Below are 72,089 nucleotides of genomic sequence, written 5' to 3'. Positions count from 1 at the left end.
GCCTGGACAGCCACAGCACATAAACTTTGGGGCTTATGAATATAAGTTTGGCTCATGAGCTCAGATATATCTTTTAAGACGAACAGAATAATGTTAATAATCATTGATGGAACACTATGGAATGAGTGGGTTATAGTTTACTAGACAGAATAAGTTTTGGGAAACAAATTCAAATATTATGCAGGTAGAATTACAATGAAATTCTTACAAATCACCAATAACCTCTTCCTTAGCCATTGAGAACACAATTGACTAACAGTTCTAGAAGGATCCACATGTTCTTCATCTTCTGCTTATTTCATGAAATTTTATTTTCTCCATAAGACTTTGTTGAAACATAGCAGACTAATCATTTCCTTTTATCATAATTGTGGAGGAAATGTCAAACCTTCTCAGCAATAGAAAAACATGGACCATTAGCCAGACCCACCTGGGTTTGAATCTTAGCTCTGTGACTTTGGACTCCTCCGAGCAAAATGGGACAGTCTGACATTCATTGTCACGTGAGGATTTTAAGCACTTTGCTCAGGCCCTGGTACAGAGTACGTACTTGACAAATGGCAGGTTTTTGTTTGTTTTTTCTCCCTCCAATTATTCTAGGTTTAACCTCAAAATTGCAATGATTTTCTTTCTCAAACAGATTTTACAATCTAATTTTATTGCTCTACTTCTTTAATAAATTTTTGATGCAAATATCTATGCAAAAAATGGAATTCTGTTAGTAAGGGTCTCTGAGGAGTGTACACACAATTGGTATGTCCTGTGTATATATGTCTTCTACAAAATGTCCTGTACTATATCTCAGCAGGAGTTTCACCAGTACTCCTAGCTTATGTGAGAAAGAATATCTTCTAGGATGAGTGGGGCTTGAACATACTCATTAATAAAAATACCCTTTACTAACTTCTCTATCAGAGGGAGATGCTATAAAAAAAAACCTGCTCCTCTACTACATCCTGAATTATCAATCTATTATTGTTTAACTCTTTAAAAACTAGAATATTTATTTTCACAAGTACATACCGTGTATTACCATTCCTTGAAATCCATTAAGGTAAATTTGAACCCCATTTCATAATCTGCTAGGATTTATTTAACAATATTTGCTAAGATTTAAGAAAATATAAATGGTCAATTCTGGTTCTGGGCCTCTATTTATAGGTAGGCTGTGTTAACCCACTCATGAACTTCAAGCTTTTATTTTAATCACTAAAATCACATCTCTCATGCAGGTCACATGCCTGAAGTGTACTTAAAGACTTTGGTGAGAGTGATGGAGTGGAGGGAATTTTACAAAGAAGCAATACCAACAACTTTTTTTTTAATTTTAAATATATATTTTATTGCATTTTTACAGAGAGGAAGGGAAAGGGAATGAGAGCTAGAAACATTGATGAAAAAGATCAATTAGCTGTCTCCTGCACAACTCCTACTGGGGATGTGCACACAACCAAGGTACATGCCCTTGGCTGGAATCGAACCCTGGACCCTTCAGTCTGCAGGCCGATGCTCTATCCACTGAGCAAAACCGGTCAGGGCCCAACAACTTCTTACCAAACATTAACAACCATGTTCCTTTTTTAAAAAAATAAATATTTATTGCTCAGATTATTACAATTGTTTCTTCTTCCCCCCCACCCTCATAGCTCCCTTCCACCAGGTTCCTGCCACACCCTGTGCCCTTACCTCCCCCCCACTCGCCATTGTCCTCATCCATAGGTTATATGACTTTAATCCAGTCTCTTTCTGCACCCTCACACCCCTTTCCCCCTGATAATTATCAATCCACTCCCTTTCTTTGCCCCTGATTCTATCATATTCACCAGTTTATTCTGGTCTTCAGATTTTGTTTGTTTGTTTGTTTTTTGTTGTTGTTGCCAATGCAAAAATTAAACCACATACATGTGATTTTCAAAACTTGAATGTCAAGAGCAAAACTCTGGCTATTAAATAATAACAACCATGCCAATGCAAAACAACAAAATGAAAATCAGAATTATGAACATATTAATATTTTTAGCTACTAAATGAGTCTCTTTTGTTGCTGGTGTAGATTTACTCAGAGTCCTTGAACTTGCTGCACAAGACTTTGCAGAAGACTGGAAGCTAACAGATGCTAGCATGAGCAGGAACATGATTAAAGAAGTAGCTTCAACTTCAGTCTTTAATTTCTTCAGATGACTCCATGTTGGCACCTTAGTCCCTTGCATAGCCTTCAGTTTTCTTCTCCCACTTTGCTGTCATCTGGGCAACTCTCAGTCCTTTTGGGTGAAGGGACACAGGAGCTTCTCTGAGTCCATTGTGATGACTGACATAACACTCTGGCACCCGAATTGCTGCATTGCTCCTTCTTTCCTTTCATTTTGAACCCAGGGTTCGACCCCACAACACTCCAGGCCTGGATGTTCTGGGCCTGGCTGCTGCTGCTTCAGGCCTGGCTGCTCCAGGACTGGCTGCTGCTGGTCTGGGCTTGGCTGCTGCTGCTCTGGGCCTGGCTGCTCCGGGCCTGGATGCTCCTCTGGGCCTGGATGCTCCATATCCTTCAGGCTACCATGCAACTTGGAGGTTTCTCATTGGCTCTTTATTCCATAGAGTGAGTATACTTAAACTACCTCACTCATTCCCTTTTCCCATGACATTTGCTCTGTGTTTTTTTGTTTTTGTTTTGTTTTTATTTGTTTGTTTTGTTTTGTTTTGTTTTCTTAATTCAGGCCTTCCAATTGTTTTTTAAAGAAGACCTTTCATGCTTTATCTAAAGCCCTCATTAGCAAAAGTAATTAAATTCCCTTAGAAAATGTTGGTTTAGCCATCTTTGGTACAAGGCACAATCCAACCGGTTTGGTCTTTAGAGGGCACTCTGATGTGCCACCAGGACCGCCCTTCAGGACAAAAGGACTTCTCCCCCAGCTGCTGGTAATGCTGTCTCTCTGGTCCTCAGAGTTGGCTTAGGGGAGGAAAGTCTCCAGGGTAATGCTCCCATTATAGGGCTGCTCAGAGGTAAAGACTGGTGTAGGCAGGTATAAAGGCATTGGTCCCGCACTTACACTCAGGAAAATGGCAGGCCTGTGCTCTTTGTAGGACTGATGGGCTGAAGGAGCTGAATTCTTTGCAGTGACTATGTTCTGGCTCAACCTCTCCATCTGCTCAGTCTGGCTTTCTGCCTTTCCTTTCCATAGTTTTAACCCAGAAATCACTCTCTAATAAACTTTCTGAATGAAATCTTCATTCCAAAGTTTCCTCAGCTAACCCAACCTGCAACAGTCTTTATCTTACTAGTAAGATAAAGACATTTGAAAGAAATGGAGAAAATGGGAGTGTGAAGAAACCTACAAACGAATTAAAGGTAAAAGAAGTGTAAAGAGAAATAACTGATTTTAAACACTTAGAATGAAAATTTTAGTTGCATCATCTTGGCAGTATCAGTATGGTAACAAGACAGGAAGCAGAAACTGATGGAGATAAAATAGTAAGAAAGGAAATGATCCAAACAGAAAAGTTTCATTACACTATAGGAATATTTCTTCATAGTATAATAGTCAAATGGCATAGCAGGATTTAAATTACCTTTGTGCTTCCAGCAGTTTTGAAGTACACAATGTTGTATTTCCATGATTTTTGGCTCATTGATTACACACCCAAATATTCTTATTTCTCACTTCTAAAAATAGAAGCAGAGGATAAATGATTTAACAATCTATTTAAAAAATGATCCCCAAAGGACATTAGCTGTGAAAACCATTAAAACATATTTCTTTGGTTTTGGTCATGGCAGGTTCACATCTGGCATTTGGTCAATCACTCATTAAATATTAATTAGCACTATTTATGCAATTTCAATGCTCTTTTACCCTTTTACTGGAGGAAAACCTGAAGAAAGGGATCTTCAAAGGATAGTTATGTTCTTTTGCACTGATTTACAGATTGCATATCCAGTTTACATAAATTCATTTTTCTCCTTTTGCTTTTCCATAAGCCTGAAATAGAAACAGTGAATTAAGAGCAAAGAAAATATCTTTACTTCTATGCATGGAATTTCCTCCCAAATAAAGAAACATTATCCAGCTAATTGCTATTAATATAAAGAATAAATCACTACCCTATTTAGCATTTCCTGAATCTATATTTTAAGTTTTTAAAATATGTAGAATAAAAAAAAGAGATGATTTTCAAATAAGATATTCTAATTTCGAGGAATTTTCCATACAAATTTGACTCTTCAATGTGCCAAGAATGTAAGAATCATTCAATGACAACTGGTCTATGCAGGTGTAAAGGAATATATTATTACATTTTAATATATAAATAAAGCCATATACATGTTTGCAGTATTATTTGAGCCTCTTTTATATGCCAAGCATTGTGTACAAAGGATTTCTGAAGTAAGCACTACCTCCTACCTACTCAGCAGTTCACCTTCTAGTGAGGACACCAATGAGAAGTTAGCAATTATGTTTTTGGGGAAAAGTACTCTAATAGACCTACACACAGAGTATAGAGAGTAGGAAAGACCTAATTTATCCTGAGGACTATAAATCAAGGAACACTTGCCTATAGAGCCTAGAAGAATGAGTTCTTTGTGCACAGGTGTGAGGTTTAATGAGGGAACAAGACCTGAACAGGAAGAAAAATGAAAGTTGTGAGTATCCTGGAATAAGAATGACAAGTGTGTCTACATCACTAGATAAAAAAAGAGGTGTGTGTATGTGTGTGTGAGTGTGTGTGTGTATGTGTGTGTGTGCGTGTGCATGCGCACGTGTGCAGATGAGGCTGAATATGCATCTAGTAAGAAATTAATGAAGTTTCCTGCATGGTTGTTTTAAAATTTTTTAACTTTATCCCGAAGTCCATGGAGACTCAACGAAGATATTCCAAGAATTTTCCTCAGGAAAATAGAAGTGGCTAGAGCTCTAAGTGATTGATGGAGGTTAATCTGTTCCACTCATGGCCCTGGGGCAGTCTAGGGGATTGAACTACTAACTATTTCAGTGACCCTGGTTACAAACAGCACAGGAGAGCAGACCTCCCTCAACAGTCTACAGCAGAGATTCTCACATGCAAATCACCTGAGTATCTGCTTTACTTCCTGAGAGGAGGGCTCTGGGGATGATTATTTTTTTAAAGCTCCTGAGGTGATTTAAATGGGCAGTAAGGTTGAAGCTGCTACTTTCTTTAAGTCATGGAAGGCAATGAATCAAAGAGAATACACAAGGTTTATAAAGAATAGAAGAAAATTGAATTATAATGAATGTCTCGGTATTTGAGATGTACTTAGCACCTGGAGTCTAATGCTTAGCACGTGTAAGATAGGGGTTGTGATAAATGAGTGCATTGGAAGAGGAGGTTTGTGAGTTAAAATAGACAATTGGACAAATTCAGCATTTGGGCTATCATTCTCCCAGGACACTATATGCACATTGTTCTTCAAACACACATTTCTGTGCCTTTGCTATCTAAAATAATGTCTCCCAAACTATCAAATGGAAACATTCTAGCCCTAACTGGTTTGGCTCAATGGACAGAGCGTCGGCCTGCGGACTGAAGGGTCCCAGGTTCAATTCTGGTCAAGGGCATGTACCAATAGGTGGTGTGCAGGAGGCAGCTGGTCAATATTTCTCTCTCATCGATGTTTCTAACTCTCTATCCTTCTCCCTTCCTCTCTGTAAAAAAAAAAAAAAAAAAAAAATCAATGAAAAATATATTTAAAAAAAAAATGGAAACGTTCTGCCTGTGCTTCAAGGCTGCTTTCCCAACATCACCTCTGGGTCCAGGACAGAAGAATTGCTCCTGTCACTAAGTCCCTCCCCAGCACAATTTATTACTTCCAGAAAGCACTAACTGCACTGCTCTGAGGTCTTTGCTGGACTGTGCACTCCAGGAAGAATAACTCACCTCAGATCGCCCTGCGGTGCATAATAGCAAATGTTTGTTGCATAACTTTAAGTATAGGAATAGGAAAAAAAACTGTGGTGGGTTATATGTTTTAAGATGCATAACTGGAAAGGTGGATGAGCAGAGAGCAGAGGGGATGAAAGTCATTCGGAGAAGTATTTTGCCTGAGAGAATAGACAGAACGAGAGTCAGAAGAAAGAGGACACTGTTCTGCAGTATTGACAGGGAGGGAAATCCCCGCGTATCTCTATGTGCTGCTGGATTAAGTGGAAAAGGACAGACAAGGTCTCACAACCTTGGTTTTCATTTGCATGGAGACTGTGGAAAGTGTGTGAGTGAACAGGTCCTCAGGGAAGTTCGCAAAGCTATGTGTGATCTGAAGAATTACTTGTTGGAACTGGACTAGTTTAACTTCTACTACCCATGATTTTGTGGCTTCTAAAGAGTAAGAAAAAGAAGTGATTAAAATTCATTTATTTATGTATGTATTTATTTATTTATCTGGGACTTTTGGAAGCACAGGTAGGCAAAGGAACTCTGAAACAAACTCCTGTACTACTTTGGGAGGGAAAAGCAAAACACAAACAAAAGCAAAACCCAAGCCATTGTGTGTATAACTTTACCTTTATGTGCATAAAAGTATATGTTCAGAACTAATCCCTAACTACATACATGTAATTGGACACATTATATCACATCCAGACATTTTGCTGAGGATAGTTTGACAGGCATGTATTAGGCATTCTGTCTTTGATTTTCTTGAAGGACAATTGTCAAACCAAATCTATTATTTTCTCTTCCTTAACAAAAGTAGTGGTTATGTGGGGGAAAGGTTAGATTATTCTATCCTCATTAGAACATCAGCACCACTAAACTTTGAATATTATTTATATTGGAAATAATACAGAATTGTACCCTAGTCCTGGACAGTGTGTCTCAGTTGGTTGCATCAAAAGGTTGCCGATTTGCTGTTAGGGCATCTGTCCAGTTTTCAGCTTGATCTCCAGGAGGGGGTATGCAGGAGGCAGCTGATTGATGTTATTTTCTCACATTGATGTTTCTTTCTCACCCTTTCCCTTTCCCTCTCTCTAAAATAAATAAATAAATAAATAAATAAATAAATAAATAAATACGCTTCGTGAACTATTACAATATTTGCTAAAAAATGGAAGACATACATGTAGATCAGATATATGAGATCTAAAATATAAAAAGACAATATGTAGCCTATAATCACACATAGGCCTTCAGATTTCATTTTTCTTTGTTTTTAATTAATTTCAGAGATGAAGGGAGAGGGAGAGTTAGAAATATTAATGATGAGAGAGAATCATTATTGGCTGCCTCCTACATGTCCCCCACTGGGGATCAAGCAGAAACCAGAGTATGTGCCCTGATAAGGAATTGAACCCTGACCTCCTGGCTCATAGGTTGACACTCAACTACTGCTCCACAACTAGCTGGGCCAGATTTCATTTTCTACAAAGCTACTGTAAAAGATCTTCTATTAGGGATATTGTAAAACTGAATAAAGGGCAGATTTCGTTTCTCTTTCCTATTGATCAGATTTTAAAAGGAAGTTCAGATGTCAAAGCCACTGTTGAGATAGAATAAATAGTTTGATTTGATTCTGACATCCATACACTATTCAATCATGAAATAAACCTTTAACCTTTTTGAAATTTTCATTCACTACATAAAAAAGATTAAAAGGATAATTATTACAAGGTTAATAAGATCATATCTGCAGACTATTTTAAACTTGATTCTGGTCAAAGGGTTCGATTCTGGTCTAGGTTGCGGGCTTGATCCCCAGTGTGGGGCTTGCAGGAGGTAGCTGATCAATGGTTCTCTTCCATCATTGATGTCTCTCTCTCTCTCTCTCTCTCTCTCTCTCTCTCTCTCTCTCTCTCTTTCTCTCTCTCTCTCTCTCTTTCTCTCTCTCCTTTTCTCTGAAAGCAATACAAATAAAACTATTTTTAAAAAAGAATGGAAGAACATTGAATTATAATGTTCAGGTATTTGAGATGCACATAGCACCTGGAATCTAACGCTTAGCATGTGTAAAACAGGGGTTGTGATAAATGAGTGCATTGGAAAAGGAAGTTTGTGAGTTAAAGTAGACAATTGGACAAAGTCAGAGTTCTTCAAGATTATAAGCAAATGTGAGGTTTTATTATCATTATAATTGCCTCCAAAGGGAATTTGGCTTTCATAGCTCAGTAGGGTAAAAAAGATAAGAACCAGGATGTTGGTGTTCAAATAGGAGAAGAAGAAAGAAAAAAAAAAGCAGAGGGAGAAAAACATAATTTCATTGATATATTAGTAATGAGAAGCAGTTCAAGCAAGAATAAATAGATAAATAATTCTAAATAAACTACCAGGTCAAAACATACATTCTCTCTCTCTCCCACTCTCCTTCTCACACACATACACTGGCTCAATCTTTTAAATTTACTCCTGTTATTTATTCAAACTCTGTGTTAAATCAAAAGATAAGTAAAATCACTCTAAATGTATTCCTGACTGTTTTTTCTTTTCTTCTTCTTCTTCTTCTTCTTCTTCTTCTTCTTCTTCTTCTTCTTCTTCTTTTTTAAATCCTCATTAGAGAAAGGAGAGAGAAAGAAACATCAATGGGTTGCCTTCTGTATGAGATCAAACTCACAACCCAGGTATATGCCCCAACCAGGAATCAGGCCAGCAACCTTTAGGTACACAAGATGAAGCTCAACCAACTGAGCCACTCCAGCCAGGCCTGACTGCTTTGCTTAATGGCTGTATTAATGGAATTTCTCTACATGTTTAATGTTGCATATTAATGAAAACATATTGCAGACCACTTTCATTCGTTTAGCTCAAAACACAGCTATTGGACCCTAAGAAGTCATATCTATAATCTCCGATTTGAAATGGATGGTAGCATTGAGCAGAAAATCTTAACATTCTATGGTGATTGTCCTCTCATAGTGAAATAAAAGCGTCACATTTTTTAAACATAGTTTAACATTTGCATTTTTTAGCTCAACTGAAAGCTCAAAGAAAAAAATCTGCCTTACATTTCCAACACTGTTCATTGAGATGTAATTCATAGTACAATAAATGAAACGTGTGAATAAATGGACAAACAGCAGAAAAAATAAAAATGTATAACCTCTACACAGTCATTTGTCTTCTGATGGCACAAGTGAAGCTTAAGTCAGATACAATTAAATGTACTAAAGCTTTAACACTGACTTTTGAACTGCTTGAATTAACAAAATCAATCCCCATAAATTAAGCTATCAGCGATCTATGATACAATTAAGTTCCCTAATAATAATAACCAAAAAATGCTACAGTGCATGCAGTGTCACTTGGGCTATTTCCAACACTGTATTTTCACAACTGCTGGCTCACTCCTCCTGCAGGTCGTGTAAAACTCCATCTGGCCTACGAGACACTGACATGATGATACACAGTTTCTTTTCCATTCTTCAATTTAGGCTGACATCTGGTGGTCTAGGAAAACGACAAGAAATGCTTCTGGGTGTAAACCAATTCACAAATGTGCCCTTTTTCAGTCTTCCTTTTGTCTCTCTGACAAGCTTGAAATTGCCACCAAACCAGTTAATTACATGGAAATTCACCTAGGATAACAATTTAAAGGGCAGAACAATAGGGGTGAAGCAAGTGGCCTTCGTGTGATGAATTACATACATGCAAGTTTATCGAACTCTGTGGTGACTAAAAAGCATCAGCAGAAAGCACCCTATATTGGCCCATTAGGCCCGCTCAGAAAGGGTACTATTTAGTGGCTCCACACTGGGGATCAGAATGGGAGAGTGGTACATGGGAGATCGCCTTTCTTTCTCCTTGTCAGGCTGGTTGGAGGGAGGGGAATGAAAAGGAGGGGGAGGGGACAGACGACTGTATCTAGTCAGAAATGGATGTGAAACGGGCATACGGTAGCGTTCCAAAGCATTTATCTTGTGTGTGTTTTTTCTGTGGAGGAAGGGGGCACTTCCAGCACGCCGTGACAGTCCAGATGGCAAAACACATTGGGCCAGAAGCAGGAGCCATTCAACTCTTCCCAGGCCTATGTTAAAAAACACACACACACACACACAAAACCTCCAGTTAATTTATTCTGGTATATCCCACTAATTACCAAATCGTGGAGGAACAGCGTGCTACACTGTCAGCCGTATGACTTTCCTACCATGTGTTCAATTTATCAGCATAGAAAAAGGAAAAAAAAAAAAAAGTGCCTCTGATTTTTCTCATAGTCAGCACTTACCACATTATTCATAGTATTTGGGCCATGAAGAATCTTAATAAATAGGCATTTTTTGTGTGTGCAGGTTTTGATTATTGTTTTTTTCTGTGTGTGTGTCTCTTGCAGTGACTAAACAGCACAGGAAATAAACATAATGCTTCATGGAGTTTCTTCCATCTTCATATTCATAAAAGGTTCTAGATTGAGAGGATGACGGGCAAAGCTCCCTGATATGAAAAACAACCACAAAATAAAACATGAAAAACATGAACAATAAAAGCCTTGAACCTTGTCCAAGAAAAGAAAGACCCTCATGAAGATTTGCTTCGGTCTCTGTTTCCACTTAACCTTGTGGCTCTGAAAAGGTTGTTGGAAGGAATGCCAATTACATCGGTGCTTTTGAAACGTGGCCAGGCCCTCTAGGAAGTAGCCGCAAACTGCCAAACTCACAGAAAGGTCACTGAGAAGTTCAAATAAAATTGCTTTTAGTTACTATACAACTCACCTGAGTCGAAATGAGTAAGCAAAAGAGAAAATGTTTCCATCTGCTCTTGACAGCCCTTTCTCCCCCTTTAAGAGTGAAATTTAGTTCTAATCAGAAGTCATTAGATCTCTCAAGAAAGGATGCTGTTTTCTTCCAATAAACTCGTAACTATGAAATAAACTTTTAAAGAAGCAGAATGCATACAAGTTCTATTAGAAAAATGTTTACAACAAACTATCAACAGGAAAGGCCATGTCAATCCTAATAGATTTCATGTGACTCATATTTATCGATTATAAGGGTTAGTGCAGAGAAAATCAGACTGGTTTTTGGAGTACTTAAAGAGCTTTTGTATCTTTCACAAATATCTTACATTGATTGCTCATGAATGAGATCTCAAAATTAGACATTGGTTGTTTCAGTATTGGACTTTGTAGCCTCTTTGCATGTAAACATTTTCTAAGGAATCACTTTTAGGATTATGTCTTATTTTTATTAGCCTAATTTTCATTCAGAAAAAAATTATACATGTTACTTTCATTTCTTCCAGCTACTGAGTCCAGGTATAAAAATGGTGCCGGGTTCAGAATAAGTTAGACTATTTCTTTGAAAACTGTTTCTTTGAAAATATAATATAGTATTTCCAGCTTCGTCCAATATATATATATTTTAATATTAGGCAGAGGGCCAAAGAAATCTCTCATGCATGCTCTTGGGTAAGACTTCCATTCGGAGACCTCCATTGCTCAGGAACCCACATGGAGTGTCTCCTCAGTTCTACCAGCACCACTCCCCACCACCACTTCTACTGCTTCCTACTGCTGCTGACCTGGCTGATGCAACAAACACTACAAATGCCAGCACAGACCTCCCAGAAAGAACACTTATGCTGTTACCTACTGAAGATGGTGTGGTCTGGGCATTGGAGCACAGTGACAAAAATCCTCGTCTAGTTTCAGATTTAGATTTTCTTTCTCCTTTCCTCGGTGCTCCTCCTCACCCCTGCTCCTTTATTTTTAAACAATAAGAATGTTGCTTTTCCAGTCAGGGTGGTTCAGTGGTTGAGTGTCAAGGTTCTCTTCCCCATCAGGGCGTGTGCCTGGGTTGTGGACTTGACCCCGGCAAGGGGCATGCAGGAGGTAACCATTCAGTGATTCTCATCACTGATGTTTCTACCCATCTCTGCCTCTCCTTTCTTCTCTCTGAAATCAATAAAAATATATTTTAAAAAAGTGTTGCTCAACTAATATGTGTAGATTCTAAGGTATTTACATAGAACAGAAATATAGTTACCACGGAGTTGTGTAACATGGTCCCAAGCTTTTAAAAACACAGAGCACTCAGAAGAAAGCAGGGCCTATAAAATGTTATGGATAAGAGCCAAGAATGGATCTTTTCCTTCCGAGTGGAGCAGCTAGTTTGCTTTTGGATAAACAGATTCCTTAATTGGTGCTATTTTAGTTGGGTGATGCTCTGGTTTTACTATTCTAGAACCTATTTCTTAGAACTACACAGACCCATTTTTGAGTCTTGTAAGCATGTGATAGCATAATAAAATACATCTTAGGCAAAACTTAAAGATCAAACGATACGCTGTTATGCCTATGTATATGAATTATATTAGTGTTCTTATTTTTCTCAAACTGTATGAAGCATGATTTAGATGTTATTGGTTTGGACTACTGGAAGAGAAAGGAGAGAGAACATCACTGAATCTAGTACATGCTTTGTTTTTTCACATTGTTCCTTTGAATATTTATGGGATTGTAAGCACAAATATTAACAGGGTTTTCAATAGAGCTGTTATTGAAATGGCTTCCTTGCTTCTCTACTATAAAATATGAAAATATTGGTGATATTATCACTAGTATATAACTAGATAAAAATAGTAATGAAAGAAGAACTAGTAAAGGGGAATACATTTTTTTAAAAAGTAAATTTGTCATGGATAATACATGTTAAGTTTGGTTTTATGCAAAAAATGGAATGTGCTTAAACATTTGTAGCATCTATAATTTATACACTCGTTAATATTTGAACCTTGTAAAAATATTTGAATGTTGTTATTTTTAAATAACAATCACTGTTTCATTTTTAAATAAGAGTTGGCCCTTTAACAAATGAAACTCAGTCTGATACTAATTTGTAAGTAGTAGGGGTCCATCCCAGAAGCTTGAGCACTTTCTGAAACCCTAGCATTGGGACCTTTTACTCTTCAGCTCCCAGGTTTAAGTCAGGGCTGCCGCGCCAATCCGAATGTCACCAACACAAGGTGTCTCATCGTAGCATGCAGGCTCCATGTGCAGATGGTTAGCCTGAGCAGACAGTGAGATTACATGCCTTTCTTGTCATGCAGCCAAGCATTCCTGGGATAGTCCAATATTTTTGTTAAAAAAAAAAAAAAGCAATAGCTGAATATAGGTAGCCGTCAGGGCTGCAGAAATTTCCTTGCACAACGGGCGACCGCCCTTCTTTGTTGAGAGGCTGGTCTGTGCTGTTCCTGTGGCATCAGTGTGTTCACCTGTAAGGACTGAAGATGGTTGGCATCCGTTCTCTCCTTCTGGAGCCAGGGCTGTCCCTGCCCAGCTGCCTGTAGTTCCAGGAGCATTATGCACGAGGCTAGAGAAGCCAAGTCACAGTTTCCTCGATTCATTCCTGAAAGCTTCCCCTTCTGTCCTCCTTTCCTCGATGTCCACATGGCCTCAGAATTTGAGCCAGCACCCAGAAAATGAGTCAGCCGAAGGGAGATGGAGTTTCCCAAATGCGTTTATTGAATAGCAGTGACGAAGCCCGACTTAAACACGCAAGTGGCACCGTTTGAAAAACACATATTCCCCCTTCTCACATATGGAACCTGGAAGTTTTACCATTAGAATCATTCTTGGCTTAAAGGTATTATCTCTGCTAACACAAAGTATGCAGCCATCACTATGCTGGCTTCTGGATATAAAGGATGACTAAGGAATTGCCCAAGTATTACTGTACGATGAGATAATGCTTCAGCAGAAATACACAAAGAAATGAGAAGTGGAAGAGAATGAATATGCCAAAGTAAGAGAAGGGAGTGGGTGAAACTAACACATGAAGACTGGGTGTATTTGGCCGGTGGAGAAAGCAGCACGGTGTTCCACGGAAAAAGAGAATGTCAAGTACAATACGGGAAACCAGACACTGATGGGAGGCAAAACCAGAACCTGAGGGGTGTGCATGATTACATAAATCATTTCCTTTATGCACCATGATTTTGAGAAACTGCCGATTGATACGGGATGATGCTCCAATCCAACTGGCAAGGGTGCATTTGAATTCTTTCAGCTCATGATTCACCTTACTATAGTCCTTTTGCAACAATATGAGAAAATAAAAATAATTTTTATAAGTGAATATACAGCATGGTTCGGGGCTCGGGGGCGGGTTGGGGAAGGTTTCTAAACACATCAGCAATGTTCTTAAGACAATTTTCCATGAGAATTTAATAAATGAATAATTTTAATTATTATTTTCTCTCAAAATCACACAGGTAAGTCATCGATGAGAATGCAAAATGCACGTAAAGCATAGGGCTTGAAATCAATGTAATGTGAGAGTTCACTTCTGAAACCTACATGTTTATTCCTCTCTCCCTCTGAGAACCCTTCAGGAACACCTTTCAAATAATTTCCACGAATGTATTTGCCAAGTAATGTTACTGTGGGTTTCAAGATGAAAGTATTTAAATATATTCATGGCTAATCAAATCAAGAGTGACTGATAAATAATGGTATCCTTTTTTCTTATTCCAGTATCTCTAATGGGTCTGAACAAACAATTCCCCACCACCTTTCTCATAACCAAATGTGCTTATGGTAGCATTTGTGGGGAGAGAGAAAAAATAACTTTCAGATAAAAGTCAAGATGGTTGGTGCATGATAGTAAAAGCATGTTTCCCCTCAGTGCAGTGAGGTTGTTATCAAAGAGGAGTGGGGCTCATCTCCTCCAGCTGCTGCCGGGGGTGGAGCTTTTGGGGTGCCACTGGAATAAGCACTTCTGGAGGCCACCATGGGAGGATGCAATATGGTAGAAAGAAGCTTTATTTCCATGAAATTCCACCACCGGCTTTCCAAAAGTCCAGTCCTAGAAGAAGTGCAGCTGGGGCTTCAATAGAGCTCAAATCAGAGCCAGTGTCCAGGGTCCAGGCCAGCATCAGGCTGGCTGAGCTGTGTCCCCGGCTCCAGTCCATCAGTCCAGTGCACGTGAGGTGAGAGGACCACGTGCCTATGGGGGAAACACGGGTGAATGCAGGGAAACCAAGAGCACAGGAGCAACCACAGCAGCAAGAGAGCGAATGCCTAGCAGGGGTCCTCAAACTTTTTAAAGTGGGGGCCAGATCACGGTCCCTCAGAGAGCTGGAGGGCCGGACTATATGAACTACTAATTCCTACTGTAACACCTCGGCTGCGCTCACTGCCCAAAAAACCTGGCGGGCCGGATCAGACTCCTCTGCGGGCCACATGTGGCCCGCGGGCCGTAGTTTGAAGACGCCTGTAGGGGGTTACACATTCCCAAAATTTGGCACACCTGCAGTGGCCGTGCCCTCTTGGGCTAACCTTCTCTGTCTCCACGTGTGATAGACTGGCATTTTTCCTGGCCTCCCCAACTTTACTGGGCATGCGTCTATGTTCCCCATGTGGTTCCTGGGGAGTGTGAAATGGCAGCTTCCTGGCTAAGCTGCCCGAGTAATAGCCTATACAGTAATGCTAACTTCCCCCTTTGCTCCTTTCCTGTTATTAGTAACTAATTACAATGGTATCAAGGTTACCTCGGCCAACAACACCCCACTGTTTAAAGCTTTATTTAGTTTAAACTAAAAATATGTTTTTCTTATCGTGTTACTTGATTTCCCTTTCAGCAATGCTAGCACACTGGAACACAGTAGCACTCCTGACAGTATTTGCACATAACGAGATGTAACGCTTCTTTTCATTCCCCGAACCATGCGTCCAGTTCAGGACCTCATTAATTCCTGTCTCACTTCACACAATACCCTCCTGACTGGTCCCTCTGCCTTTAATCTCTTGTGACTTAAATCCATCATTCTGCCTGATTAATCTTCCTTTGGTACCATTCTGCTCTCGCCACTACCTTCAACTCTTACCTATTTCAAAAGATATTTTAAAAATTTTAGGCCAATTATTTGTAGCATTTTTGGTTCTTGCACCAAGAAAAAAAAATCTGTTAATCTGCTGAAAGTTATGAACCCTCTCCTAATAAAACTGCAATCAGATTTACTTTTACACCAAAGTTCTATTAAACATCCAGCTAATTCGCCTGAAATGCCTAGGAATAAACACCCTCTCTCTAACTCATTCGTCAAGTATTAGTCAGCTTTTACTATATAAGTCAGTTACTGTTTTAGGTGCTGAAGATAACATAATAAAGAATACAGATAAAAATTACTACCCTTATTTGGCTTATATTTGAGTGTGGGGAGCTAGACAATAAAGAAGAGAATGAATAAAATACTTTGCATGTGAGTCAGTAGTGGGTGCCAAGGAGAAAACAGAAATCGGGGAAGTTGGATATGAAATTAAATTGACCAGCCAGGGAAGCCTACGTTGAGAAACAGTTTTTGAAGGAATACCTGCGAGGAGTGACTGAACTGGCCTATTTGGGAATCGTATCCAGGCATTGGCATTGGTAAGGGCAAAGACCCTGAGGTGAGCATGTTTGGCAGGTTTGAAGAATAAAAGGCGGCCATTGGAACAGCAGTGGAGAGAAGGAGGAGGTGCTATGTAGAAGTCAGAGAGTAACATACCAACCGATTTGCAGGTCCTTGGGAGTCATAGTAAGCACTGCTGTGTGTACTCTGCGTGCCATGTCAGCCCACCAGGTGTATTCAAATCTCTCCACTGTCCGGTTTTAAACAATGATTTGTCTTCATTCTGACTATTCTTCAAGCCATATAACAGATTTTGTTTAATCCTTATAATGTAAAATTTAATTGTTTGCACATATATATACATTTATACATATAGATTTAAGTGAATATGTATATATACAAAAATATTTTCCTGATATTCATAATTTGTAAATCAATCATGAAAACTGAAATTTCAAAATTAGCAAATATTGAAGTAACATTTGATATTTGTGCATGATACATTTCACACAAGTTTAAGAAAACATTTGTCACACTGTTTCCAAGACAGAAAGATATCACATCATATAACTTATGTTATAGAAATTACTGAAGAAAAATTGTTTTTTATTCAAAACATTACTTTTTAACAATTTACCTAACTACATAGTATGCTAAAGCCATTAAATAAAGATTGCAGATTTTTTTTCAATTATTTATTAATTATCTTCTTTGTTCTAGGAATCTTGCTAGGGACTGGAAATACAATGATGTGTCAATTAGATGTATCATTTGGTGTTTAATAATCAACTCAAAAACTTTAGTGGCCTAAGATAAAACTTAATTCTTTCTCATGATTTTGAGGACCTGTTGTGCAATTCTTTTGGTCTGAATCAGCTTAGGTGATTTCTGGGGCCAGGGAGGGTCTCAGCGGGAGCTGTTTGGACTGGGATGACCTTATAAACATGCCTGGTCCTGGAAGTGTGCTTGGCCTTCAGGGCCACCTCTGAGATGGCTCATCTCAGCTCTATGTGGTCCCTCTTCGTCCAGGAGGCTAGCACGGTCTTCTTTACAGGGGGCAGTCCCAGTGATCCCAGGAGCAGCAGAGGGAAAATCCCACGATGCCAGTGCTTTTCAAGGCTCTGCTAAAGGCACTCCTGCTATTGGATTGATCAAAGTAAGTCATGTGGCCAAGCCCAGTGTCAGTATAAGTATATATAAGGGAGAGCATATGAGAAGGCAGGAACAAGTCCAGGAACATGACTGCAATGGTCTACCCTAAACAATATGCACTGCTGAAGTTGGCAATTATAGTAGATTCTCTTGCTTACAGTAATAGCAACAAGAAAGACATTTAATATTGCAACACATACTAGTGGCATTTTGAAGAAAAGCCAAAATGCAAATCAAACCTAATAAAAATCTTTTTTTATTGTTGTTTTAAAGGAAGTTATTCTTTAAAGAAACATGTTAATCAGTATTAGCCTTTAGAATAACCCCTGGTTAGCTTGTAAATGAAAAATGTCCAGATAACTCTTCAGATTTATTAACAATGAAAAGTTAATTTTTTGCAATTAAACTCTTACTTATTGAAAATGCAGTTCCCACTGTTTAAAATATACATAAATGTATTTTATTCTCACTTATAAATTAAAGTAGTTCTAATCTGTCTTATGTTTAATTAGAGGCATGGTGCATGAAATTCATGTACTGGGAGTGGGGAGGGTCTCTCAGCCGGGCCTGTGCCCTCTCACGATAGATCTGGGAGCCCTCAGGAGATGTGCCCCGGGGAGCAGGCCTAAGCCAGCTGTCAGACGTTCTTAGCGCTGCTGCGAATGCGGAGAGGCTCCCACCACCGCCACTGAGCTCACCAGTCATGAGCCTGCGCTCCCCCTGTGGGAGCACACTGACCACCAGGGGGCAGCTCCTACGTTGAGCATCTGCCTTCTGGTGGTCAGTGTGCACCATAGTGATGTTCATTCCACCATTTAGTCTATTTGCGTATTAGCCTTTATTATATAGGATAGTGACATTACTTAAAATAACACATATGGAAGATTAAATTTATTAGCCAATTATATGTGTTACTGCTATATTTGTTGCAGATTAGGTACTGTCTCTTTAGGGGGGGAAAAAGTATTCATTTAACTCAAATATGATGACTTCCCAGGTTGCATACTGATATTGAGGGAAGAATATTTTATACTGGTATATTTTGCGATACATTTACCCTTTTTAAAAATGTTATCTTTATGTTGAAATTATTATAAACGTCCCCCTTTTTCCCCTTCATTGACCCCTCTATCTCCCCACCCAGGCCTTCACCACACTATGTGTCCATGGGTTATGCATATGTGCATCTAAGTTCTTTGGTTAATCTCTTCTGGCCCTCCTGCCCTCTTCTCCTGGAGACACTTTGTGGCCAAGTCCCTTCAATGCAGAGATAGAATGATAAATTTATAGTTTACCTACTAGAAAAGAATGAAGTGTGTGTGCTGCAGAAGGGGAGCATTTTCAACCATCTAAGTGATAAGGAAGAAAATGAATGGGTAGATTCAAATTTAGCAGCCAGAGGTTGAAGGTGAACACATTTATGTTTTGTAGGCCTCCTCAACATCTTTTCTCTCTTCTTTTACTATATGCAACCAAAATTCAGTTTAGGGAATTGGCATAACTGTACTGTTTTGTGAGCCTTACTAAGCCCATCTGTCTTGCTCTCTGTCCATGTGAGAGAAGAAATGCTCAACTTTTAGGGGTCAGAGTGGTGGGCATATGGAGAAAGATAGAGCTAGACTAGAGGGAGAGTGTGATCAAGTGGCTGTTTAAAAACTGTCAGTGAAACACAGTAGGAAACAATGTAGGAATAAATCGGAAGCTTTCAGAAACCATTGGTGCTGTTAATAAAAATCTATAGAACTTTGGTTCTAAAGTTCACCAATACCTTGGGTATTTTTATACCAAGAAGAAGTATGCAACAAAGTCATGATTTTTTTCACCACTACCTATGACTTTTGGGTCAAATTAATTTAATTGAAAATTAAAAATCACCTATGATTATAGAAGCTAACCTTACTTGAATATCTTATAGTAATTTATTTTCAGTCACATTGTTTTGCAGAGCAAAGTGGACAAGACCTTGTAATGTTGGAGAATTAGCAAGTGTTTCACTGGCTGTAAGGATTGTTTAGTCTTTTCTGAAAATAGAATCCTATAGGGCAAGCCTCTTAGAGAAATGACTGTCCCAAGAGGAAGCCCAACTCTATTCTATTAATAGAAACTTCAACTCTGTATAGATTACTAAGTAGAAGACTTACAACTGTGTTTGCGTTTTTCAATCCTACATAGTAGCCATTACTTTCTGCTACTCAGTGTTTTTTTAGATTTTACCACAGTTTATGGTTGGTTGCAAATGGTACTGATAGTCTTTAAGTGTGACCCAATCATTCTTGGATATGCATCCTTTGTTGCTAAAGGTTTTACACATTATTTCAATATCAATAGTTATACCTACAGTTTTCTTTTTGATGTCTTTACATCTAATACTAAGTTGTCACCCCTTGAGTTCCTAGTCCCTCTCTATCTTATAAATATCTCTATCTTACAAATATCTACTATTCATCAGATCTTCTGAATGGTCATTTGTGTGATCCCACTGTGACATGCCCTGTGCTGTATTTCCTCATCTCAAGACACTTATACCTCTTGCAGCACTACCTTTCCATTCTGCAAATGGTTCTTTATGATTTTTCATTTATCAAAATAGTATGCTCCATTGGGCTGAATATTTTATTTAATATATATGTACTTTCCACATATATTAAAATAATTCCACTATCTCTTCAAAATTAATATTTGGCTTATGTCTTTTTTTTTTTTTTTTTTTTTTTTTTTAGGAAATAGAAACATGAAAGCTGAATAGGTTGGTGCTAGGCCAAGTAAGAAATAAACCTGCTGATAAACATCAATGTTACCGTCTGCTACACTCTGATTCATTGACTACCAATGTGGCTATAAAACAAACTCAACATGTTTTTGTAAGATAGATTCCATTACTCTCTTTTAAAAAATCATCTAATGTTCAAAAATTAACTACATCTGTAACTAACAAGGATAAATATCCAACCATCATTAAGAAAATGTGCAAGTGAAGTGAAAATGAAAAAAAAAAAAAAAGGAATTGAAAATGAATTGTCAAATAACTCCCATTGATTATCCACACCGCTAGATGCTAGACATTAAGTTGTTGCAGGCTTCCCACTTAAAAGAGAGCAGAGAGAATGCTTTGGAATTAAGTTGTTGGTCCGATTCTATTGTTCTAGCCACAGCAATGCAGAAGCTCATTAAGGCCAATGTGAATAACTGAGACTGGAGTTCCACTTTGCCCTTTGATAACCTTTAACTTTAATCCTATCATTTACCTTTTTAATTCCCTGTTTCTTCATATTTAAAAGGAAAGAATTAGAGCATTTGCTATTCTAGTTCTAAAATTCTGTGATGGCATTATCACATTTCTATTTCTTCGTCCTTACCTCAATTCTTTTAATGTCTCCATTTTCTTTCTAACCTATGAATTAGCTTTGTGACTATTCTTCAAATTTATAAGCTTTTATGATTTTAAAATAAAAATAACATATCACTTTGTGTACCTTCATGTGTAGAGGCAGCCCATTTTCAGTAGGTGTGCCAAGTGATTGCAGCATATAATAAAAGGGTATTATGCAAATTGGTCAGGATGCCCTCACAATAATGACTGAACAGAAGGCTGCATGGGGCAACAAGGCTGGCAGAGGGGTTAGTGATAGATGACCGAACAACTAAATAGCAGGCTGTGTGGGGGGACCAAGCTGGCAGGGGGGTTAGTGAAGGATGACCAAACAACTGAACAGCAGGCTGCATGTGAAAACAAGGCCAGCAGGATTGGCAGTTGGGGCCAACCAGGCCAGTGGGGAGAGATAGTTAGGGGTGACCAGGCTGACGGGGGGAGGGGGCAGTTAGGGGCAATCAAGCAGGCAGACAGGTGAGTAGTTAGGAGCCAGTGGTCCTGGATTAGAGAGGGTGCAGGCTGAGCTGAGGGGACCCCTTTCCCCATGCACAAATTTTGTGCATTGGGCTTCTAGTAAGTTAATAATAGGAGATGGTCACCTAATTGACCTGCCTATTTTACATACTTAGATATTTTGGGTCAGATTGATTAACTGATCAAAAGTTTTCACTAATTGATAGAAGCATAGGAACAGGTTCCCTGGTCCATTATATACATTACTACAGGCCCAATGCACAAATTTGTGCATGGGTGGTGTCCAGCAGGCCTGGCTCCAATTGGAAGATCAGGCCTTGCCTGTTGGGAGGAAGAGACAGCAGAAGGTTGGCTGTCTGGCCCACCCTGATTGGGGCCTGATCAAGGCTGGGCTGGCTGGGGAAGGGGCTGTGGGAGATTGGTTGGCGGGCTCCACCTCTGATTGGTATGGGGTCCAATTGAGGGCCGGGGCAACTGTGGGTAGGGGCTGTGGGTGGTGGGCTGGCTGGCCCTGCCCCTGAATGGGGTTGAGGAGTGATTGAGGGCCAGCAGCCTGGGGGAGGTACCATGGATGGTTGGCTGGCCTGCCCTGCCCCTGATTAGAATGGGGGTTCAGATCAAGGGCAGAGCTGGCTAAGGGGAGGGGCCGGAATAGGGTTGGCCAGCTCCCCTGCCCTTGATTGGGGTGGGAGAGGCTGATTAAGGAAAGGGCCAACTGGGGGGAGGGGCCATGGGAAGTTGGCCGGCAGGCCCAACCCCGATTGGGTTGTTTGCTGGCTGCAGTGGGTGTCATAGTGACCTATCATTATGGTCGTTATGACTTTCTGGTAGCTGGCTTTATATATATACATTTTTTAATATACATTTTTCCTCCTTTAAAAAATTTCTTTCAATCTTTTAATGTTGTTAGGTGTGGGGCTTTTATTTGTTTTAAATGTGTACTCTATTCTCAGCCTAATTGTCATCTCATTATGAACTACTAGAGGCCCAGTGCATGAAATTCATGTACAGGTATAGTCCCAAGGCCTGGCCTGCGACCAGGGCCATCTTCCCCGGCCCTGCCCCCGCCCTTGCCACCACCCACCCCCACTTCCCCACGTGGGGGTGATCAGTGCCTGATGGCCAGGGAAAGGGACTGAGAGGTTAGCTGTTCCCACCTGCTCACCCGCCCTGGCCCTGCCCTCACTGCAGTGGCCATCACGTGACTGGAGCCTGCTGGTCGGGGAAAGGAACCAAAAGGTGTTCAGTGTGCCTCATAGTGACTGTTCCAGCAGTCATTCTGGTTGTTCTGCTGTTAGAGTCAATTTTCATATTAACCTTTTATTATATGGGATGAAGGCCTAGTACATGGGTGGGGGCCAGCTGGCCTGACCTGAGGGGGGCCCCCGGATAGGGCTAGGGAGACCCTGCTGGGGGCCTGGGCCAGCCGGGGTAGGGGGCTGTGGGATGTTTGCAGGCTGGCCATGCCCCCAATCAGGGTGGGAGGTCCCCACTGCGGGTGAGGCCAGCCTGAGCGAGGGGCCACCGGGGGTTTGCAAGCTGACCATGCCCCCAGCTTTGTCAGGAAGGACATCTGGAATGACATCCAGAAGAAGTTCAGTCTATCCTGGCTAATTAACATATTACCCTTTTACTAGTATAGATGACCATAAGCCATTTTCTACCAGATTTATGGGATATTTTTGTTTTTCCTCCCCAATGTTCAGTTCCAGAATTGTTTTTATTGAACTACAATATATTTGTATCTGATTATTTCATTATTCAATATGATTTCTTCCAATCTTTTTTACCTTATTTTGTCATTCGGGAACTCAGTTTCCTCTTTTGCAAAATAAGTGATTTTGGGTAGACTAACTCCTGAGGCACTTTTTACCTCCAAAAGGAAAAAAAAAAAAAATCACTTTCTAAGTTGTCACTAAATCAGTCTCTGGCTCTTTAATGCCTCTTTCAGATTTAAAGAATATATGTGTATATTATCACCTGGACACTTGAGGAGAAGTTACAGCAACCCCAGGCCCCAAACCCACTCTTCCGGGGCACCATTAGTCACAGTCTCCTGAGTTGACACTAATGCATTGATCACATCCTTGTCACCCATTTATTTTCTCTGCAAGGGTTTTCAGTTTGGGGAATATTTGTTGATGTTTTGCTAAATTCCCAGGGTTAATTTATTTTATTTTTGGATTTCTATTTTTAAAAATCTTGCTTCTTCTAATTGAATCTTTTAAAATTCATTTTATATATTATTTTCCAAGGCTTTAAGAAGATGGAAATGTGAGATCAGTTTAATTCACATTAATATTCTATTAATTTTGGGAATACCAAATTTATGGAGTACTTAAGGGTGAAAGACAATGGACTGTAATTATTGTCAGAGATTTACAAAGCCTCATTTAACTTTATTTTGTCTCCTAGAACCTTAATGGAATTAGCCAAATGAGATGTTTAAGCTTCATTATTTTTTTGAACAAATTACTATAAAATTTTGAAGAGTAAAATATATCAACACTATTTTCCAAAAATTTTGCTAAGCCTTGCTAGGAACTGCAGCACCAAACTTGTCGGCAATCCTTTCAAAAACATTTCCTTTATTAAATCAAATCTGTTTTGCTTCTTCCTTAAAATGCCTTTGAGTATCAGGTGCTATTCTGCTTTCAGGATTTGGTTTCTATTGTCTCTAGAAGAGACTATGCTCTTAACTTTGCCAGCAGAGGGCACAGCCACATATTCTTCTTTGTGTCTTCTAATCGACAAAAAGGAAATAAAAAGAAAAGCCACATTTGAGGTTTTATATAATAATATGCCATCTTATTTGCACTATATCTAATTAAAAAAAGAAAACAACTTTTTAATATTTTCTCTTAAAACTTTTAATGCTTGAATGAAATACGAAAGATACTTTGATACTATTGCCACTGAACCAGAACATTGGAGTAATCTATCTGTCTTTTTATGCTCTGTAAAATTTGTTTGGGAATTTTACCAATCATTTTGTCTTCGTTATATTTTGGTCTGGCCTTTCTGTTTTTGATATTCAATTCTGGACATCAAATTAACAACAAAAAAAAATTTAAGTGGTCAAACAGTTACTTGTTTACATGTTTATGTACTTGTAGAATTAGCAAAAATTCAAACAATTAATGGTCTATATTTTAGCCTAAAGTGAATATAAGTACATATGCAGAATACTGAATTTAATTAGAGAGTTTTTTAAATGTTTCTGAGAGAAGAACATTTTTAAAGAAAATAATTTGGAGTGAAGCCATAATAATTAGTCTGTTGAGCATTTTGGTTAATGGCTTAATAACAGACAGAAACATTTTAATTTTCTTCATACTTCAAATGAACTGATTGAATGGTAGCATTTTTTTATACTCTCAGCTAAATGAACAGAGAGAAGCATATCCATAATTTCAACATTATGGATATGCATCCTGTAATTATATAGCTGAGATATGTTGTGCCTGTGCACATACAAAGTTTATGCTTTTAAAATGGAATGTTGAAAAGCAGAGTTCATAGGCTCTCGTGCTGATACCTATCTTTATTTTGTATAAGGCATTGTACAGTCTTATACAGAAATCAACCCAAAGAACTCACACATGTAAGCACAAATGCTATGTCAGCTTTTAAAACATCCTAAAGCATTAGGTCAAGATGATTAATAATCTTTATAGGTTATTTCACATTTTAGCACATGTGGCACAAAAGTCTCCATGAATTGGGACACTTTGGACTTAAAAATTGTTATTCCAGTATTAAATACAGAAAAATAGTTATAATAATGGAAGTAAAGAGTTTGGTTTGAAGCTTAAAAAAAATACACTAGCAAAAGATAATTAAAAGTGATTATATTGTAGTAGGAGGACACACAAGGTTCCAGACAAAAGAAGCAAAAGCACTCTGAGAATATGAGACTATTTCCATTATAAGTAGTTATTTTCCCAAAAAATAAAGTCTTCTGATAAAGGGCAATCCCAATGGAAACCCCAATTGCAAGGCTACTGGGATTACTATTAATGGCAACAAACATTTATCAGCTCTAAAAATGCTAAGCAATTAAAAATTTTGACAGTTCTAAAATTGACATATTTAAATGTAATGTTAGTTAAAATCTTGTATATCTTTATAAGTAATAATTATTAATTAATGATGTTTTTAAGAACCAAGTTTTCTGAAGCCCATATTTTAATGATTCTCTCTCTCTCTCTCTCTCTCTCTCTCTCTCTCTCTCTCTCTCTCTCTCTCCCTCTCTCTCTCTCTCTCTCTCTTTCTCTCTCTTTCCCTCTCTCTCTTTATGTCTTTGTTATATTTTGGTGTATATATATATCTTTTTAAAATAAAATAGAGAACCTGTAAAGTCTTAAAATAATGAATCTGTATGACCTCTAGGAACTGGAATGTTGAGCTGAGAACAAAGAGGAGAGAGAAAGTGTAAGATCACAGAACAACTAGGAAGGTTGAGTACCTCACAAAGGAGCAGGTTGTACACACTGCAAGTACACATGTTGTGCATTTTTTCTACTTCGCTGACAAACATCAGACTCAAGCTCAATGCTTCTCTGGTACCACAGCTAGCTTTTTCTCTCTTTGTCCTCCTCTTTTTATTCTTTATCTTCCTTCATTTGCTAAATAGGATTATAGTATCATATTTGCTGAACTTACAGTTAATCCTTAGATATATTTTACTTACTAGTAATGCTAACACCTTACCAATATAATTGGAAATTAGTAAGATAATTCTATGGCACGTATTGAACAACAAGTCCTAAAGGAGGAGGCGTAGGATTAGGACTCAGGGCTTCTAACTTTTTAAAATTTATATTACAAAACTGTCTAAAACAATCACCCTTTGTAATATCTCTATTTACTTCATTTTCTAAAACAAAGGAACAAAACAATAGCATAACCAGGTTCATATTTCCATGGCCTAGTTTAAAAATTGGTAGTGTAATATAAATTTTTAAAAATTTATACTACTCTGGCTTATATAGATATTTTTATATGTGCAACAGTTGACTTCCCCTTTGGTAATAAGGAAGTAGAAAGAAACTTGTGGTTCCTTAAGGTATGTACTTACTGGGGTTTCCCACTGTCTGATTCATCCTGAAAAAAAAAAAAAAAAGAAAGAAACATTGATTATTGCACCAACTAAATGAATGCTTTTATAATTTTTACTATTACATGTATTTTTTAAATTATTATTATCCATGTATTTATTTGACTTCTCAGGTTATATGAACCAGAAACCTGAAATGGATAAATCAAACCATTTATTTAGCTAAAAGAGCTGAAATAAAGAACACTTTCTTTAGTCACCTAGGTTGCTTTTATATTATTCACCTTATTTTGAGGTTTTGCTAATCTTTGATAATGAGGACATATATTTATTTCTGACCTATTATTAATCTGCCTTGGTGCAGACTAAATCTGTTATATTGAAGTGATTCTTTGGTTGCATCTATGGTAATAATTTTGTGTTAAGGATTAAACAGCCCAATATATATGTTATGATTACAATGTGATAAAAATCTTTACAAGAGATAAAATGAGTAGATGAAATCAGCTTTCTATTTTCCTTCTAAACAATGACCAAATGAGAAAAAATGTTGGTGGAAATGGGTGTATGGTAAATAAATAAACAAACAAATAAACAAACAAACAAATACTGATTTTCTTCCCCTGCCAGTGTTGCTCAGTGGTTGAGTATTGACCTATGAACCAGGAGGTCAGTGTTTGATTCCCTGTCAGGGCCCAGGGTTGTGGGCTCGATTCCCAGTGTGGTGCATGCAGGAGGCAGCTGATCAGTGATTCTCTCTCATCATTGATGTTTCTATCTCCCTCTCCCTCTCCCTCTCCCTTCCTCTCTGAAATAAACAATAATACATTAATTAAATAAATAAATACTGAATTTCCAGGGTACAGAGCATGCACATTAAAGAGCAAAGAAGTGCTGCATTAGTTGGAAAGAAATTTAAAAAAACAAAACAAAAAACTCACTTATGAGAGTTAACGTAATGAAGCTGACTGAAGGCAGAGAGAGCCAAAGTGGAGGTCCACAGGTACTGGCAACTTTCTAGAGGCCACCAGAAGGTTACAGGAATGTCTTGGGCAGACAGAGGCTGTTGTTAGTAGTGGTGATGGGAGAATCTAATTAGGTGGTTGCTAGCAGGTTGAAAACAAAAGGAAGATCATATCTATTCGGCAGCTAAAATGTGCTAATACCACATTAGATGCTTAGTCAAAATAACCACCTCTGCATGTGGTAAGTGCTAATACCTCAGAGAAGTAGCTAATTATCTCTTTCCAATTTACCAGCCTCCACTCGAAACCCAACTTTAGCCATAAATTTAATGCCATGTCTGAGGTAGATGTGGGTTTCTCTCCCTTTTATGAAACAGAATCAATCTATTTCTCCCCCAGAGAATGACATGTAATCACCCTTGCGTTATTAGGTTTATGATTGGGACTATGATTATCATTCTCATTTGCCTTGCAGGCTTTGTGCTTCCAAAACCTTTGTAACAAATCTCAAACCCCCGTAGGAAGGTCCATTTCCACCGATCACCATCGGTTCTCTAGCAGCCTTATCAAGTGAATCCTGAGGAAACTCTTTAATACTCTTTATCAAATCGTGGTCTTAATTGCTTATATTATTTACAGAGTAGATGTAGGCTACATACATACACATTTCAATTTTTGATTATATATCTGAGTCAGTCTTACAAATGTGATATCTAAAAATAACACTGGTCAAGATTATTGGTTATTTTTCTATCCTCCTGATTTGCTTAAAATTTATAAATGATGGAAATTACTTAAAGAGAAGAAATAATGTTATTTAATTTCAATAACTGGTGAGAGGCTATCACTGCTTTTTTTTTCCTTTTTTCTTTCTAGTCTTAGTGGGAAAAGCTGGAGTTTCTCACAATTAAGTATAATGTAAGCTGCAGCTTTTTTGTAGATATTCTTTACCTAGTTGAGGATGTTCCCCTCTAGCCTTAGTTTATCATCAATGGGTATTGAATTTTATTAAGTGCTTTCTGCATCTGTTGACATGATCATGTGATTATTCTTCTTTAGCCTGTTGATGTGATGCGTTACATTTATTGATTTTCAAATGTTGAAAATGTTGAATCAGCCTGGCATATGTACGATAAATCTCACTTGGTTTAGGACTATAAATGTTTTAATACATTGTTGAAATCCAGTAGCTAATATTTTGTTGAGGGTTTTTGCATTTATATTGGTCTGTGTTTTGTTTCTTTTTTATAGCAATGTCTTTGTCTGTTTTGAATTGGGAAATATTCCCTTATCTCTGTCTTGAGTAAAGATGATAGAGAACTAGTATAATTTCTTCCTTAAATACTTAATATAATTCACTAGTGAACCCATCTGGGACTGGTACTTTCTGCCTTAGAAGGTTATTCCTTATTGGTTCAATTTCTTTAACAAATATAGAATTATTCAGACTATTTGTTTCTTCTTGTCAGAGTTTTAACAGATTGTGTCTTTCAAGAAATTGATCCATTTCAGAATGGCTATCATCAACAAGTCAACGAATGACAAGTGCTGGAGAGGTTGTGGAAGAAAAGGAACCTTCTTGTATTGCTGGTGGGAATACAGACTAGTACAGCCACTGTGGAAAACAGTATGGTGTTTCCTCAAAAAATTAAAAATGGAATTGCATTTGACCCAGTAATCCCACTTCAAGGAATATATCCCAAGAAAACTGAAACACTAATCGGAAAGGATATATGCACCCCTATATTCATAACAGCACAATTTATAAAAGCTAAGATTTGGAATCAGCCTAAGTGGCCATCAGCAGATGAGTGGATTAAAAAACTGTGACACCTCTACACAATGGAATACTAAGCTACTGTAAAAAAGAAGTAATTCTTGCCCTGACTGGTATTGTTCAGTGGATAGAACTTTGGCCATGGACTGAAAGGTTCCAGGTTTGATTCCAGTCGAGGGCATATACCTTGGTTGCAGGCTCAGTCCCCAGCAGGGGACATGCAGGAGGCAGCTAATTGATTTTTCTCTCTCATGGATGTTTCTAAATATCCTTCTCCCTTCCTCTCTATAAAAAAAATCAATAATACATATAAATTTATGAGGAATTCTTACTATTTGCAACAGCATGAATGGAACTGGAGAGCATTATGCTAAGGAAAATAAGCCAGTCAGAGAAAGATAAATATCACATGACCTCACTCATTTATGGACTATTAGGAACAGCATACACTGATCAGCAAAAATAGAACCAGAGTCACAGAAGCATCAAACAGACTGTCCAACCTATGAGGGAAGGTGTGGGGGAGGGAGGAGGAGGTTAAGAGATCAGCCAAAGGACTTGTATGCATGCATATGAGCATAGCCAGTGGACATTGGGAGAGGTCAAATGGGGGCAAAAGGAGATTTATGTAATGCTTTAAACAATAAAGAATTTAAATAATAAAAAACCGAAATTGGTTCATTTCATCTAGGTTATCAAATTTTGGGGTATAGAGTTATTTACACTATTCCTTTATCCTTTCCTTGCTCAAGGGAGTGCAAGTAATGTCCTCTCTTTCAGTTCTGATATTAGTAATGTGTGTCCTCTTTCTTTTTTTGCTTAGCACAGCTAGAGGCTTATTGATATTTTTATAGAACCAGCTTTTAGTTTTGTTGATTTTCTCTATTGATTTTTTGTTTTCAATTTCATTAATTTCTGCTCTAATTTTTATCATTTATATTCTCCTGTTTATCTTGGATTTAATTTGCTCCTCCTCTAGTTCTATTTTAGACATTTCTTTTTTCTAATATATGCATTTAATGCTATGAATTTCCTCCTAAACACTGCTTTGCTGCACCCCACACATTTTGATAACTTGTATTTTCATTTTCATTTAGCTCAAACTAATTTTAACTTCTCTTAGAAGTTTTTCTTTGACCTATGTGTTATTTAGAAATGTAATTTTTAGACTCTAAGAATTTTAGGATTTTCCAGCTATCTTTATGCAGTTGATTTCTATTTTAATTCCATTGTGGTCTAAAAGCAGACATTAAATAATTGCTATACTTTCAAATTAGTGAAGTTATGTTTTATATCAGAATGTAGTGCATTGTGGTGACTGTTCCATGCGAGTTTAAGAAGACTGTGTCTTCTGTTGTTGAATGAAGCAGTCTACAGATATCAATTATATCCAGTTAATGATGGCATTGTTTGATTTGACTATGTCTTTATTGATTTTCTGCCCTCTGGATCTGTCCATTTCTACCAGTAATAGAGGAGTATTGAAGTCTCCAACTACAATAATAGATTTAACTACATCTCCTTGCAATTCTATGTGTTTTACTCTCACATATTTTAATGCTGTGTTGTTAGGCACATACACATTGAGGCTATTGTGTCTTCTTAGAGAATTGACTCTTCTATTCTTATGTGTTGCCTCTGTAGCCCTGATAATTTTTCTTGAGCTGAGGTCTGCTTTTTCTGAAATTAATATAGCTACTCAGCTTTTTTTTTTTTATTAGTGCTGTCAAGGGTAGTCCTCCATACCTTCACTTTTAATCTATATGTGTCTTTATATTTAAAGTTGGTTTGTTATAAAAACATGTAGTTGGGTCTTGTTATTTTTTTATCATCTCTGACCATCTTCCTTTTAATTGGTATATTTAGAACATTTAATGTAATTATTAATATAGTTTGATTACTATCCACCATATTTGCTACTGTTTTCTATTCAATACCCTTGCTCTTTGTTCCAATTTTTGTCTTCCACACTTTTTCTGCCTGTTATAGTTTTAACTGAGCATCTTATATGATTCCATTTCCTCTATGTTTCATTTATACATATAGATAGATAGATAGATAGATATAAATATAGATATATATCTCAGAGATGAAGGGAGAGGGAGAGAGAGAAGCATCAATGATGAGAGAGAATCATTGATCAGCTGCCTCCTGCATGCCCACAGGGATTGAGCTCACAACCTGGGCATGTGCCTTGACCAGGAATCGAACCATGACCTTCTGGTTCATAGGTCAATGCTCAACCACTGAAACATACATGCTAGGCTACACTTATTTTCTTACCTTTTGTTAGCGATTGCTCTAGATTTGCAATATGCATTTACAACTAATCCACATTCACTTTCTTTTTTTAAGAAAACATTTTATTTTTTTAATTCTCACCTAAAGATATTTTTTCATTAATGTTTTTAGAATGGAAGAGAAAGGGAAAGACAGAGAGAAGTATCAATGTGATAGAAACACATCCATTGGTGGCCTCCTGCACACGCCCTGACCAGGGCGCAGGCAGGGGCTATGCCTACAACCAAGGTACGTGCCCTTGACCAGAATCAAACCACAGACCCTTATGTCTGCAGGCTGATGCTCTATCCACTGAGCAAAACTGGCAAGGGCCACATTCACTTTCAAGTAACAATATACCACTTCATGGGAAGTATGCATACCTTACAAAAACAAAATAATTCCTCATTCCCATTCTTTGTCAGCGTTACCACTCATTTCACTTAAAATAAGTAAGTATACATAAGTATACATAAGCACTTATGTATATATCTTATGTATATATATATGTATATATGTATATATGTATACATGTTGTATATCTTATGTATACATAAGATATATATATCTTATACATAAGATATATACATATGCAAAAACAATAAAATACATTCTTGCTATTATTTTGAAGTTAACTGTAGACCAATTATGGATAGGAAAAATATTTTACCTTTATTTATTCCTTTTTCCATGTTCTTCATTTACTTAGGTAGATCTGAGTTTTCAACCTATATTATTTCATTCTCTCTGATTAACTTTTTTCAATATTTCTTGCAATATAATTCTACTGGCAACAAATTCTACCAATTTTTATTTGACCAAGAAAGTCTTTATTTCTCTTTCACTTTTGAAGGATAATTTTGCAGGATTCAGAATTTTTAAAAATTACATTTTATTTTTATTGTTGACATTACAGATGTCCCCAATTTTCACCTGCTTTGTACTCATGCAGCCAGAACCTGCCCTCCCCTCCCTCTGGCCTTCATTGTTGTCTGTGTCCATGGATTAACCACATGTGTCAAACACAAGGCCTGCGGGCCAAATCCGTCCCACCAGGCCTTGCAATGTGGCCCGCACCGCGCTGTCATCACTGCACTCCGCTGCGTTTCCATCACAATGACAGTTTATGACTGTTCAGTAAACCATTCGGCCCGCGATTTAGGCTGGATTTTAGATTTTGGCCCCTTCTCTGATTGAGTTCGACACCCCTATTAGGCATACAAGTCCTTTGACTATTCTCTTCACTTTCTTTCATCCTGTCTGCCCCATCCAACTTCCCTCTGACATCTGCCAGTCTGTACCATATATCCATGTCTCTGGTTCTATTTTGTTCAACTTTGCTCTTTAGATCCCTCATATGTGAGATCATATAGTATTTGTTTTTCTCTGACAGGCTTATTTTGCTTAGCATAACAATCTCCAAAGTCATCTATGCTGTCGCAAAAGGTAAGTGTTCCTTCTCTTTTACATCTGTGTAGTATTCCTTTGTGTAAATGTCCCACAGCTTTTTATACATTTATCTACTGATGGGCACTTGGGCTGTTTCCAAATCTTAGCTATTGTAAATAATGCTGCTATGAACATAGGAATGCATGTGTTTTTTCAGATTGATGTTACAGAATTTTTAAATCCCAGAAATGGATCACTGGGTCAAAAAGCAGTTCTTTTTTTAAATTTTTGAGGAAATTCTACACTGTTTTTCACAGTGGCTGCACCAGTCTGCATTCTGACCAGTGTACTAGGGTTTGCTTTTCTCCACATCCTTGCCAGGACTTGTCATAAGTTAATTTATTGATGGTAGCCATTCTGGCAGGTGTGAGGTAATATCTCATTGTGGTTTTAATTTGCATCTCTCTGATGATTAGTGACACTGAGAAATTTTTCAGACTTTTTAACATGTTAAATATTTCACTCCATTCTCTTCTTGCTTGCATTGTTTCTGCAGAGAAGTCAGATGTTCTCTTATCTTTGCTCTTCTATAGGTACAGTTTGTTTTATGTGTTTGGCTTTTTTTTTTTTCTCTTCAAGATTTTTTACTTATTCTAGGTTTCTTACAGTTGAATATAATATACCTAGGTGTGGCTTATTTGGCATTTATCCTACTTGGCATTGTCTGTGCATCCAGCATCTGTGATTTGGTGCCTGAGAATAATTTGGAGAAACTCGCATTTATTATTGCTTCAAGTATTTCTTTTCTTCCTATTGTTCATTCTCCCCTTACTGTAGTCTCATTAAACACGTTTTATACTTTTGTAGTGATTCCTAGTCCTTGAATATCCTGTCCCTTTTTTCAGTCTTTGCTTTTAAGTTTTGCAAGTTTCTGTTGATATGTTCTCAATCTCAGAGAGTCTTTCCATGTTCAATGTAGTAATGAGCCCGTTAAGACATTCTTCATTTTTGTTACCATGTTTTTAACCTTAAGCATCCTGACTCTTATAATTTTTATCTTTCTTGTATTACCCATCTGTTCTTGAATGCTGTCTACTCTGTTTATGAGAACCTTTAGCCTATTAATTATAGATTTTTAAAATTGCTGGTCTGAGAATTCCATTTCTTCCAGAGCTAACTTTGGTTCTGATGCTTGCTTAGATGATTCAAACTGTCTTTTTTGCCTTGTAATTTTTCCCCTAGTGGCTACAAATTATAGACTGTGCAAAGGGAATTGCAGTAAGGAGGCTGTTAGTGATGTGGTGGTCACGTGTGGGGGAGGGAAAGCATTCTCTGCTCCTATGTTAGTGTGTGGTCTTTTCGTCAGCCTGCATCTCTGGTCTGTACACCTCACAAAAGCTTCTCAGTATTTTTTCATCCACTTAGGTTGGACAGAATAGCTAGAAGTGTCTGCAGTTGGGTATTTTTCCCCTCCTTACGGAAAGCTAGAGAGGGCTAGAGTTGTCTGAAAAAGCCCCGATAGGTTAGACTCTGGTAAAACAGTTTGTTGTGGGCAAGCTCTGGTGTATTTTAACATTGTTTCTTTTCCCTTCCCCCTGCCATAAGCATGAGAGTGTTTTCCTCTGATCTTCACCGTGAGAGCCCAGGAAAGCTCCTGGAGCTGAAACCCACAAGAGCACGAGGACCTTCCTCTGACTGGGTCTCCCTGTAGTTTTTCACTCACACACTTGCTCACTCTGAGCCTCCGACAATTCATCCATTACAATTTAGATTTCCCTACTCCTGCATTGGTTCCTACAAAAGTGATTACTTGCTGCCCTGTGATATTAATTCCCTGAGACATATAAGAAAAGGTGTTGATTTTTCAGTTTGTTTAGCTTTTTAATTGTTGTTAGGACAGAGTGACAATCTCTACGGCCTTTACATGAGAGAATGGAACCAGAAGCCTAAAAGTAGTTTTAACTCAAAAAGCAGATTTATTATGACAAAAATGTATGTTAAAAAAAAGTCTGAAAACAAATTCCTAAAATCAAATGGCTAAATGTCAAACTCAAAGACTTGACTATTTTCAGCGAATGTCACATGAATTTTCTAATTTGCTCTGTATCATGTTTATTGTATTTATATATATATATATATATATATATATATATATATATATATATACACACACACACACACACACTATATGCTAAGGGGGAAGTCTAAAATGTTTGGTCCTAGTGATTTATTTAGACTGATTTTTTAAAATATATTTTATTGATTTTTTTATAGAGAGAAAGAGAGAGGGATAGAGAGTTAGAAACATCAATGAGAGAGAATTACCGATCAGCTGCCTCTTGCACATCCCCTACTGGGGATGTGCCCGCAACCAAGGTACGTGCCCTTGACTGGAATCAAACTTGGAACCTTTCAGTCTGCAGGCTGAGCCAAACTGATTTTGCCAAGACTGATTTTTTTTAAAACGAAATAATCAAATATATGTGTCTGATTGATTCTAGAGAATACTGGTTAAATGACTTTTAATACTATTAAAAGACTATATGACTATAATTTCTAAGGTTTCTTTTCATAACGATTTAACAAACATTTTTACTTCATGCTTAGATTCCAATTAAATGTGCTAAACAACATGGGACAGTATATACTACGTAGATATTAATGAAAAAAATTAAAACAACATGAATAAACATTTCTTAATTATACACTAAAATAGACTGTAATTTATGTGATAAAATATATATTCAACTTAAAGAATAGAACCTATGACACATAAAATAAAACTTGAAAAATGAAATTAACTGGTGCACAGAGAGGGTGGCTGCACTGTTTCCCTCTTTCTTAACCCCATTTATTGAGCCAGGAACTAGTGCTTGTAGGAGACAGAAAGGAAAGGACCTTTTCTCATTTATTGTGCACATATGGGCAGTAAGGCAGCAGTGTTTTCTGTCTTCTATATTTATTTATTATTAAACAATTGTTCTTCATTGAAACAGTCTTTTAAGTTAAGAGGAATGGGTCAAGTAGTTTTGAGTAATAGTTTTCAACACCAGACAATTTTTTTGAAGGGGAGGAATGCATATGACTGCTAGTACAAGCACAAAATACATAAAGGACAGAATATATGTCATCACCATTATGATAAAGCTGTTTGATTGGCAGTGATGAGTCTATGAAATATGAGCAATGTAGTTTCTATTCTCCAGTAACATTGCTGTAAATAACAGAGGCTGTGCTTTAGACAAATTCTTGATAGGTGACCTGGAATTCTTAATATAAATTCAAGTATATCTGATAGTTCTTAAAAGTGAGGGGAAAAAATGCCCTCGCTGGTTTGGCTCAGTGGATAGAGCATCTACCTACGGACTGAAGGGTCCCAAGTATGATTCCAGTCCAGGAAACATGCCTAGGTTGCAGGCTTGATCCCTAGTAGGGGGCATACAGGAGGCAACCAATCAATGATTCTCTCTCATCATTGATGTTTCTCTCTCTCCCTCTTGCTTCTTCTCTGAAATCAATAAAAATATATTTTAAAAAAAAGAAAAAAAATCTTTTCAAATTAAATGGAACATTGTGCCTTGCTTTATGCTTTATTCAATCATTTTTAGCTTATGTAAAGTAGGATGGCAAAAGAAGGATAAAAATATATTGGTCTCTTTGTCTACACCTTACTAATCCTTCAGGATGATCATGATAATGCACTTATATATTTGTCCTGGGATTCATATCTATCCACTGAAGCTCTGAGTCTTCCTGGTAATCTTAATTAGGCTCTCTTCAAAAACAATCCCTCCCTTAACAACAAGCCAAATGAAGCCTCTGCTGATAAGATTGGCAATGAAAATTTTACCTAATAAAATATTTCTGTGTATGAAAAGAGAAATTTGGCTTATAAAGGAAAAGTTGAAAACTCTATCTCTTGACAGAAGGAAGTTTTATACAAGTATACTAAGGCAGAAAAATTGAAACAGTTTATTCAATCTTTATGATTGAATAAAGCATTGAATAAAGCAATTTAGGAAATTACTGTATGGGATGGTTTCAGGATGAGTTGAACAATGAAAGCAGGCAAAGAAAATGGACCAAACAGTTTGTTTTTGGAAAAAGCAAAGAAATAACATAAATTTTGGTGAACAAATGTAAATTAAAAAAATCAAGTTTTCAATATATTCCGATTTATAATTTTAAGTAAGGAAAAAATGAGTATATTGCTAGTAGAAGGTTAGAAAGGTAGATGAGATAAATGAATAGATCTATCTAGCCTATATAATAAAGAGGTAGTATGCAAATTGACCATCACTTCAGCACATAAGATGGCCATCACCATGTGGTCAAAGATGGCTGCCACAGACGGCCAGCAGGGGAGCGCATTTGTGGGCAATTGGGTCTGCAAGGGAGGGCAGTTAGGGATGACCAGGCCTGCAAGGGAGGGCAGTTGGGGGGTGTACCAGGCCTGTAGGGAAGGGCAGTTGTGGGGAGGGGCAGGCTGGCAGGGGCAGGCAGTTAGGAACAATCAGGCCAGCAGGGGAGCAGTTAGGTGTTGATCAAGCTGGCAGGGGAGTGGTTAGGGGATGATCAGGCTGGCAGACAGAAGTGGTTAAGGGTAATCAGGCAGGCAAGCAGGCGAGTGGTTGGGGGCCAGCAGTCCTGGATTGTGAGAGAAATGTCTGACTGCCTGTTTAGCCAGTAGTCCTGGATTGGAAAGGGTACAGTATGGGCTGTGGGAGACACACACAGACATACACACACACACACACACACACACACACACACACACACACACACACCTGTGCACGAATTTCATGCACCTGGCCTCTAATAGATAGATAAATAGACAGACAGATGGTTGGCATGGTCAATCATAGCCAAATATCTTGCAATGAAAAAAGGAGAAAAAGGAATTGTTATCTAAACAACATAACATTTCTTATTGATGACCCACATGTACATCCATATTAGGTTTCCAAGAAGAAAAGTAGCACTTTGTAATACTAATTTTCTGGGGCCTGATGTGGCAGGGATCTCCCTTTTCCACATCCCTCACAGAAAGAGAGATGAATGAACCGGTTCTAAGTGGAGGTGGCCAGGGATTGAGAAATAATAGAAATAAAGAGAGAAGACACAGAGATAGATTTTAAGCTGGGGGCTGGGAGGGCCGCTGACCTCCTCTGCTGGAGAGACTGACTGACGATCTCCTAAGCCACACAGCACATCTATTTATTCTCCAATCCAACAAAGAGGTTTCACAGGAAAACAAGGAGCATGGGGGGGTGGGGGGGACACAGGTTCCACCCACTCCTTCCTCCCGGACAAACACAAGCCAGGAACTAAGAACATCTCCGCACTCCCAGGGCGGGAGTGCAACTGACATGACTCTGCCAATATCCTGGGCCCAGTCAGCAACAATCTGAAGAATGTCCAGGTGTCTTCCCATTTTGGCCCTCTACACTAATTAAGTGACAATATTACTAATGTAAAAACCTTATTAGAATTAAAGTCACCACTTCTCCCTTTAATTTGAAACAATGGAGATATTATTAAGACTTTTTGCCATACGGTTTCTCCATTATGAAAACTGACAACATCAACTTTCTTGCAGAAACTGTGAAAATTAATGAGATAATAATCTTGATTCTAAGGTTGAGACAGATGTCAGAAAAATGCCACATTGCTCACTATAATGAGGAGCAAAATGCTACTCCTATAAAGGAAACAAAATTGCCTTTGCTCCATTAAATACAAGACAATTGACCTATTGTCTAAAGATTTCCCCTACCCTTGTTCATGGTGGAATTCTTATTTTTAAGAGAAATTCCCTGTATAATTTATTTCATATTCTCAAAAGGTAAAGTAAATTAGAACCAAAGCACATGCAAAGCTATTTAGTGAGTAATAACCAAAAACCTTCAATAGGCATTCCTTATCACAAAAAGACATTATTACATTATTACTTGCATTCTCATGTGCAACTGATTGCTCTAACACAGTTTAATATGCTACTGCCAGTGCTTAGTGACAACTAAATGACCACAGTACCATCATTTTCTTTTGACTAAGTAAATCTATAATGATAAAACAGTTAACACGTACCTGCCTGGCATATAGCAATCCCTCTTTAAGTGACGGCTATTGTACTTGCAAAATACTAATTTGAATAACCCACTAAATTCTGAGACAGATTTACATATATTAACTTGTTGAATCTTCCAATAACCCTATATGGGAAGTTTTTTATTAATACCACTAGAGGCCCGGTGCATGAAGTTCATGCGCAGGGGTGGGATGAGGGGGAGTGTCCCTCAGCCTGGCAATCTGGGACCCCTTGAGTAAGGTTTTTAAGCCTGGCTGGTGATCAGGGCCTATCATGGTTTTCCTTCCCCCAGCTGCTGGAAACTGACCCCAACCCCATTGCTGCCACTGCTTGCCATCTGTGCAGTGCTGCCCCCCTTCCCCCCAACACTGGTTGCCTCCCTCTGAGGACAACAGGCATGGAGGGCCATTGCTTAGCTGGCCTGGGCCTCCCTCTGTTGGGCGATCAATAGCGGGCTCTGTGATCAATTGCCCAGCAGAGGGAGGCCTCGCCCACCAGCTGGGGCTATGCGATATATTGCTGCACAGAGGGTGGCCTGGGCCTCCTTCTTAGGAGCAATCACGGAGCCCTCCCCCATCGATTGGCCTGCCAGCCGATGGCCTGGGCCTCCCTCTGCAAGGCTATCATAGGGTGATGTCAGGGGCCCTGACTAATCACATTGCACCCACCTTGGCTGGCCTGTCACACTGTGTGTCACAGAGTGGTCATCTGGAGTCTGGAAGGTCAACCAGATGGTCATTCTGCTGTTCAGTCGATTCAATATTATGCTTTTATTATTATAGATTGCATAGATGAGTAAACTAAGAAATAGATAGGTCCAGTAATTTGACCGAAGTATTAGTTAGGGTTTTCCAGAGAAACAAAACTAATAGGAGAGGTACATATATGGAGATTATGAGAAATGGACTTACATAACTGTGGAAGTTGAGAAGTCTAACAATCTGAGGTCTGCAAACTAGAGACCTGAGAAAGTTGGTAATATAATTCAGTCCGAGTCTGAAGGCCTGGGGACCAGGAGAGCCAATGGTATAAATCCCAGCCTGACAGCAGGAGAAGATAAGATGAATTGATCTCCTTCAAACAGTGAGGCAGAAAAACAAGGAACATATTCCTTTTCCCTCCACCTCTTGTTCTATTCTGGCCCTCCAATGATTGGAGAAGATATTGAGGAGTCAATCTATTTTAGGGTCCATTGATTCAAATGCTAACTAATCTCATCCAGAAACACTCTCACAGACACACCCAGAAATAATGTTTAATCTGGGTGCTCCATGGTCCATCATCTTGACACATAAAATTGATCATCACAACCAAGTTCCCCTGAGTAACTGGTAGAGCTGAGATTTGAACCCACGTTTTCTGAATAGAATCTGAATTTTTAACCATCAGATTTGATTATCTTTGCCAAATACAACAGATAGTTTAATGCAACATCTTCATGTAATCTTTCAAATGCTAAGGTTTGGCAAATGTTGAATATGCAAATTTAGAAATATTTATAATTCATGAGCTATATAACATTTTCAGAAATAGGCTCAGTTTGAGCTTCATTAAATATTTTTAAAATATTATTAAATATTTTATTGTGTATTCACAAACTGAATAATTCAAAAGATCTTTACATCTATAAGAGAATTACAATTACTAAATGTTTAAGAAGGTTTAAATAATATTTCTATGGAAAAATTACTTCATAATTGGATGAAAGTGCTAGCAGCAAAATCTTTTTTAAAAAAAATTTATTGGATAGGATTTTACATAGGAAACATTTGAAAATTACATAGAGCTTGATGTTCCTCTCCCAAATTGCCCTCTTGTATGTATTCCCTTTTTCTGGATGCTGGGGCTCTGGGGAACAATTTGAAATGAATTTTAGATTAAATTATTTTAAAATTTATAAATACTATATAATACATTATAAATTATAAATCTATATTATAGAAAAATCAAGTAACAATTATATAGTTATTATAAAAATATACAAAAATATTTTCCTTAAAATTACAAATGTTGCTTTGTTATTCTGACAAACTGATTTTGAACTGCCTCTATTATCAACTTGTATCTACCATTTTCATCAATTTTTACAAAATTTAACATTTCAACTTTTATGTTGTGGCTTTATTATATCTCCTCTTTTGTCCATATTTTGTCTTTTCTTTGTTCACTCTGGTGAAATAAGGATAGTGCACCCAAATAATTTTTTCTGTAATTCAATTACCTGAATGGTAGGAGGGGGGCGAATGACATTTAAGAATGGAGTTAACTCATCTTCCCTTGCCTAGTAGTCTAGTTAGGGTGGTGTACCTCTAGCCCATAAACCATCCCACAAATGTGTATTGGAAAGCTACTCTGAAGCAGAAACTGCAAGAGCCAATGCTTTATGATTGGTTTATAGCAGGTTTTAGATTGTCATAGAAATTCTGTTTTTCAGATGTTTCAGAGAGCTAGAAGACAATCACTTGGCAAGGGATAGACCTACATGGGGATGAAGATATGAAGGACCAGAGATGAATTCCTAAATTGGGGTATAGTGGTGAATGTGAGCAGACATATGTCTGAAGATGGAAGAAATGAGACAGACATAATTGGCACCTTTCATATTAGTCATACAATTAAAATATTAAGCTCATGCCATTATAATACACTAGAGGCCTGGTGCACAAAATTTGTGCACTCAGTATGTGTGTGGGGGTCCTTCAGTCAGGCCTGCACCCTCTCACAGTCTGGGAGCCCTCAGGGGATGTCTGATTAAGCCATCAGTCAGACATCCTTAGCACTGCCATGGAAACAGGAGAGGCTCCTGCCACTGCCACTGCACTTGCCAGCTGTGAGCCTGGCTCAGGGCTTCTGTTGAGTGGCACTCCTCCTGTGGGAGTGCATTGACCACCAGGGGGCAGCTCTTGCATTAAGCTCCTACCCCCTAGTGATCAGTGTGCATCATACTAACTGGTCATTCCACTGTTTGGTAGATTTGCATATTAGCCTTTTATTATATAGGATTTGTTAAGTGCCCTTTTATCAGTAGGTGCTATGAAATATCAATTGTGCACAATTTTGTTTGTGGAAGGGTGTTTTGGGAAACATATAATCCAGACAACTGATTTAAATGTAAATGCATGAACACAATCTTATCATATCTCTTTAATGAAGTCAAGTTTCCAGTATTTATCCATTTATTAGTTTCTTTATACTTTGGAAACTTTGGGCCAAATTTCTGTACAGTAACCTAATTATAAAAAACAGCATGACTTTGCAGACAGACTTGTAGTCTCAAACCTGGCTTCCTCATTTTCTAGCCCTGCAACCTGAAGTAGGTAAAATAACTCATCTAAAATAGGTATCCCCTGAAACAGGAATTTTAGGGGAATATAGGCAGGTTTAGGGAATTTTTAGAATCGGGGGTTCATGGGAAAAAAAACAAACACTCACACAGGGCTACAGACTGGGAGAAGTTACATCTTCATAAGATACTGGGAGAAGGTACATTTCCATAACACAAGGAAGCAGCCACAGGTATATTTCCATAACACAAGGGAGAGGCAACAGTTACATTTACATAAGACAAGGGAACTAGGAGTAGCCAAAAGTTTATATTTACAAAATAAAGAAGGAGGAAGAAAGCCCAGAGGAAACAGCAAGACAATGAGGGAGGGGGGTCTCAGGAGTTACAATAATAACCAATTCAAAAGGGAATATTGACCAATCAGAGGGGATATCAGGACACAGGAACTACAGCCTTTATAAACTATGGAAACAGGAAGTCGGTGGGCCTTTTCCCCCCTCCCCATGGGGAGTTTATACTTGTTCTTTAATAAATCTCCACCTTTGCTATACCATATTCTGTCTGTGGATTCATTCTTTGATTCCTTGCGGACAAAGAATCCGGGAACCATCCCTTCCAGGGGAACACTGTGTGTTCCCAGTCCAAAAATCATATATGTGTCATCCCCTTGCCTACTTAAATATTTCAACATAAAATTGAAGATGTACTGATGGGTATTTTATATATCTCAAATAAATATTTTCTTGGAGCAGAGACCCAAGAAATAAATAATATAAGAAAAATCTAGAGGAAGTCGCAAGGAGTCAGAGAGCACTTGGCTTTCTACTCTGGGATCATCCAGAGATGAGCAGTAATAGTCTATTCCATATTGTGTTCTTGCTGAAGAAATACTTAACATAACAATTGTCTGGATTCAGACAAATAGAGGGCTTTCTTTAGGTTGCCCTTGGGCAGATTGCTTAGTGGACAGAGAGCCCCCAAATTCTGAGATTAAGCTAGTGGAAATGGGCCTGATAGGGCATTGGTGACCTCATATCCAGGAGGACAAGCACTATCCATAGTAATACTGAAAGGAGTTTTGGGGGTAAAATAGGAATGTTTAGGGGGAAATAGGCAGGTTTAGAAATTAAAGGGTCCACGGGAAAAGCACAGGATACAGAGTTGCAAAGGGGTACATTTCCATAAGAGAAGGGAGCAGCAGCAATTACATTTCCATAAGATAAGTAAACTGGGAGTAGCAAAAGGTCTATATTTACTAAATAAAGAAGGAGATATGGAGGGAAAAAAACAAACAAAAAAACTACAGCCTTTATAAACCAGGGAAAAGAGGAATTCATGTGGGAGCCTTGCTGTGGATCTATTCTTTGACTCCTATGGACAAAGAACCTGGGAACCATCCTGCCTAGGGGAACACCATGCATTCCAGTCCAAAAAAATTCCATATCAATATAATTTCCTATGATCTTCATTTTTTCCAGTTTTACTTTAAATTGGTTTAAGTAACAAAGGAAGAAAATATAAAAGGTTAGCCACAGCTGATGTTCAGCTTGGGGAGTTTGGAAAAATCTGTGACACTTTACCTCTGATAACTTCTCTTCACAGGCAGCCAATGTTTGGAAGGGACTTGAACACCAGATTTTCCTGGTATAATACTATTGAAATCAAGAAAACTCATGTCTTTCTTATCTTTTCGATTTAAGTCTTCCTTAGGGGAAAGATGTTGGGGATCATTTACTTCTTACCATCTATTATTGTTTCTGCTGGAAGGCCTGCCTTCCTCCCTACTCCCTATAAACAAAGGACTTTTATTGACCAATTCATTTTCAAAGGGACTTAAAAAGGCAGTCAGCAATCAATTCTCACCTAATGTTCATGTTCAATTTGGGTCTCTCACTCACTCTTTTGCCTGAAAAGAACCAGAAAGCAATATGCACATAAAACATATTTACTTATGATATAGATAATATTGCTTTATTTACTCATAATTATCAAGTTAGTAGAATTCTTAAATACTGTGTCCAGTATTTGATACTTTTCTTCCTTCCCTTCCTCCTTTCCTTTTTTTTTTTTTTGTTTCAATGTTTAAAATTTTAAAATGGTTGAAATTTATTTACTTTTACATATGTTGTCTTAAATTTTTTTGGAAAAAAAGCAAATTCAAAATCTCACAAAAAATATTAAAATGCTTACAGAGGTAGATAAAGAGGAAAGGGAATAACTTTCTGAAATATTATTTCATTTGACAATGTCACTCATTCAATGACAATAAAAGTTGACAGTCAAGGTCTTTTATTATAAGCAGCCAAGAGTAAAATCTATGTTGTTACATTTCATTTCTATTTGATGTAAAATGCATTATGTGAGGAAAACAATGGCTTCTCCTCCCCCCCCCCCCCCATTACCTTTCTAGTTTAGAATATTAACTCCTCACTTCCTGGCATCTGTGTGATGAGAGATACTTAATAACTTATTAAAGAGTCCTTCCAAATTCCAATTTCTATATGTTTCAACAAAAATACATTCTTGAATTTTTCTCATTTTTTTAGTTAGTGTGAAATCTTAATCAAGGAAACAAATGTACATAGAAGTTGTGTCATTAGCTTATTTGAAAAATAAGATAAAATAAAAAATAAAATGCAATTTTAATTTGGAAGCTATTAATAATAAAACAAGTGGCCTCATCTGATTTTCTGTACTTTATACTTTTATTAGTGATTTTACCAAAGTATGTTCCCATTGGCAGCTTCAAGGATGGCACCTGGTGTTAGACTGGTGGAGTCAGACTGAGCCTTGGTTCAGCAACCTTGGTACTTGACTTCTGGCTAGGAAAGAATTCAGAGCCAAGACTCAAACTATAGGAGAAAGTTTATTTAGAGAGTCATAGAGCTAGAAGAAGTGACTGGCAGAAGAAATGGGCCCAGGAAACAAGGTATAGAAGCCAAAGAAAGGCCCTTGAAGTTTAGGAGAGAGAAGGGAGAAGATAACTCACCTGTGGGGAGCACAGGGTGGAGGGAAAGGTATGGGTTAACGGGTTTGCTCCCAGGAGGGAGAGTGGGCTGTGTCCTCTGTCTGAAGGGCTTTTAAGGGTGGGAATTTTAGGGGAGGTTCCAGGGGAGGATCTCAATAGATTTGATGCAGATTAGAACCCATTGTCCCGGGGGCTTACTGCTTAATGGCTATTCTCTGGCCCCCTGGTTTGTTCCTTCTCTAAGGAGAGCTAACCCTCATGATTAGCAACATGCCAGGGGAGGACAGTCAGGGAAGGGTCCAAATTGTATTACTATTGACATGAGAGAGCAGGGGGTCTGAACTGAATGGCCAGATACATGATAGTGGCAGAAAGATTACCCTGGGTACAAGGTGCTCTCTGCCCCAGTTGCTAGGTACCAGTGCTTACCACTCTGGTGGCCTTTTGTGCCACCCCTAGTCCTTGCTCTGCTCATGTCTGTCTAACTAATTGCTTACCACATTTTATTCAAGATCCCTGAAAAGACAACAAAGTTCATATCATACTTCTTATCCATAGAGAGAAACTATATCCACAAAAGCATAAAGAATTTTACTGTTCTATGTGAAGAGTGAGTATTATATTTCTGAAAGAACAAATTAATATATCACTGACTGACCTCCTTCTAGGTATAATTTACCTCTTTCAAAAAATGATGACACCACCTTCTAGATATAGAAAAAGATGCATGCCAAGAAACATGCTAAAGTATTTTGTTGACTTCATTTCTAATAATTCATAAGTTGGATTTAAAAGTGTATTTTTTTTCAACATAGCATAACATTAGAAAGTCTGAAAATGTTGGAATGAATCTTAGATAAAATTGGACAGATAATGTAAATGGAAAAAATTGTTTCAAGTTAACACAAAAAGGTTGCAGTTAGATGATCATATAAGAGATATGGTTAGCATCAGAAGGGGAAGGACTCAAGGTAAGATTGTAGCTCTGGCTCTAATAGATGTATATACCTTTGAAAAATTATTTAAATGCTATGTTCTAGACTTAGCATCTGTAAACCTGTATCAGAGTTGTTTTTGAGATAAATGCTTATATTTAAAAAGTAAAAGTAAAAAGTCTTAAAAATTATAACACCTATAGTAATAAACATGACTATTTATATCACTAGAGGCCCAGTACACAAAATCATGCTGGTAGGGTCCCTAGGCCTAGCCTGATATCAGGGCCATCTTCTGCCCATTCGCCAGTCCTCCACTGCAGTGGCAAGTAGGTCACAGGCATGCCCCTCAGCTTCCATCAGTGCCACAGGCCTCAACAGCAGCAGCAGCGTGGTGGTGACCGTGTGAGTGGCCCTGAGCAGGCAGCATGTTCCATCAGTGGCTGGCCCCTCACACGCCCATGGAGATGAAGTCGTTGGCACCTGCTTTCATGCTGGCCTGAGCCCCTGCACAGCCGGGGATGTGCTGGGAATCCCAACAGCCTGACAGCCAGCCCAGTCCTCCCGCCACCCACACCTGTTCTCCCATTCACCATGGCTGATCCATTGCAGGGCCAGGTGTGGGGAGGGACCAAGAGGTCAGCCATTCTGCATGCTTTTCAGTCCCCAGCCCCATCCTGCTGCCACCCATTTGCCTCCCTGTGCTTCCTGTTCACCTGCATGCAGGGGTGGGAGTTATAGAAGGTGAAGGAGGGGAGAGACAGAGAGGTGGTCAATGCACCTCATAGCGACTGGTCGATAGGTTGTTCCGGTCATTACGTTTATGGTCCCTGGCCTTTTATTATATAGGATAATACTCTCTTTATATTGTTAGAAGTAAAATTAAAATTGTATTATTGTTAAGAAGTTAGCAGGTGCAATTTCCTTAGAACAATTGACTAGCTGGTATCATTATGTTGTTTTATCAGCTGTTTGTCTGGAATTTTCTTTTATAAAATTCCAGTACTAATCTCTAATGTTGCTATTCTATTATCAAAGTTCTCATTAATACATAATTACCCTTACTTCTTCCCCATAGTTCTTTTTGTGGGAGAATACTGTAAAACTGAAGTTTATTAATTATACCATTATAAAAATCATTGTAATTTTGATTACTTTATACCTTTATCTATGAAACTTTCTTTTCTTGATTTCTCCACAATCTAGTTCTATTTATATCTTATTTCCTTCATATTTTTATTTTATACTTTTTATGTAACTGAAATATATTTATTTTAAAAAGGACTTGGTTGTCTCTTTACCTGAAAAGACCAGAAAAATACTGATACGCTGCAGGTGTTTAGATCAGGAATAATAATAGTAAATAGCATCCACAAAACTACAAAGGGGATTTAAGGACTGGGGGAGTAAAAAAGAATATTTCAGGACCTGCATATACCTAAAATTCAGATCAAAACTGAACTAAAGTGTTGAGAAAACAACAGAGAGAAAAATCAAGGGGGGAGGGAGGAACATCAATAAACCACCTGTTTAGAGACATGAATACCTTAAATATAGAATATTGACCAGATATTTTTCTTTCAAACAGATTTGTTGTTGTTTTTGCATTGTCTATAGGACTTGGCACTATTTCTATACAAACCTAAAATAAAGAGAAAGATACTGCCTAGAGAACTAATACACTAGAAATGAGACAGAATATACTTAATCCATTAAGTTATTTTATAGACATTAACTACTCTTTGGTGCAAAAACAAAAAACAAAAACCCTAAACAAAAAACCGCCCCCCACAAAATAATTACTTGATGACTTGCTTGCTTGTTTGTTGATTTTTAGAAAAATAAACAATTACTGAGATGGGTCCTTAGTACTATTTTAGCACACTTAACCAAATACCTTGACTTTTGTGGATTCCCAGTAGATGGAAGATGATGGTGTATACTGACACCTCTTCTTTCTGACACTTGTAAATTTCTTTGCAAATTTCCACTTCCAAACTTTGGTTCTTCCTATCTGTTGCCAATGACCCTACCAAATAGTTATCTCTAGGTTTGTGGGCAAATTAAAAGGTTTTGTGATAAATGCCCGTTTATTTTACAAAATTTACAGGGTTTTTTTTTTTTTTTTTTTTTTTTTTTTTTTTTTTTTTTTTTTTTTTTCATTGAGTGTAATAAAAGTCTGGAACTGGGAATTCTATGAAATAAGTGGGTTTAAAGATTTATATTCTTTAATATAGATCTGAAATAAACCCTCTCATTGTTTGAATAGCCATTCTATGACTTATGTTTATATCTTTACTAGAGGCCTGCTGCACAAAGATTTTGTGCAATTGGCCTTCCTTCCCCTGGCTGCTGGCACCAGTTTTCCTCTGGCAACAGGGACCCAGGCCTTCACTCTGGCTGCCACCTTCAATCTTCCCTCTAGCCAGAGTGCTGGTGCTGTAATTCCCTTTACCTCCCGCCCTCCTTGTCATAGCAGGCGCCCAGAGACCTGGAGTGGCTGGGGGACAGGGCTGCTGCAATCTTTGTCTGCTTAATTTGCCTACTCACTCCTGATTGGCTGATGGGCATCACAAAATGATGGTCAGTTTGCATATTTTCTTTTATTAGTGTAGGTACTGGAGGCCAGGTACATGAAAATTCATGCACTAGAGGGGGGTCCCTCAGCCTGCCTTCCCCCTCTCACAGTTTGGGAGCCCTCAGGGGCAGGAGGCGACTCAGTGATCAAGGGAAGGTGACACCCCATCACGCCTCTGCTGCTGCCACTGCCAGCAGCACAAGCCTCAGCTGGCTCTGGTTACCTGTGCCTTGGCCAGCCCTGGATGACTGGGCAGCCACCATCCGAGGCTTGCCTTCGCCTCAAGCTGGCCCTGAGTGGCTGGAGGCTGAGGAGACTGGGGCACTCCAAAGGCAGGCATGTGGCAAGACCAGACCCACCTGGGGGCAGGCCCAGCCATGCCCATGTGCCTGTTGCCCCGACAGGGCTTAGGAGACTGGGTGCTGCCATCTTGTGGCTGTGGCACTGCCATATTTGAGGGCAGAGTAGTCAATTAGTATAGTTCCTTCTTATTGGCTGTGGGAGCCGCCATATTTCTGACTGTGTGAGGGTTAATTAGCATATTCCCTCTTTATTAAATAGGATAATAAGTCTTTCCTTGATCTAAAAAAATTCTTGCTAATGACTATCAACCACAGATGCCTTTTCTACTACCTTTCTCCTGCCCAGCTTTTATTAGGCTTTCTTTCCCCTTTAGTGGATGAAATCACAATTCATAACATTTATTATTTGAATCATCTTTGGAAAGGTATGATAATAAGGGAGAGAAAGTGTTATTATTATCATCATTATTATTACTATAAATAATAACCAACATTTACTGTTTAGTTTAGAATGTGCTGGCACGTGAATTACCTCATTAAATGTGACAAATGAGAAAATTCACAGTTAATAATTTCAGCTCATGAATGAGATAGTTTAATTTTTTCTTCTCATTACCAGAGTTGAGGAGCTTGCCTATTAGGTTCATGTTTATTATTTGTGAGAATTCCAAATGCAGTTGGAGTGAGGAAGTGAAAAAGAAATGACGTACTTTGAAGCTGTGTGATTAGAAAATAGAAAATGATTTTGGTAAAATATAATTATAAACTTATTCATTTGGTTTGCCGAATTCAGTTCCTTGAGATTGTAGGCCTGGGATCCTCATTTCCTTGCTAGCTGTCAGAATTAGGCCACTTTTGGCTCCTAGTCATCTCTCTAACCCATGCATATCGCCACCTACATAAAATCCTTCTCATTCTTGTGCTCTCTGACTTCCCCTATTGCTGTTTCTGTTCTGCCTTACTCTTCCTCTATATCTGACTCCAGACAGAGAAAATTCTCTGCTTTTAACAGATTATATAATTAGTTTGTACCTCTCTGGATAATCTAGGTTAATTGTTATTGTTATTTTAAGGTCTATAACCTTAAATACATCTGCAAAGTACCTTTTGTCATGTAACATAATGTATTCACAGGTTCCAGGGATTAGGACATGGACATCATTGAAGAGCTGTGCGTCACTGTATCACATAGGGGAATTAATTCATTTATACTTTCAGCCACAGCATTAACTGTGTCTGGTTCTGGAGTATAAAGGTAAATAAATGCAATAGTTCCCTATTCCAACAATTTTACAATCTAGACTATGTAGAAGCAGATGAGGGAGTCAGAGAAATGAACTGCATCTTACCAATGACATAATTTACCATAACAGTAATTCCTAGGTAGCCTATAACATTTATGTGACAGTGACAAATTTTAAATTAATCTCAGGCAGCAGAACTTCTATGGCAGGTATTTTCCTTTTAGAAAATCCATGTACCTATCAAAGTCCCAGGTAGGGAGCTTGGTAGTAGCTAAGTCTTCAGACCTGGTAAAATACAGGTGACAGTGACTGAATTCTGTTTTCTTAAGATGCTGTAGAATTGAATATATTAAACCAAAACAGAGTTCCAGTCCCTCAAGAGGACTGAGGCACCATGAGTAAAACTAGGAAGAACTTAGAAATCAAGACCAAAGTGGAAACATAATAGTAAAACTCAACCAAGCAGCAGGGCCATGCACATATATAGGGTGATCCCAAGGGTTGGGTACGAAGGAGATCTGGGGAAGCAATTCAGGAGAACAGTGGTAATCACAGAAGGGGCCACCATAAATCCTGTGTGTTCAGGAACAATAGAAACTCTTATGCAATCACCTGCCTCAGGGCTCTACAGCAGGAAAACACTGATCTTGAGATTGTGTCAGAAGGTCAGAAACTCAGAACTTAATAGTCCTTGATTATTTTCTAGGTGAATTTGGCATTCTCTGTCAAACTGGAAGTTTTTCTCTGTATTTTAGATAAAAGGTGTAGAGATGGGTAAAACAATATGATAGATGTTAGTGAAAGCTGAGAATTTGAGGTATGGAACATAGAAGATATTTTTGGAAACAGATTCATGTTACTAGTGAAAATAACAATTTACTGAATTCTGTTTTCTTCAGATGACATGCAATTGAATTTTTTATAGAGGCATGGGCAAAAATAGAGTAATAACAATAAATAATATAATAATTAATAAAAACAATAAAAGGATAAATTGTTTTGCATATTCAAACTCTAAATCTAGTTTGGATTATATTAATATTTTTTTACAATAATCCGTTGGAGAAAAAGTATGAGTAGTTAGTATTTTTGAATGTTTTTAAAATTTAGAAAATTGAACAGAAAGTGATGTTAGAGTATGCCAAGCCCAGATATCTTATTTTTTGCCTTATTTTGCACATTTTGCTTCTTAATTCTGTGGAGGATATTAATTTCTCCCCCCAAAATGGGGAATTTACTATAAGAACAAACAGAAATTAAGTAATTTTCAAAAGTTTTTTTTTTCAGTGAGAAAATAACAGACTGCTATTGTATAATCCCTAGTCTTCTAATTTTCTCTTATTAAAGTCAAAACACAGAGGAAATATATAAAAGATATGTTGTATTTATATAAGCAGATTTTCACAACCAAAATAAGGTGAGAGGAAGAAGAGAGCCTAAGCAAGCCTTTTGGGAGAGTTTCTCTGATTTGGGAAACATTTAGCACCAGGAACTTTCCGAGAAGTAAAAGTAAAGGATGAGTTGACAGGGGAGACCAAAAAGTCCTACGTGTGGGCATGACTTGCCTTTAAGATGTTTGAAAGTCACCTTTTTTTGGAATTGTGAGGCTTTTTTTTTCTTTTTCTTTTTTTTCCTAATGAATGAGCTTTACTTTTAAAGAGGCTTTGGCATGTATATATATTGATTATTGCTTCTATTTCAATTTTATATTAAAATCCCACCAGGGAAGCAGTGTGGAGTTTGTAACAATCTACTCTAACTCAAGTGACTGAAAAAAGTCAATCCTCAGCAGAACATTATCCAATCCTGGAGCTAAGGGTCTTGTTTCCAGTGGCCTTTGGGGATTGAATCTCACTTCCAATTGTATTCATGGCTACCATACATAAATTATGCAAGGCTAATAATATCTGGCTCTTTTGATGCTATATTTAACTGTATAGATTCACATTATGGTTTTATTGCCATTTGGATTCTGACTCCTAGAATTGGGGGGAATACCATAATGGATAATGAATGAGGACAGAGGTCTATGCCTAGATTTTTGGCTTACTCCAGATATGACTGCATAAATTAGTTACCTGTCCTTTGTTGTAGCAAGAACCACAATCTATGTTGGCTTGTGGCAAAGCAAACTACAGGTGGTTTCAGTGTGAGATGTAGGATCCATATAATGTGTTATACTGTTACCAGAGACTCAAACTTCCCCATCACTCATGGGAGTGAGGTGGAGGTTCTTGCAATATTTTTAGATGAATTTTCTTTTTTTCTTTTTTTAATGGGTATTCCTTCATTTTATTTTATTTTTATATATTTTATTGATTTTTTACAGAGAGAAATGGAGAGGGATAGAAAGCTTGAAACATCTATGAGAGAGAATCATCGATCAGCTGCCTCCTGCACACCCCCCACTGGGGATGTGCCCGCAACGAATGTACATGCCCTTGACCAGAATCAAACCTGGGACCTTTCAGTCCGCAGGCCAACACTGTATTCACTGAGCCAAACCGGTTTCAGCTAGAAGATGGATTTTCTAAGATTTACACTGGAGAATGAGATATGGGAAAAAGCTTTATTTGCATGAAGTTACATTCATCTGGTTTCAATGCCCCTGTCCCTTAAACCAGTCCTGAAAGAGATACATTTGCAGTTCCAATAGACCCAAAAACAAGGCTATGACCTCAAAATGGCACTGAGCACCATGGACACAGGGGAGTGTGCCCCCTGCCACAGGAGAGCCGGAAACTCAGCCACCAGAGAGAAAGGAGTTAAAACTATTCTGGCCACTGACTGGCTTCCAGGTGTGAATGATGGGCAAGCGGGCAGGCACCTTCCCAAGTCACTCCAATCTCACTAGACATGCATCTAAATTGCCTTTGTCCAGTTCTTCCCCCATTGATCAGCAGAGAATAGACTTGGAAAATGTTAAATCCCAAACTGTTTAAATGGCATGACTCTATTATTTAGCCTTCCCTTTCCTGTTAAATAATAAATAGGTCATTACAATGGAATTAGCACTTTCCTGAGAATCTTATGTATATTAAGTTCTATATCATAAGACCACAAAGAATACAAACTTCTTAATATTGTTACAAAGCACTTGTGCTATAAAAAGTGCATATTGTTATGAAAATGTTAATTAACTATAATAACTCCTAGAGGCTCGGTGCACAAAAATTCATGCACTCAGGAAGGGGGCGTCCCTCAGCCTGGCCTGTGCCCTCTTGCAGTCTGTGAGCCCTCAGGAGATGTCCAACTGATGGCTTAGGCCCGCTCCCTTAGGCCTTCTTCTGTGGGAGGTGACTGGCAGGCCAATCAGGGGATGGTGCTGGCCAGGCAGTGGCTGGCCCACCCTCCCTCTTCCCACCCCCCATTGCACCTCCACCACCACTGCTCACTGCCCCCCCCCCCATTGTCATCCCCTCCCTCTGCCCACTGGCATGGGCCTTGGATGGCCTGGCAAAACCTGCTCCACGGTCCCGCCCCCCACCCCCCAAATTGCCATTTGGTTGATTTGCATATTATGCTTTTATTATATAGGATAGGAAAATAATTTAACTGAAGGACTAAAAATAGCTCACTCCAGACAAAATCAAGTTATGTTCTTTTGATTGTGCTAATATTATACTGAAAAAATAAGCAAAGATTTTTAAGATGATATGTTTTATTCAACAGCCTCACTGATATTATTCTCTAGGGTTTTCTCATTTGAGATTGCCTAGGCTCACTGCTTTAACATTTTCAACAAGTATATTACTGAGCCAAGAATGCCCAGTGTCTAAAACCACTGTTGCATAGGGCAGGTGGGCCAAAGCTGCATGAGGTATAAAATCACAGCTGGAATGCTGCTCTTGTTTGTCTAATTCTAACTATTTGATCTTGAAATATAGTGCTCAAGCCTGGAAATACAATGCTATTAATTCTGTAGGAAAACTGTCCAATATTTTCTAAATTGTTAAGTAAAAACTATGTAAATTATGGAAATTCTATCTTTTAAATTTATTTAACCTGCTTAGTCAATCTCAAGTCATATTCAGACCACTATTTAATAAAACAGAATATAATAATGTTGGCAAAGAAAAGCTTTAGAGTATCAGATTGTCTTCAGTACAGCAAAGCCATGTCTGAATAGAATTTTCTCAGAATCTGAAAAACAAACAAACAAACAAACAAAGGTTGGTGAAAATTATAAGTCAAGCACATTTAATAAAACACTAGATAACTGCTACTCTGACATAGGGAAATTACACATAGAAATACTAAATTAATTAAACCATTTCATTAAATAATAACCTGATTTATAATATTTTTTGCCAAATACACTTGATCAGAGACCTATTCAGAATTCTATTCTCTGAGGAAAGGATCCAGACAAAGCAGTTGACTTTATTTAACTTTCAAACTGGGGGAAAGTAATTTATGGAAAAGTTCTTTTTGTTTTCTTCTTTATTTCCACTTGATCTCTCTTCTTCTCTGGGTCATTCTTTTACTGTCCTATTTTTTTTTTTTTTTTTTTTTTTTTTTTTTTTTTTTTTTTTTTTTTTACTTCTTAACAAGAAAAGGTTCCCAGAAAGAACAAATAACATTTTCAAGTGAATATAAGTCTTAGCTTCCTATTCAATAATAAAGGCATTCTATTTCAAAGTTCTATAAATAGCCGAAACCGGTTTGGCTCAGCGGTAGAGCGTCGGTCTGTGCACTGAAAGGTCCGGGTTTGATTCTGGTCAAGGGCATGTATGTTGGTTGTGGGCACATCCCCTGTAGGGGGTGTGTAAGTGGCAGCTGGTCGATGTTTCTCTTCATCGATGTTTCTAGCTCTCTATCTCTCTCCCTTCCTCTCTGTAAAAAATCGAAGTTCTATAAATAAAACTGTTATGTTTATTTCTACTCAATTTGAAGGCTGGAATAGAAAGGCCATAAGACCTTGTTAATGACTGTTGCTGCCAATAATCCATTTATAAATATTATTTAAAAAATTTGGAAGCACGTTTAGATATTTCAAGATATTAATAATGAATAATAATAATAAATAAGCCCTAACCAGTTAGGCTCAGTGGATAAAGCGTCGGCCTGTGGACTCAAGGGTTCCAGTTTGATTCCGGTCAAGGACATGTACCTTGGTTACAGGCACATACCCAGTAGGGAGTGTGCATGAGGCAGCTGATCGATGTTTTCCATTGATGTTTCTGATTCTCTATCATTCTCCCTTCCTCTCTGTAAAAAATCAATAAAATATAAAAAATATAATGACAGTCCTTTACATGGTGCAGCCGATACAAGTTTATGAATCTCTCAATTACTAAATCTTCTCATTACCTTTCCCTTAGAGCATATACAATTACCTACTATTGCATTTGTACTAATGAGAGGTATTAGGTGTTTGCCAATATAATCATTCTTCCTTATAAAAGACAAGGATTCATCTCAATCTTTCTTTATCTGACTCTCTTAAATGACATGTGTCTTTGCTTAACCAATTTCTTTGAAATATATCATTGTTATGTTCTGAATGTATGGGTTTCTCAAGGTATGTATCAAAGCCCTAAACCTCAATGTGCTGGTATTTTGGGGATAGGACCTTTGGGGAGGAATTAGTGTTAGGTAAGGTCATGAGTGTAAGAAGAGACACCAGAGACCTTGTTCTCTACCCCCTGCCCCCCACTCCCAGGGGAGGAAAGGGAGAAGAGAGCAGAATGCAAGCCAGGAAGAGAGCTCTCACCAGACCCAGACCATGCTGGTAGCCCCATCTTAAATTTCCAGCCTCCAGAACAGTAAGAAATAAAAGTTGTTGTTTACAAGCCACCCAGGCCATGCTATTTTGTTATAGTAGCCCCAAAGAACTAAAACTCAGGCCAAGCTAACACAATCATACTAGTTATTTTTTTATTCCAAATAGATGTGACAAGAATATACTCAATCCAAGCAGCTTTCTTGACCATAAGGTCAAGTTTACAACCGTAATTCAATGAATGACTCAGTGCTTTGTTTCTTCCGTGTATTTACTTAGTATTAATGTTTTACCAAGAGACAATGGTGCCTTGGAAATATTGCCAACTGTTTTAATACTGTAATATTCTACAAAATGCAGGATCTTGTGTGTATATATATATATATATATATATATATATATATATATATATATATATATTAAAAGGTGGAAAAAGGCAAAATTTCTAAAGATTTTGGTGATAAATTCTAGAACTGGAAATTTACTTATTATTTCTAGATAATAAAAGATACCATACAAAACTACACTTAAAAATAATTGTGCCTGTATGCTTTAAATTAGCATAAAACTGTTCATTACTTTGCAAATTGACTGTAATAGTCATTACTAATTGAAATGATAAATAGAAACAATGAAAAGAACAAGCATTGCTATTTGTGAGTTGAGCAGCATTTACTTCCCCATAGCTGAAGCAAGCTTATAATTTTTTAATCAGAGGAAAGTAGCAATTTTACTATTTCAACTACATTATAATCTTGTTTTTTTTTTTTTTTTTTTTTTTTTTTTTTTTTGCCGTAAAGTCCTAGCTCCAAGCTGTGCTGTCATTGGCGTGGTTGTAGGAGGCAAAAAGTAAGAATAAGAATGTTCTCATATATGTGCAACTCTATCTGCATTTTTTAGAACAATACAATGAACCTCAAATTATTGCAATGAATCTCAAGTTATTAACTAGGCTAATTGACTACATGGAACAAATTAGTATGAACCTCATCCATTTAATATAGTCATGAAAAATTGAAAACGTCCTTTTAAATTAGCCAACATAGAAAGGGAAGTATTACTAGGGAATTTTTAATGTGACATATAACCCGTTGACATTTTAATTAATATTAAGTTTGTATATAATATATATGCATATTACACATCCTATGTAATAAAAAGGGTATTATGCAAATTGACCTAATGGCAGAACGACCAGAACGACTGCTCAATCAGTCACTCTCAGTCCCTTTTCCTGGATATCAGACTCTCATCACTCTATGGTGAATGGGGAACTGGGGGTGGGTGGCAGTAGGGGGCGGGGCCAGCTGCAGGAAGGCAGCAAAGATGGCCCTGATGACAGGCCAGGCAGAGGGACTGTACCCATGCATGGATTTCATGCACTGGGCCTCTGCTACATATATGTTAAAATAGAATACCAGCTAATAGCAAATGCTATAAAAATAAGAACCAGCCCTAACCGGTTTGGCCGGCAGACTGAAGGGTCCCAGGTTCTATTCCATTCAAGAGCATGTACGTTGGTTGTGGGCACATCCCTAGCAGAGGGTATGCAAGAGGCAGCTGATTGATGTTTCTCTCTCATCTATGTTTTTAACCCTCTATCCCTCTCCCTCTCTGTAAAAAATCAATAAAAATATATTTTTAAAAGAACCAGTTTATTAATTATAATTTATAGAATTTATTTCTAAAAGCTAAATATATGTGGTTTGTTGAATTTTCTTTTTCTCTTTTTTGTTAATCCTCATCTGAATATATTTTCCCACTGATTTCTAGGGCAAGGGGGAATAGTAGATAGGGAAAGACAGAGAGAAACATCCATGTGAGAGAAACACATTGATTGGTTGACCCCTGCATGAGCCCCTACCAGAGCTTGGGCCATGTGAGGAGCCCATACGTAACCAAGGTTCATACCCTTGACTGGAATGGAACCCGGAGCCCTATGGTCCACAGGCTGATGCTCTATCTGCTGAGCCAAACTGTCTAGTGCTTGAATTTTATTTTTCAATAAAAGTGTCTTTATAAAAAATCCTTTATCAACCCTAGGTTTAAATATAAAATTTCTTGTTAATATGATCATTAAAAGTAAAATATTTTTTCTTATTAATAGTTATTATTTTCTTTAATAATGATATGATCTAATAAATATAGAACTCAAATTATCATTATTGCTTCAGCTTTAATAGTAAAGTAATAGTAAAAATCTAATTAATTTACACTGATAAAAAAGGAACAGTAAAAAATTGATAGAATTCTGAATCACAATAAATATTTTTTTAAATTATAAATTTTATGATATTCATAAAGGTAGCAGAAATAGATTAACAAACTATATCAAATTGATGTCCTAATAAAAACTAATGGATAAAAGTGAATTATTTATACAAATTTCCATTTATCAATGTTTATTAATTATTAATATTATTTTAAACTTTATTCTCCTAAATGATTTTGATGCCCTCTTTACAAACACAATTATCAAGGCTTTTTTTTTTTTTTTTTTTTTTTTTTTTTTTTAAAGCTAGCTGTATTACCATGGTTAGAAATAAATTCCAAGTTCCAAGAAGGAAAATAGACTTTTTAAATTGCACCCTCAAAACCAGTTCCTTCTAACAGCATAAATGAGAACATGTTGCTCCTGCTTCCCCAGGAATAAAATAAGTGTTCTGATAACTGAAGAGGAGCTTACAAGGCATTTCCTAGATACAGGTGAAAGCTTTCACTCAGATAATGTGTTCAATTTCTGGCCAAGTCCTACAAAATCTACTGTGGTTAACCTAGATGTTACATAGAATATATAAATGACATCTAACTTAACATTTCTGAGGTACATGGGTTTTGGTTATTTTTAATAATGTATTTTTAGAGTTTTGAGATTGACATAAGGAAGCCTCTGCTTACCTGTATTTCTCCCTAAGACTTGGGTGAGAAATGCATTCATTCATTCATTTTTTTTTTTTAAATTCTCAGATGAGGATATGCTTTTTATTGATTTTTAAGAGAAAGGAAGAGAGAGAAAAATTGATCAGTTGCCTTTTGCATATACGCTGACCAGGGATCAAACCCACAGCATGGATATGAGTTCTGACTGCTGATCAAACCCATGACCTTTCAGTATAGGGGAGGGCACTGGATTCTTATTATGCAACAAATTGTTATATGCTTGTCTTTTTTTTTTTTAAGAGAGTATTTTAAAAGAAATCCACAAAAGAATAAAGAAATTCTATTTTAAACCAGAAAAAAACAACACTTCCTATGAACCATCTGCTTAAACAATAGCTGGGACACTAAAAAGAAAATAAAGGCAACAACTTTGTTCCATTTCTTCCTACTCATTCTATTAATTTAAGTCAGTATTCCAAGTGGGCTTCCTGAAATATTGGCTTTTCAGCTTCCAGTCTGAGAAATGGTACCCCAAGAGCATTTCACGAATCCATGGAATGGTGTTGTGTTCAACCCCTGAAGGATGATGAGACTTGAACATCTATTCTTGCTTCCTGTTTCATGGCAGGGGTCAGACTATTTGTTGTGATCTGAATTGTCCTGTCCAAGGGAGACTCACTTGTTAAAAATATCTCTTTCAGGAGAAGGCAGACAAAAGAGAAAGTAAGGATTCATTAATGTATTAATATTTCTGAAGATATGTTGTTAAGTGTTTTGTTGTTGTTTTAGGGATGTTTGTTAAAATAGAGATGTCTTTTAGAAAATAAAATGCCTTAATTTTCTATGTGTTTATGTATGCGTGCATATCTATCTGTGTGTACGTCATTACAATACTGAATCCTATTAACAAATCTTTATATCGCTACACAAATTATATACAGATTAAATATATAAGGGGGAGAGCACCTGGAAAAAAGAGGTGGATTGGTTTTTGTCAAGTGGGGAACTGAGATTGTCAGTAAAGGAAAATTTTCCTGCTTTTCACCTTCCAATCTCCTTGTAGGTTTTCATTTCCTATGGCCCTAGTAGTTGGGTGAATCATATGACTGGTTCTGGCTGAAGAGTGGGAATTAAAATAATATGTGCCAATTTTATGTCAGAGCACAAAAGGCCCACTGTTGCCCAGTTTCCTTTGACATGGTTATGTAATGTTCCGGAAGGTGCCTACTCTGGTTCTGCTCTGGATTTCCCAGATGTTTCTCAAAGCACGTGTACTTTGAAAGAAAAAGAAACCTTTGTTTCCAGCCACAGTAATTTTTAAAATTTACTTTATTGTTCTGAGTATTATAGATATCTCCTATGTTCTCCCCTTTCCCCCCCTACATTCATCTCCCCCCTCCCCCCACCTCAGGCTTCATCTGTCTATTGTCCGTTTCAGGAGCTATGCATATATGCTTATTAAGTTCTTTGGTAAATCTCTTCCCCGGCCACTGTGATTTTAAGTTTATTATGAACCATAATGTAGTCCAGCCTGATTAATGTATATCTAACCACTTCAATAGTTTCACATTTTTGTTGAAAGCCTGACTTCTGTATGCCAGGAAAGTTTGGTCAAACAATATGTACTTTATTTCATATGGAAATATGGAATAATGAAGCCACTTAATATTTGTATATCCTTCAATAATTTAAAAAATATTATCACATGTATCTCACTGTTTTTATAGAATAATAACATTAGAAAACATGAGCAAGTATTATTATTACCACTGTTTATGAATTAAATAATTGAGGCTAAGAATGGTTAAACACTTTGCTATTTACTGGTAGAGCCAAGCCTTAAATACTTGGATATGTTATGGTTATTTTTTCTCCCTCCACCACTCGCTCTTCACAAAATCTTTATAAGCATTGTAAAAATTCAAAACATATAAGTTATGTGCAGTCAGAAAGTTAATAGACCAGATCTTCCATTAGGATGAAATTCATGATCATTGAGGACCTTGATTACAGAGCCAGGATCTGTATATGCAGTTAAGATGCATAATCATTGATTTTGTGCAAGAGGAAACTAATACAAATTATGCATATTTCTTTATTGGAAAATTACTAAAGTGTTGGTTAAATAGCCCTGCAGGGGTAGAACTGTGCAGTTTTCTTGAAATTAAGACTATGAAAATTGGTCGATTGCAGTGAAATTGAGGAAGCTATTTTTATCATTTTTATTGGGAGTCCTTAGGAACAGCTAATATTCACAGAAACTCTGTGTTTCTATGAATCCTGGGATAATTTTTGAAAACTAGTAAATAATTTCTGATTAGAATGGGGGTGAGGAGAAGGGAGCTGAAGGAGAAATTTAAAAAAAGCATAATGTATTTATTATCAAGAAGAAAAAAGAGACAAAAACCACAAATACGAAGAATCCTGGGCATTTCCTTCACATTTATCATGCTATCAATATTGTATAAATTTTGCCTAAAGGATTGTTTAAGACATGATGTTCACAGGAAATGTTTCCAGGATTTGGAGAAAAATATTTTGTCTTTTGCCCTAAGAGGGAATGTGTTAAATGTTTGTAGAAATATAGTGGCACTTCTGGAAGCAAATCTCCCACTGTCTTCACATCCAGCCAGGTGTGAATTGCAAAGTGTGCATGTGCAACTTCCATCACAGTGGAAATAAGGAATAAATAGAGGTTGTTAAATGGAAACCCTCTTGAATAAACCACTTTAACATTCTTCTTAAAAACAAGCTTATTTTTAAAAGTGGAACTCCTATAGAATACCTCAGTTTGAATATCAATGTAATATTCAAGATAAACTAGTATCTTGTTCACCATCTTTCCTAGTAAATATGAATTATTCACATGGGTCAGTTTAATATGTTTTCTTAAAGAATTCAGACTATAACCTTGCAACAACAACAACAAAAATCACTCAAAAGCCTCTTCAATTTAATTGTCCCATGCCATCAATTATATATATATATGTGTGTGTGCGTGTGTGTGTGTGTGTGTGTGTGTGTGTGTGTGTGTGCAGATTAAGATGTTTTTTTATCTGGAGGGATTAAAGAAGAAAATTTTTCTAATACTGGAGAACTATATTCTAGGAACTAAGGAAAGCCCTATGCCTGCACCTATATCTTAAAGAATCAGAAAAAGAATAGATGATACTTTCAGGTTTTAGGGAGTAAGGAATAGGATTTTCTCTAACTGGACAGGAACAAGCTGTCAACATATGTAACTCTGATATTAGCCATATGTTTCATTTCCCAGCTATTAAGGTCTCCTTCAATACAGTTGATTAATTAGACTTGTTAAGTCAGGAAACTTAGCATGCATCTCTTGAGGCCAATGGGTCTGAAATCCTTAGGATGTTAGAGACCCTTGAGGGTTGGGCAAGAGGAGAAGGGAACGACTCCATAATCTGTTACAGTTGCTCTTTTTAATAAGGCTGGTGGCTCATAGAAATGTTCCATTAAGGGAAATGAGTTCTGGAGTACAACTTATCAATAAGCCTGCACAGAATTTTTATTCTATCCTAAGAACATAATTGGTAAACACTAGTGAGGATGGAGAGTAGGACATACAAGTAGTATGTTTAAAGAATTGAGTTTAAGTACATAGATGTCCCAGTAGGATTTCTAGTTTACTTCCCATAGTGTCAGCAGTTGAAGACTGGGAAGGAGGCTGTGGCCTGGGATCCATAAGACAAGTGTGTGAATAGGAACCATGAGTAAGGAGAGCGTGTCTTCACACATTGCAAAGACCTGCACGATTCATGGAGGCAGTCTCTGACTTAGCATGGTTCGATTTATAATTTGTTGACTTTACAAAAGTGATAGACCATTCTTTGAACATCAAATTCTGATCTTTTCCTGGGATAGCGATATGCAGTGCCATACTCTCTTGTGATGCTGAGCAGCCAGCATGAGGGTAAGCATCTGATACTCTACACAGCATTGCCAGCATTTGGGGGATATTGTGTTTTCACTTCCCATCATGTGTACGAAACACCCATCTGTGTTTTCTGCTTCTGGTGAGAAGAAGAGGCAATTACTCCTGAAATGAAATTCAAGATTTGGTTACCCAGTTGTAGGCTAATGTAAGTGTTCTGAGCAGAAGTGTAAGATAGGCAGGCTAAGCAGTGATGTTGGGTTATTAGACACTGGTTAGCTGTAGTAAATGAATTTTGACTTACAATATTTTTAACTTATGATGGATTTAGCAAGATATAACCACTCTATAAATAAAAGAGCACTTGTAATGCAAATATTCTTATTTGTTTAATTTAATAATTTTAAGAGATTTTTATTGTTTACAAATGTGTTTGGGATGTAACTTAAAAAACTGACCAACTGTATCAGGAGTTGTTAGATTTCACAGGTATTCAGAGATTGAATTTGAAATGGCAACCAGTTTCTTGAATTTATAATGTATCTTTCTTCCTAGGAAGTGATAGCACAGTAATAAAATGCACAAATTCTTTTTTCCCTTCTTTTTACAACAGATGTGGGTTTTATTTTGCCTTGTTGACAAAGTTATTAGAAACAATAAAATATCATCAATGTCCAAAATATTACTGAGGTCATCAATGGCCAAAGCTACCATCAACTATGCCTTAATAAAAAATTGATCATCCAATTTCCCGTATCAGTGAACAAGGACACATGCCCAGAAAATGAAATTTATATATAATCAATCCATCTAGACAAGATGGCATCTCCATCATAAGGGAAGAGCTCTGTGTAATATAAAGATCTGCGTTTCAGTTCTTCTTTTCACTTATACTGTATGTGGGACCTTGGGGAAATTCAGACTCAGGCTGCTTGCCCATAGTGTTAGAACTAAGGTCTTTGCTGATTCTATGCACTGTAAATGCTAAGGGGTATTGTAGAGCTAACTGATGTAACCTTACTCATAAGAGTACAGGTCATTAAGGTTGAAAAACTTTTAAAAAATATTTTTAAATTGATTTCAGAGAAGAAAGGAGAGAGAGAGATAGAAACAATGATGAAAGAGAATCATTGATTGGCTGCCTCCGGAGATCAAGCCCCACAACCTGGGTGTGTGCCCTTACTGGAAATCATAGGTTGACACTCAACCACTGAGCCATGCCAGCCTGGCAAAAAGCCTTTTATTTGATTCATTTGGCAGAATATCACTTGGATTGAGGTGGAAAATAACTGTATTAATTGAAATCTTTCAGACCCTTCATTAATATTCCCATCACTCATTCACTGTATACAATAAATCTAGATCGATACCTAAGTCTATGGAAGCTGATTCTAAGAAATACTCAAGAGTGGACTTATTCATTCATTGATTTAACTAACATTCTACAAACATTTATTGAGTAACAATTCTGGTGAGACACTGTTTAACATAGACTGTACATAAGAAGAAATTTCTTGCTCTCACAGAACTTGTGTTATATTAAATGCTTTTATACTTCATAGCTAGGATTCTTAGAGCCAGGTATCAGAGGTCTGAACTGGAGAAGGACCTCCTTCCAAATATTACTGCCAAAGAGAAGCAATCCTGACCTAGATTTAGCTTGGTGAAAGGAACAGCTGCTGAGAATCACAATAACCAAAACTGGATCATAAATTGTAAAAATATAGGGTGTCCAAAAAAAATGTACACACGTTTTGAATAATTATAAAATCAGTGTTTATTAACATAAAGTTTATTTCAAAATTCAAAAGAATCTACAGAAATGAATACTTTTTTTGTCAATAATTTAAACTGATGACCACTCTAGTGCAGGCACTGCTGATAAAGCAAAGCAATGAAATTGCAAACATTAATAATCACTTTGTTTGGTATTTGTGCACCTTCTATTCACCAACTGTTGCCGGTTTTGTCCTGTAAACTTTATCTTTTATGTATCCCAATAAAAAAAAGCCTAGTTGCACTTTAAGATACATTTTCTTTGTTCAAAGCTTTAGTTTGGATTCACCATTATTTCAAATCAGTTAAACCTGAAAAGAAATGAAAAGTAAGTTATCAGCTGTTAAAGTGTGTATACATTTTTGGGACACCTTATTAATGTCAGTATTAATCATGCTTATTAGGAATAATTATATCAGGGAAAAGTAGTTATATCAGGGAATACCATTAAATCCAGAGTAATTATGTTTTAGGTCTGAAAGAAAAAAATTGTTATTATTATTGGCTTAAATAACAGAAATATTTTTTTCACGGTTCTGGAGGCTCAAAGTCTAAGATAAGAGTGTCAGCACGATTGGTAAAATCACTCCTCCTTATTGATTATTTAAAAATTTTTCCCTTAGTTGTGAGTGTACGAACCACAAATATTCAATATTTGCACATGCCTTTTGTTGTCCTTTGGTGTGATTTTTTCCCTACTCTCCAGATCCAATATTTTAGCATGCTCTCATTTTTTTTTTTTTTTGTATCCTGAGACTCTGGTGCCTCAAATATCCACTGCAGAGAAAAAGTTCTGGTGGATCCATTAACAATAAGGTATCAGAAGATTGGCTAAAATACGCATAAATATGCATGTGAATTTTAACAAGCAAATGGAGAAGGCAATGCATAACATAATGAATATCTCATTGATAGTGAACTCACAGGCATTCAGGGAGTAGCTGTGTTGGGGAGAAAAATATGTAGGAGTCCTTACTTTGCTTATGAATAATGATCTCACTGTTCCTCCATAATTGCTTCTTTAATTCATTCTACAAACTTCTATTGAACACGTTTTAGGCAACAAGTATCTCCTTTACATCTGGAGATATCCATCACACACACATACACACACACACGTACACAAGCACATCAATTCCTGTTCTTGTGGACCTCATAGTGAGAGTAGTAATTGCTTTTGCCTGCCAGTACTTTCTCTTCACCATTTTCCTGTGTTACTCCAGGGTAGGCCAATCATAGTTATTTGCATTCTAGCCATTATCGTTAGTCTAATGGGGGTAGGGGAAGCAATGCACCAGTGATTTTCCTTTTTGAGGATTTTTAGAGGTTATTTGAAGTGAAATCACTTTACAGGAGTGGCTATAGGAAAGCAGGCCAGCTCTGGCTGATGTGATCTCTCTAACTGTCCCAGATCCCATCTAGACTGAGGATTACTTCATCAGCTCTTCTCCTTATTCTTGGAAAAATACTAATACTTCATCAATTATTTCCTTTTTTTCTACTTTCAACTGAAAAACTTGAACTTTAACAGACAGAGTATGCATAGAATTAAAATATTAAAGCAAATCATTATAAATATTATAATGTATGCCATAGAAAGGAAGTGACAGGGGGTTATGGGCTCTCATAAAATCAGAGAAAATAATCTGGAAGGTTCATCAGAGGCATCCTTAAGAAAATAACATTATAAGTGCGTTGTGTTTCAGGTGGGTGAAGGAATGGGGCTAAAAACCATCTGTCCTTTATTTCTTCACTTATTTAGAATGTAACCTAGCTCTGTTAATAAAGTTTCAGAATAAATTTTGGAAACAAATCATGAAAAATTTAGGTCTCTGAGACCCAGGTGCATAGCAAATTAGCATCTTCCAGAGTTTTAATGACCAGGGCACTGAGGGAACGTGAAGCATATTATGCGGTACTACTTAAGTTCACCTTATTATAGATATAACTCTTCCTTCTGGGAAGTAATTCAGAATTTAGAATCAGATGAGGAACACAAAGTTCTCTTTGTCCACCATTTACCAATTGGTTCCATTTTAGGGTTGAGTCATAGAATTCTTATAATCTTACAAATATGAGCTCAGAAGTTACATTGTCTAAGAAAGAAATACTAAGACAGCCTTCTTGTTTAATAGTAGGAGGACAAGAACTGTTCTGTGCAAAGTGTTGATAATGTGTACCTTCCCTGCTATCTTCCCTTTGCAATAATCCCATCTGGTTCAGAGAGTCAAGGAAACATAGGTATAATTTGGATTTAAAGGTTTGGAGAATGCTATACAGTTACAATATTCTAGAACACTTGCTACTTCAGGATAAAACCTATTTTCATATGGGTCCTAGCATCTTTATTATGTTATCTCATCTTTGAAAAACATTTTGAGATCAAGAAAAATGTTGAGAATGAGGAATGGAAATAAATGCCAGAATTTATGGCTTGACCATAAAAATACTTTTATTTTCTTTTTAACAAGCAACTTTTTGTTGGTGCATATAGACATTGTTCATTACAATTTGCATTGTAATCCATTTACTTACAATTAATGAGAACTACTGTCTATCATTTCCTTTTTAAGGAAACACTGGAAGCCTGTGCAGGAATTGGTGCAGGATGGGGAAGGGGGGCCCTTCTGGAACTGGGCCAGCCAGGGGGAAGGGCCAAGGGAGGTTGGCTGACTGGCTATGCCCCCAATCAGGGTGGAGGTTGCCCATTGGGGGCCGGGCTGCAGAAGGTTGGCCAGCTGGGGGAGGGTCAGGGGGTGGTTGGCCAGCTGCCCCTCCCCACACCCCATCCAGCCAGTTGGCCAGCCACAATGCACATCATAGCAACCAGTCATTCTGGTCATTCTGGTTGTTCTGGTTGCTTGGCTTTTATATATATAGATTAGCTTTATTTCATCTAAATAACAACTCTATGAGGCAACTATTATTACCTCTATGGCCAACTTTAGAAAGGAGGAAATGGAGATACTTTAAATAGCCTGCCAAAGGTCACAGAGTTAACAAGTGCTTGAGTTAGGATAAAAAACTCCATCAGATGCTAAAGCCAATACCCCTCTCACAGTGCCGACCCTCTTTCTAAGGGTTGGATATAAATTTTAATATCATACATACATGTTCACTTATTCCTACATTTATGTTGACATTTGCAAATTAAAAAATGACTTGCTGTCAACTTATATTGTCGTCAGGATAATAGAGGTTGTGGTGAGACACTCCCAACCTTTATAAATGAGGTTGCCCTCAAGAAAATTCAATTCATCAAGTCCAAATCGAACTGCTCTGATTAGCCATCTGAATTAGAAATCAAGATACTGTTCATAAACTGCAAGTTAATGTTCAGAACCTAAGAGATCTGAGAGTCACTTCAGAGATGGTATTGCTAGTATGTATAAACTCCTTCATAGAAATGGAATTGGTTTAAACCTATTTGGAGAAAAATCACACAAAAAAACCCTGTGAGATCAGAAAAGGGGGGCTGAGCCATGGAAGCCTGAGGAAAGGAAAGCCTCAGAAGCAAACAGCGGCAGACCTTCACCCTCTGCTCCGGATGGAATGAGTCTTTGATAAATAAATCCAAGTGTGAAAGTTTCTGTGGTAAGTGTACCCCTCTAGTAGGTGAAACATCTCATACTCCATTAGCTAAAATTCCCTTAAGATAAACGGACTTATCTTAGTCCGGTGCCACACTCACTATTGTGGTTGGACAATTTAAGTATTCTGGTCACTTAATGGTCATAAAGGAATTCACTGATATTCTGGTTTACATTGTCATCCTCTGTATGCTGGTTAATATGGGTCTATTTCTGCAAATGAGAGAAAAAGAGAAGTTCTTTCTGGTAATGCAGATCAATCCCAGGATATGGTGAGGAGACCAAGGCAACTTTCCCAATAACTAGGCACTTATCTCCACATCAACTTCCTTTTATCTACTTTTTCACATTGTTTCAGACTTTTATAACTTGTACATGTCTTGATAAATAGATTTGGGCACCAAAAGAATGAATAGAACTTTCTTGCTAACAAATTTTAGACACTTTACTCTGACCTAAGTTATCAATTTATTCTAAGGTATTTCCTCTTTTCATCCTTTCTTCTCATCCACCCAAGGAATGTATCAACTAGGAAAAAAAGTTCTGCAAAACTTTGTGTGTGTGTGTGTGTGTGTGTGTGTGTGTACATGAAATGTACATATAATTTAGAAATACATATATATTTCTAAAGTCTAACCAGAATGCTTGTATAGGGCAATGCAGAACTTAAAATGTATGCAATGAATTTGTGATTTATAGGCTCACTTTAGGATTTTGTTAATATTCATAATTATGCCCCTCTACTATGATATGGTGAAGAAATAAGCTTGGGCACCACTAACTTTGAATGATGTAATGGAAAAGCACGACTTTGCTTATGCTTCTCCACACTGGCATTTACTCTACTTCATGCACCAGCAAGCTCTGCAGAGAAAGCTAATCAAAGGCTGTGCAAACTGAAACCTAAGGGGCTGGGCTGAGAGCAGAGGTCTCCTTTAAGTGGTTCTTAAGGGACTGTACGTTTTTTAAAATCATGTTTTTATTTTTCAATTACAGTTGACATAAAATATTATAATAGTTTCCAGTTTATTCCCCAGTGATTAGACATTAAATAACTTACTAAGTGATAATTCCCATAATATTAGAATATTGTTGACTATATTCCCAGTGCTATACTTTACAACCCCTTGACTATTCTGTTAAAACCAATTTGTACTTCTTAATCCCTTCACCTATTTCACCCAAGCCCCCAACTTCCCTTCCCTCTGGCAACTATTAAAATGATCTCTGTATTTATGATTCTGTTTCTGTTCTGCTTGTTTCTTTTGATTTTTTTAAAATTCAATTCTTGATAGTTTTACATTTTATTGCTATTTTATTGTTTCTATTTTTGTTTCTTTCTATCTTTCATTTTTGTTTTGAAGCTGCCTCCTCCAGCCAGCTTCAGACATCCCTCAGTTTCTTTAACATTTCACTCTCTCACATGAACCACAGATGGAAAAGGCATGGCTCACTGATGCTCTGTAGTCACTAGCTCATGTATGACACATTCAAAGAGAACCTTAGTTCTACCCTGCTAACAATGTGTTTAATTTAAAAACTACTGTCACTGGTGGTAGCCTACTGATTCCTCTCCCATTACCCATAACCTTATTCTTTATATGTTACTCAGTGTTCAGTCAGGCAACTCTACACAAATGTCAGTGGGTTCCTACAGGTGCAGAATATGTTATGCTTTTCCACAGTAAATTAGCTCTGGTATCTATTGGTAGTTATTTTACTAAAGAGAAAAGTCATGCACACATATATACACATGCAAAAAGTGCACCCTTGTAAAACCTCTGAGAGAAAATAAAAAGAGGAAGAGATGTGAGAGTATTTCTAGAAGTGGCACTTGATAAAGAAACAGAAGCGTCAGCTCTACAAAATAAAATACTCAATAGGGAGAAAGATGAATTACTTCATAAGTCTTAAAGCCATGGAATCTTCAATTAGCTTGTTGGCTTGCTGATCAGTAAAGAAAATAACTAGAAATGCACTTGAGGTAGACTAAAGCAGAATGCCAGAGAGATCTGGAAGTCAAGAAGTATCCTGCAAGGTAGCATAGCACAATGTCTCCTATACTTCCTTTTCCTGGCTTGATTCAATGGTAACCAGCAATTCTGAATTGAAAAAAGAAATCATTTGGCAGCTTATAAGTATCAGTCAAACTGAAGGCATTTGTGAAATATTTATCAAAAGAAAAATAGTTTTTGCATTTTCCTATTTTGCATCAGCATACAATCGCTAGAACATATTCAAGAACACTTATATCGCAAAACATTTCTACCTTTTACAAAATTTATACATTTATTTGATTTCTCAACATCTTGGATTTTTTCACATTTATATCACAGGGTCTGGCACATCTTGTATGTTGATTCTAGTAAGAAAGCCAAGAAACAAGTGAAGAATGAAAAAATAAGGCACTGCAATCTATTTTAATGTTTAGCTGGCTGTGTACCAGCAATTACAAAGAAAGAAAAAAAAACACCCTGGATTTATAAGATAGTTTAAAAATATTTATATTTTTATTTTTAATCTCTTAAAAGTACAAACTTTTATTATTTCATTGTGCAAATAAAATAAAATAAAAACACACAAACTAATCAGGAAAATAAAATGGCTTGCCCATCAACAAGGGGCTAGGCAGTGGATGAGTGGGCATAGCCTCGTAGGAAAAATCAAACTCCTTGCTATATACTAAGTCCTTTTTGTCTCCTTTCTTTTCCTTAAAAATAGCCCTGCAATTCTGGTAGCGGATCATAAAAGAGGAGATAAGTTAATATAAGATGTTTCCTCAGTAAATAGAACTGTGTGCTCACATCACTAAAGATGAAGCTTTTCATAAAGAATGAAAGGTCTAAGTCTCTCAATTCCATCCGGAGGTTCAGATTAATTACCCTTTTCAGTCCAGGTCACTGACAGCGCAAAGAATTTCCAGGCCCCTGAGATCCAAGTGTTATCTTTCTCTTACAGAAACCATGGATGCTTAAGTAAATCAATACACGGCAATTAGCAGGTAAGAGGCATGATTTTAAGTAGAAATAAGATATGATGATCTTGCTATACTACACATCTGGCTAGCCACCAGTGAACAACTGCTGCTATCTTGTTGGTACAATAGAAGATCCATTTCAATATACAGAGCAAAAGGGTTATCAAAATATGGGGAAAAATCAGGATATGAATTTTCAAATTTTGCTGTTTTTTTTTAGCATTTAGTGGGATTTTGTATATTCTTGGAAGGGCATGCCTCTAGAAAAGATTGCTTTTATAATATTATATTTTTGGATTTTTATAATAAACTTTATTATTATATTTGGGACAGTTGTCAGTTTATAGAAAATGTAAGCAGAAAGTATAGTTTTCATATACTCCATCTCCCTCCCATCCAGATTCTTGCATTAGTGGAGTACAGTTGTTACAATTGATGAACCGATACTTATATACTATTATTAATTAAAGTCTATAGTTTACATCCGGGCTCACTCTTTGTGTGGTATGAGTCAATTGCTTTGATAAATGCATAATGTCAGGTACCTGCCATTACAGTATCATACAGAACACTTTCACTGCCCTGAAAATCCCCTGTGTTCCACCCTGTGTCTCTAGAAAAGATTCTGTAGTATTGCATTTTTATGTAGGAAACCCTAATGTGATTGTATTTTGACATAATGTGATTGTATATTTTATGGGCATTTCAAGATTACTTTAGGAGCCAAAACGTTGTGATTTTTCTCCTTAGAAAATCTTTGATACTCTTTCATTATACATCTTTTTTATACTTTTTGTGGTTATACTACAACAAAACAATATTTTAAGACTTGTCCTGAACTCAAAAAATTTTGTAATTTAATTCAAATTAAATAAGTGGATGAAGTGTTAAATAATACAAGACATCATATGGGAGGCTAGAAAGTAGTAGGATTAAGTGCTAACTGAGTGACAAATAAAAGTGGGGAATGTTCAATGGAGCCATCATATACGTAAGGGCATGAAGTCAAGAGAGAAGCTGAGTGGAGTAGGAGGGACTTGAAAAGGTGTGGGTAATGGGCAGCCTAATAGAAGGAAGGGTATCCAAGGCAAGGCAGGTGAAAGAACTGGG

This window comes from Pipistrellus kuhlii, unplaced genomic scaffold (assembly GCF_014108245.1).
Source record: "Pipistrellus kuhlii isolate mPipKuh1 unplaced genomic scaffold, mPipKuh1.p scaffold_m20_p_1, whole genome shotgun sequence".
In the NCBI taxonomy this organism is placed as follows: domain Eukaryota; kingdom Metazoa; phylum Chordata; class Mammalia; order Chiroptera; family Vespertilionidae; genus Pipistrellus; species Pipistrellus kuhlii.
Note: the sequence above shows the minus strand (reverse complement) of the source record.